Raw genomic sequence first — 72,089 nt, 5'->3', positions numbered from 1 at the left:
CCTCTTTAATCATCTATAGGGTCTCATCATCTACATTAGGGGAACAGAAATAAGTTATTTAATCTGGGGTAAAGACAATCCAAGAGTAAACATTGAGTATTGAGATTCAGAAGGTTAATGTCAGCATCCTGTTGGAAAACCTGAGAGTTTCATACAGCATGGTCGGATAAGCACTTGCAGATTTTAGGTATTTTAGATTGTTAACATTTTCCACTAAGACATAGAATTACCTCATGCTGATGGCAAATGTACAGGCTCTCAACCTCATTGACTCAGAGTTTGCCTTCCAGATCTGCCCATTCCCCTCCCCTTCACACGTATTATTAATGTCGTTAATTTATATCATAGACCAATGGGGACACATGGGGCACATTAAGAGGGAATTGTGAGGCCTGTTTGTTATGTGCCTGTTTCAGTGCTTGTTCAAGCCATCTAAACTGCAACGTGTAGTAGGAAATACAGCAAAACCAAGTAGAAGGCCTATGGCATCGAGTTGCTATGCCAAGTAGTGAAGGAAAGATCTCAGGTACTTACCATACTTGAATAAAAATGCTAAACATATTAGAACACTCACTCAATGGTTTGGGTCTAGAAAAGGGCACAGAACATCAAGCAATACTGCTGGAGAAAACTATGTGAACTTGAAGAGTTCTCTAGTGTTTTTTTTTTTTTTTTTTGTCTGTGAATCAGAGCTGAAGGCAAGAGAATCATTTAGAGAATTTGGCTTCCTTATAGCAATGAGTACCATATGATATCATAACAATAGAAGCCATCTGCAGCCTCCAGCCAAACCCTGAAATATCAAAAGTGATTACACTGATAGAACCATGGTAATATTAGAAAAGAGAACAGATAAACTTCCAATATGAACATTCCTGGGATTGTATAAGAACGGACACTGTGAGGCTAAGATTCATCACTTCAATAAAAAAGCCTTCAGGTGTTTCATAGTTTACAGACCGAACTCCCCTACTAACATGGAAACTCTTTGATTAAGCTAAAAAAAACTTTCATTGTCTCAAGCCCATTATCTCTACCCTCCATAGGATACAGTAAAGCCATTGCAAATGTACCTGCTAGGGTTTCCTCAGGTCTTCCCAGAAATAGGAATGCCTACTTGATCAAGTACTTTCCTATTTGCCAAGGGAAAAAAATTATCATACATTTCCAGGAATACAGGAATCAAGGTTTAATCCCCAGAGTGTTGGGGGATGGTCCCATGTATTTTGATGCTAATTAATAAAAAGCTATCCCACCTGGGCAGGGCAGAGGTGATACCCTGGCTGAGAGAGACAGAGAGGAAACCTGGGAAGAAGAAAGGAGAAGAAAGATGAGGGGAGGGTCCTGAGAGAAGAAGAAAACCACCACGAGGAGGGAGGAGGAAGGAGAAAGACCAGAGGAGGAGAAGGAAGAGGATGGCTGCCATGGGTTAGATGGAAGAAAAACATGTGGATGGAGATTTGGCCCAGATGAAGAACATTGGCAAGCATTTGGGATTATGGATGGGGAGTAGCTTGATAGCAGTTATTAAAAGCAGATGGCATGGGAAACCACTATGGGAAGTAGCTTATGGGATTAATGTCTGCCCTGCCCCAGGTTAACTAAAGCTACTTTAAAATATAACCAGTGTCAGTGTCTTAATTGATTGCTAGCAGGGCATACAGTTAATACAGATAATGTAAAAACAATACCAGAGAACTGAAGTGCCTTCATGGCCCTGCTTCTTCTCTGGGTGTGTGGGTATGCATAAGTATTCCTCATTTCAAAATGTTTCATTGGGATTGACCACTGTTGCTTCTTCTACACTGTCACTTGGGGTAGACACATCTATAAGGGAAAATACAACTATAAGCCTCTAAACTGTATTTACCAAAAGTAACACACATTCTGATCCAGACGACAAGTGGTACCACATCCCAGGTTGTCAAGGATACTGATAGTGTGCGAATCCACATCCATCACTTCCAGTCACTGCTAGGTTTGTACTTTCTGTTCCCACTCTATTTTTGTATCTACTATTTTCCGATTCCTTTCCACTTTCTGATTTTTGAAAACAAAGGGGCATTTTATGAGTTACACATTTTTTTCAAAAACTGTCATTTTTATTTCTAAAATTTTATTATATACATTTGCATTTAATATGCAAATCTCCTAATATATCACTTCCTGTATTTCTTTCCTGTTCGTGATGTGTCCTTAATAAGTGTGCAAATAACAGGATTCTGTTTAATGTTTTCCTATTTTATGTCGAGTCTACAGCTTCTCTTTATCTACCAGATTATGGGTGATGATTTGCCTCCCTGTACTGCCAGGTATGATCAAGAGATGAATTCTGAGACGACACTGGCTGTTTACTGACCTGGAGCCAAGCAAGACCATGGTGCTACAGCACTCATCATTTCCTTAATCACTTTGATTTTGATTCCACCATTGAGTTCATGGGGTTTTTTTGGGGGGCAGGGGGACATTATTTGAATTACATATCCTAGAGCATTACAGACTACTGAAGGAAGGTGAGGCGAAACTGAAGCAGATGACATAGAAGAACATCGTTTATTGGCTCCTGGCTTACTCAGTTTGTTTACTTACCCTTTTCCCCCTTTATTGAAAATATATTTTTCTCTCATATATTATATCCTGGCTGTGGTTTCCCCTCATCTATTCCTCTCAGATCTTTCTCCTATTCCTTCCCACCCAGATCCCCCCCTTTCTGTCTCCCATGAGAAAACAGACAGGTTTTTAAAGGGTAATAATATAATATGATATGATATGATATGATATGATAAAACAGAAACCAGCACATAGGAAGAAAACGAAACAAACAGAAGGAAAAGAGCTCAAGATACAGAGACCCTCTTGTGCACACACTCAGAAATCCCATAAAACACATAGACCTGTGGGGGGGGGGAGAGAATAAAAAATAAATAAAATGAAGTCAAAATAAGATAAAAAATTTAAAAAACAGAAGCCCTGGCATGAATTATGAGACAAGGAGACTCAAAGGGTGCCGTTGCATGCATTTATTTCCTGTCAGTCATGCACTGCTGCGCATACAACATAACATTAAGTGTAGTTTCTTTCCCCAATGAAACTCACTTGGAGGAAACCAAATTTTTCATTTGCAAATGGTTATCATTTGGAATAGCTTCTGGGTTAGAGATGGGGCATGTGCCCACTTCTCCTTTCGGCTCTGTGACCCTATCTGGTGCAGGCCCATGCAGAGTTTGTGCATGCTGCCTCATTCTTTGTGAGTTCAGCTGTGCATCCATCTGGTTTATTTAGAGGGCCTTGTTTTCTTTGTGTCTTCCATGCACTCTGATTCTTAGACTCTTTCTGCCTCCTCTTCCACATGTTTTCCTGAACATTGAAGGGAAATATTTGATGGAAACATCCCACTTATGGCTGAGTACTCCAAGTTCTCTCACTCATTGCATCATTTCTGAGTGTCCCAAGGTTTCTCCCTGTACATAATGTCTGGTGTGGGTCTTGTTTGTTTGTTCCCATCTGCTGCAGGGGGAAGCTTCTCTGATGATAGTTGAGCAGGGCACTGATCTATGCATATAGCAGAATGTCATTAGAAATCATTTTATTGATACATATTTTTGCTTTTAAGAATATTAGTAATTGGTTTTCCCCCTAGGTCCCTGGACTAGACACTTTCCTGTTCTTGGTCACCCAAACAGTTTTGGGTATGGGTTCTCTCTCATGGAGTGTGCCTTAAGTCAAATCATATGTTGGTTGGTTACTCTCACACACTTTGTGCCAGCATCACCCTAGCGTATCTTACAGGCAGGCCATCACAGTAGATAGAAGGTTTGTGCTTGGGTCATGTTTATGTTTCTTTTTTTTTTTTTTTTTTTTTTTTTTTGTAGCACGCAGCTAATTTCCTGTAGCAGATGCTGGCATGTAGGTGTAAAGGCTCTCTGGAGGTACTAGCGTGACTTCTCCATGGTCAGTGAGTTAGTTGTATAGGTGATGTCTTCAGCAATGTAGAACGCAATCTGTAGTCTTAGTAACAACCTGGGTTGTTTGGGGTTCCCATGGGACCCCTTTGGCTAACAACTAAATTATATATAACCCAATCCTGGTTCTGCAAGCTTCATTTGGTAAAAAGAGATGGATAGTTAGGGCTCTCTTCTCCCTCCCCCCATTATTTGTATATTTTATTTAGATTGCTTCATATATTTATATATTTTAAGAAGTGTATACTATATTAGGCTTCCATACTACCGCTCAAATGGCCTTTAATTTTAGCAGTCTCTTTGTGTATTTCCTTCCTCTTCCTTGTATTCCTTTTCCATCTCCATTTGGATCTTCTAATGCAGCTCCCATATTTTATCCATAACTATCTATTCTATTTCCGTTTGCTAGGGAGATCTGTCTGTCTCTCTAGTCCATTACTCTGTACCTAACTTCTGTGGTTCTAAGGATTACATCTTGGTTACGATTGACTTAACAGTTAATATGCACATATAGGTGTGTATATATACCATACGTGTCTTTCTGGGTCTGGATTATCTCATTTAGAATTTTTTTTTTAGTTTCATCAATATTCCTGGAATTTTCATTATTTCATTTTAAATGGCTGAGCAATACTCCATTTTGTAAATGTATCATATTTTCTTTATCCATTCTTCTGTTGAGACACATCTAGGTTGTTTCCAATTTATGGTTATTATGAATAGAGAGCAATAAAGTATGAGCTTTTAAAAATACTCTCAAGTCTTTAGTTTCTATAATATAAATTTAAATTATTCAAATATCTATGTGTATTGAATAATGTTTTAGAAAATGTTTCCATGTGTTAAAATTGTTATTTCATATACTTTAAATGAAAAGGAAAATTTGAAATTTGCAGGGAAATGGATGGAACTAGAAACTATCATCCTGAGTGAGGTAATCCAGACCCAGAAAGACAAGCATGGTATGTACTCACTTAAACGTGGATATTAGCCCCAAATAGATCTTCTCTGAGAGACTCCATGCAGCGGGGGATCAGAACAGATAATGGGACCCTGGGGAAAGAGCTGAGAGATGTAAGAAAGAGTTAGGGCATGGAAGGTCCAGGAAGAAGCAGGAGCTCCACAGGGAGACCATCAAAGCCTGCGGATCTGGACTCAGGGGGTCCTGCACACACTGATGCACCAACCAAGGACAATGAATGCAGAGAACCAAGACCCCCTGTTCAGATGCAGCCAAAGGAATACCGATTCTCCATGTGGGGCGGGGCGCAGGGGACTGCTAGTGAAGCTCTTACATGAATTCTGGTGCCCTCTATTTGGTCATTACACCTTGGCAAGGCAGCCTTGTGGGCACACAGAGGAAGGGGACGCAGGCTATCCTGATGAGACCTGAGAGGCTGTGGCCAGACAGTGGGATAGGAGCTTCCCTGCCCTATCAGAGGTCTAGAAAATGAGACTAGGGCAGAAGAAGGAGAGAGGGGGGAAACAGGAAGATAAGAACAAGGAGATAACAATCGGGATATATTGTGAATACATTATATTAAATAAAATATACATAAAAAATCCCCTCACCAGAAAAAAAATACAATTTTTAAGACAGTGGTAGGTTAGAAAAGGAGAGCTATCACAAATAACATGTAACTGGTAAACATATGGAAATGTGTAATATGATTTGTGCCTCATACATTGGTAGATGAGCAATATTAGATGATGTTCATCCAAAGTTAGAGTTCACAGAATGGGAAAACTGACCACAAGAGTGAGGGAGGGAAAAGGAGGAATGGTAATGAGAGAAGAAAGAGGGAGGAAAGACAAAGAGACAGGAAAAGTGGACATAAATGAAAGAAAAGAGGAGGATATAGTGAACAGACAACCCCTGTATATTGAAGATTGTGAGACATTATTACAAAATCTCATTCCCTCAGGATTACTCAGAAAAAGTATAAGCACCCTTCATCTGGAACCAGTTAAAATATATGTAAAATCAGGCTTAGCTTAGGAGCTAAGTTACTGAAGTTCCATCTCACATAGTCATTCCATACCGTGCCTTGGAGCTACCCATCATGCCTCATAAAAGTTCTTTCAAATTGTGCATATTCTAGGCATGAAAGTTTAGACTAGTTTTGCTGAGATTCACACTTCAGTATTACTGATCTAAGAGGTTTGTGAGCATATATAAACCTTGGGATACTGATTTAAAGTACACTCTGGGGCTTCTGGGATTGCCTGCTACTTAATTAGACCTTCCACATAGGGAAAGAACAATGAGTCAGTGTCCCATCTCCAACAGATGCCCATGCCAGATGCTCAGACAAATACACACTCCGTTTCCTCTAATGTCATCTACGGCTCATTTTTATACAGTTTCAAAAAAAAAGCCTTTTCAACAATACTTTGAGAACTTACAGCCAAAACAAATAGAATATGAACAGAAAGAGAATCACCATTTCACTATTTTTGCATTGCCTTCTTTATGAATATTTTCTCATCTGTTGTTCTGTTAAGGGCAATTTGTATTCTGCTTAATACTTTCTGGTTATTTTAATGATATTTAAAGTGTAACAAAGAGGACCCCGATCCAAACAGTCCAAGACCAGTAGGTGATGCTTTAAGTTCTTGGATCAAGAATAAATTTACGCACCTCAAGGAAGGCTTTGATAAAATCTAATGTTATCAGCTTTGGCACTTATAGTACAGAAGATAAGAGAGAAGAATATTCATAATAGTATGAGGATTTTTCAGGAAAACTAAGGTCATTCCTAAATTGTATCCATCATGTTAATGTGTTCAATGAAGTCTTTGTACATTGTCTTGGGAGGATCCAACACAGAACAGTTCATGAAGAGACATCCATCTAGGCAGCAAGCCCAACTTCGTAATCACCAAAGACTCTGACATTAAAAATGCAACTAACAGCATCACTGGTTGTCTGATATTCCATTGATGTAAGAATACGTCTGAGAAAATCTAAAATTTGGTGAGTTCCTACACACAAAAATAACTCAGAATTGACATTAGGTTTTTATGTCTTATATTCATAAACAATGAAATGCAACAAAAAAAAATCAAAGTCTTTGATCAGTGAAGATCTAATTTGTACTAGTAGCTAGTACTCTTCAGTTCTCTTAAGTGTTGGCCACATGGGGATTATCACAGATGATCAAGCCATCCACGCCCAAATGGTCCTGTGTGCTCCACATACAATATGCTGCTTACTGACAAATGTGTGCTTGGTAGGTGTTAGTACCCTGCCATTGTAACTGCAGTTATTACAGGTCACCCCACTCCCAGGTGGTTATTTTTCAGAAGGCCTATGCTCTCTGCATGATATCTCTTTGAGGTATGCCAGAGATACAAAGTAAGGACATTTGCCTTAGGATATTACCTTAATCTTTAGTTTCATGTTTAATGTGAAATAAAATATTTACTCTAAAATTCTGGCAAATTTACCAAAGCTTTATGGGATAGATTTGTTTGGCTCTAAGTTTGTGACTCAAACTATTCCCATAGCCCTTTCATCTCACCATCTGCTGCCCTTTGCTAATGTCTACTCTATGCTTATCCACATGCCAGACACATTCCTCTTCTCTTCTTTTACCAATAGGCAAACGTATAAACCAAAAAAATCCTCAAAGTTCAAAGATAGAAAGACTTCACACACATACACACAAACACACACACACACACACACACAAAATCCACATCTATACAGAGTTAATGTTGTATACTAGCTTAATTGACTTTTAACATACTTAAATAGTTAAGTTAAACAGTACTTTCGGGTATGTCTGTGTTGTTCCCAGATTGCATTAGCATTTTTGTTTAGCTTAGTAAAGTAGAAGCCTTTCCTATAGGTGAGCATCTCCCAGTCCATTTAGCGGGTGAGAAGAGCAAAGTGAGGGAGAATGAATTTGCATACCCCACACTTTTTGCCTTTTCTGTCTAATTTCCTATGTTGGAATGTTTCATCTTTCTCTACGCTGGGATTAGTATGCATCCTTGGTTTCCCTGATTCTGTCCAGACCATGATGAGTTACAACTCTGGCCTTCTGAGATCTTTAGCTGACCAACTTCACAAAGAAAACTTCTAATCTTCCATAGTCATAGAGGCACTGCCTCATTTTATTAAATCTCTTTTTTTATTATTAATTTATTCTTGTTACATCTCAATGGTTATCCCATCCCTTGTATCCTCCCATTCCTACCCCCCCCCCATTTTCCCATTATTCCCCTCCCTTATGACTGTTCCTGAGGGGGATTTCCTCCCCCTGTATATGCTCATAGGGTATCAAATCTCTTCTTGGCAACCTGCTGTCCTTCCTCTGAGTGCCACCAGGTCTCCCCCTTCAGGGGACATGGTCAAATGTGAGGCACCATAGTACGCGAGAAAGTCATATCACACTCTCCACTCAACTGTGGAGAATATTCTGACCATTGGCTAGATCTGGGAAGGGGTTTAAAGTTTACCTCCTGTATTGTCCTTGGCTGGTGCCTTAGTTTGAGCGGGACCCCTGGGCCCAAATCTGCCTATCATATTGTTCTACTTGTAGATTTCTAGGACCCTCTGGATCCTTTTATTTTGCTATTCTTCCATGCGTCTCTCATTTAGAGTCCCCATAGGATGCCTTCCCCTCTGTCCCAGTTTCCTGGTAAGTGAAGGCTTTCGTGGGACATGCCCCTTGGGCTAGTATGCAGATATAAGTGAGTATATACCAGTTGATTCTTTCTGCTTCTGGGTTAACTCACTCATTATGATCATTTCTAGCTCAATCCATTTATCCACAAATTTCGGGAATTCCTTGTTTTTAATAGCTGAGTAGTATTCCATAGTGTATATGTACCACAGTTTCTTTATCCACTCTTCTACTGAGGGACACTTAGGCTGTTTCCATGTTCTGGCTATTATGAATAAGGCTGCTATGAACATGGTTGAGCAAATTTTCTTGTTGTGTGCTGGAGCATCTTCTGGGTATATTCCAAGGAGTGGAATAGCTGGGTCTTGAGGAAGCCCTATTCCCATTTTTCTGAGATAGCACCAGATAGATTTCCAAAGTGGCTGTACTAGTTTGCATTCCCACCAGCAATGAAATATCTGTCTGCCTGTCTGTCTCTCTGTATGTCTGTTATTTATCTATAGAGAATTTTATTTGTCTATTCATATAGCTTCTATCTATCCATTTATGTATACATAGGTCTGTAACTTACCATCCATTTGTTATCCTTTTCTCCATTAATCTGTCTGTTAGTTCTCTGTCCATATATCTGTCTATGCATCTATCCATTCTCATTGCTTCTACTCAGCTGTTTCTGTTTCCATAAAGAACCCTAGTCCTATACCTTTTTTATTCTGTCAAGAGTTGGAAATTTCTTCCTTACTGCTGAGATGGGTTGGTAGGTGGGGTCCCCTTTTCTGAGAAGTATGGGAGGGAGGATAGGGGAAAGAGAGAGGGAAGGTGGGGCTAGTCAGAGAGGAGGGAGGGCTACAATTGGAATGGAAAGTGAATAAATTAATTTTAAAAAGATTGGAAATTTCTAACTAAATGACTTTCTTCTCAATATTCATCCCCTAATCCTTTTGCTTAGTTTCACTTTCCATTAGCCTCCCCCCCCCCCCGAGTATTATCCTTAGTTTTTCCTTCCCATTGAATTTACATTCATTACCTACCATTAATTTTTCTTCTTTCTTTTCTTTCAGTGTAAAAGAGAACAGTACTCTAGGAATTAACCTTTCATCCTTATTAACTCAGTATAGCATATATAATCTACAAATGTCGAACTTGTGTTTTTGTATCACATTAAGAACTATACATACACTTATTAATATTAAATATTTTAAACATAGTTCTTTTAAAAAGATTTGATTGAAAGGATGAAGGGAAATTTATTTTGTTAGGTTCGCATGTGTGTGTGTGTGTGTGTGTGTGTGTGTGTGTGTGTTCATGAGTGTGTTGTACTGGTGCTGTGGCACACATGTAAAGATCAGAGGGTAGTGCTAATGTTGGTCCTTATCTCCATTGCTTGAGATAGGAGGCTACATTCTTTGCTTATGAATATGCCAGGTCAGCTGGTTCTCAGATTTCCAGAGATTTTTCTGTCTCTACCTCTCATTGTATGAGTAAAGAGATTTTTAAACTGTGTTATTGTAACCAGTTGTATGTGTTATCCAAAATTCCAAGCACAGGTCCTCACACTTGTATGGCAAGTGCTGTACCAATGGATCCATTTCCAAGCACTTGCAATAACTTTTCAATAGATGATTGATCCCCCTCTTTTCTTCTATAAGCTGCAGCACATTGATAGTTTTTTCATTGTTGTTGTTGTTGCTGATTTTCAGAGTTTAACTATTTTATTTCTGTCTTTCACCCTATATCTTTGATCAAGAATGAAGGAATTCAATTTTACTGTCTAAATCAATCTTTCTTTGGAAATATTCAATTCTCTGGATTTTTCAGTGTTTTTATGCCCTCATCTACAGCCTTTCAGACCTACTAGTGCTCTGAAAAGTAAGAAATAGGATCAGGGCAAATCTTTTTTCCAAGTCCTTGGTCATGAGGTTATCAATTGTCTTAGTAGCTACTGCTAATTTCCTAGAATTCAGCAACAGTGATATAATAGAGCTTAGGTGGTGATGGTGGTAGTGGTAGTTTTGGTGGAAATTATGGTGTGTGTGTGTGTGTGTGTGTGTGTGTGTGTGTGTGTGTGTGTGTGTGTTGTGCATACATAATATTTGAATCATATTTCTCTCTGCCAGTGACTATTAATATAGTGTTTTGGTTATCTATTGCAGGTCCACAGGCAGCATCTTAATAAGCACAACTTAATTAAGACGTGTTTCTTACACTACCATATGTACTATGGATTAAGTGAGCTCAGCTCAAGCTTTCTTTCCTGGGGGAAATCCCATTTCAAACTCATGCCACTGCACAATGAAGACTGGACTCCAAGTTATCTGAAGAATAAAATGTATGCACAATATATTTTCTTCCCTCAGCTGTTGGGTTCTTCAATGCTCTTCCACGTGACCTGAATTTCTATAAGGAATATATAGCTTTCTGATTATATGCTGCTATTTTACAAGCAGCATCTTAATAAACATTATTTAGTAGAAAGACTGTTTCATATGGTTCTAGAAATTAAATGGGTTCAGTTCAATATTTCTTATTTGAGAGAATAGCTGTATGGAGATAAATGTGTTACACAATAAAGGTTGTGTATGTTGTCTGAAGACTAGCCTTCTTCTCTGAGATGTATTTAAGCCCCATGATGGAATAAAGAATAGAGCCACTAGTGTTCTGAAAAGTCAAAAACAACCCGGATAAATCCCTTTCACCACAGTAAACTGCTCATAAAAGCTACAGATAGGTTGTCCAGATTCAAAGAAAAGGAATTATACCCTACCTTTCAATGGCCTGAATATTTAAGAACCGTGGTCACCTTTGTTCAGCAACACTCACACAGAGCCCTTCCTCAGCATAGGGTCTAGGCAATACCAAACATCCATTCTCACAGTCAGTGCCCATAAAAACTCACTGTGGCGTGATCTATGACTGCCATGTTTCCCACCCAGTTAGCTGTAAAGTAGGCTATTGATCACAAGTTCTGGCTGGTGTTGATGCTTTTGTTCTTTATCACTTTGACACATAAGCCCAGATTTAGCTCAGTAAAAGATTCTAGCAGGAAGATTTATCACCATTCATGTTTCAGTGCATAGCCAGATCAGAGCATGTATTACGTATTATTGAAAATCTCATGCCTTTGTGCCTCCAAAGATAACATGAAATTACAGTTCAGCTTCCGATGAGGCAATTAGTCTTTCAGCCCATTGCCAATTGATTGCATGAATCTGCTGATACAACTGAAAATTACTATTTAGCTAGAGTGTCTTTTAAAGAAATGAGGGTTGTCCTTGTTTGCTTTGGGTGGTTTTCAAAATTTACAGTATAGTGGTATTGGGTCATTAGCAAGGGACAAAGCTCAGTGCTATCTGGTGACCTAGGATGGCATATTATTTACCAAAACATTTATTGCTCTTTCCATAGCACATGTGTTAAAATAATACTCCATACATTAGTCCAGCCTTAAAATATGAGAATTTATAATTTACATGTAACAATATTTAAAGGAAGAAATAGCATAATGAACTTATTTTTATTTTTGTTTTGGTGTTTTTCTTGTTATTGTTTGTTTTAATAAGAAATCTCCAGGAAAATGAAGAGTAGCCCATCTGGTAAAGAAAGCCATTTATTCTTGGCAAGAAGCTTTGAAACTAAAGCATGGCTTTTGTTTTGAGCTGAAAAATATCATTTTGGAGACATTTAAGTTTTCACTGTTCTTCTTATCATAGAACTACTTGGAAACTAATAATTTTCCAAATCTATGAAGTTGGCATTCTGAATTTCACATCTTTGGTGATGTACTTTCTTTTGATCCTGCAGTTTTTCATACTGCTAGGAATTCAGTATGATTTAAATGTTACCACAGATTACTCTTAACTTTACCTCCCGAGGGAGTTTGCTTAAAAGAAAAAAATATATTCATCTCCCATCATCTACTTCCCACAACATGTCTCTGTATTTGTTCCAGGACATTGTGTCTTTGAAAAGCAGCTCCAGCAGTTCATATTTCCCAAGTGACTCTGGGGAAGAAAACTTGAATGAGGCTATGGGCTTGCAGCTTAAAACAAAAAACAAAATGATAACCCTTGCTTATCAGTGTTATGTCTCTCCCCACTTTGTAATTAGTTCTCTTTAGGGAGTAAGAGAACCCAGAATTATAATAGCTCATGGTATAATCATATAAATAGGGCACACAATCTGAAAGCTTGAGTTCATTTCCTGGCTGGCTCCTCCTCGCTGCTTGAAAGGATGTGTGTATGGGAGGGAGGGGGTGCTAGATACATTAAAAATCAAAAACGTGTTAATGTAGTTTCCAAGTAAAGAGAAATTTATTCTGGAGATTAAAATTAGCACCAACATTAATTACAAACCTTATAATGAATTTTACTCAGAAAAAAAGTTATAATTTTCTAACCATAGTTAGAAACCGAGTGTCTTTGAATAATAATGAATACTTTCTAAAGATAATTTCTAAAACATGGATAAAACATAAGAATCGGGGACCAGTTTTGGTTTTAGGAGCAATTAGTTTGGTGTGTAAGCCACCCAAGTCTTCTACAAACCATTCTGTATGGGACCAGTGAATGGCAGTGAGCAGCAATGATGAACTTGGGATCGAACAGAAGCAAATTCTTGTGATGAAGAAAGCAAACAGAGACAAATTTGTCTTTGTTGAACAGCTGATTTAAATAATCAAATCAGATGACATGTAACGTATGTTGAATCACTGTCAGTTTCATCGCTGGAAAACAGACTTCTCTGCTCCTGCAAGCCTATGAAACTGTAATTTAGTGAAGGACAATACCCAGAGTGCTCTATTGATCTGTAAGAAGCAAGAGACAGTCAATTCATAATGGCCCATTTAGGAATAATGAATGTCTTTCACTTTAAATTCAATGTAGAAGAGAAAATGAGGATATAGACAGGTTAACAATAAAGAAAATGAGATTTTAAAAAAAAGCACCCTTCAATTAGTTTCTGTTACAGAGGCTCCTCCAGAGCAGTTTCATGACCTGAGACCAAGGTAGTCAGGGTAACATATGTGCTGTGACAGGGACTGACTATTATATTATGAAAAGAATATCCCTCAGTCATGATTAGGTATTTAATCTTGCTTAAAATGGATTCTTTTATATCTGAGAACATTTAGCATACTAGAATAATGGAATAGATCTTCAAAGAGAACTGTGTTTCAATTGAACCCAGTCTGTTCTCGTCAACCACGGTCTAGTTAGGCTCAGTGTCAGTCCCAAAGACAGTCTATTTTTACTCAATAGCCTTTAAAGCACATTGTGGGGGTAAGATCCTGTTTAATAAATCTTTAATTTAATGAAAATGGTTTTAATTGCACAATGAAAATTTCTCACATTTTCTCTCCTTTCTTTATGTCAAAAGAGAGTAAATTTGTACTGAAAATAAATACAGGTGCAATCTATTAAAAGTTGTGTATGAAAGCATAATAAACAATGGAACTGAAATACTACTAACAAGCCCAGCAGTTCCAATCCTGGGATGTTCTGCTCACATCACTATTCAACCTATTGTCATGAAAACTCCTAAGCTCCCATACAGCTTTTGTATAAAAGGAAACAAGATTCTATATTCTCATGTCTTATGTACACTGGTTAATTTATATTTCCTCAGTGAGGTAATATAAAAATTAAAATATAGATGGTTAAGTAGTTCAAACCATAGGTCAACATTAAAAAAATGATAAATATTTACCATAGCACAAAAGCTTTATGTTGTGTTCACAAGAGTTACAAGCAAAACCGTGACCTACAAAAGCATGCTATTACCCAAAATGATATTTGTTACAACTAAACTGGAGCTGGAACCAAATAACCCAGTAAATTAAAATTCTTGAAAGCATTCAGCAATATTTGTTTCCATTAAAATCCTCAGTTAGCGATTACTTCTAAATCATGATCTCCAAATGTGCAAGAAATATCTCAGCAGTGATATTTTCTGATGTATATTTTATTATTTCTTTTTATTTTCTACACTTTTGTTCCCTTTGCAGGCTATTAACTTTTACCAGCCTTAAGCTTGTTTCCTTTTGCATATATATTTTATTTTGCCAAGAGTTTGTAGTTTGATAGCTATAGCTCAATAAGGTCCTGCTCATCAGACAAATAGAATTCAAGTTTCATTTTCTAGCCAAGAGAGATAGGGAGGAAGAGAGGGGGAAAGGGTAAGAGGTATAAATAAATATTTTATGACCTCTCACCCTTTTTATGACCCAGGAAAAAAAGAAAGAAAGAAAGAAAGAAAGAAAGAAAGAAAGAAAGAAAGAAAGAAAACTTACCTTTAGTTCCAGATAACAAAGTAAAAAGTTTATAAGATAATCAGCAATATTTTGGGTACACGTATGAATGTATATTATTCTTTTTAAATATATTTTATTAATTTATTCATATTACATCTCAATTGTTATCCCATCCCTTGTATCTTCCCATTTCTCCCTCCTTCCCTTTTCCCCTTACTCCCTTCCCCTGAATGTATATTATTCTAAATTTTATTGGGCAAGAAAGAAAAGCACTCAGGGAAAATTGAGAGTCTCACTTGGCTTTGTGAGAATTTATTGGAATCTTGTAAATGAATTTCTGCTCATAAAGTAATGTTATTTTCACTTATAAACTAGATTTTTCAATCTTTTAATTCTAAAAAAAATCACAGTGTTGTGATTCACTAGAGTTAATGAACAAACTCAGAAATCATTAGTCAAGTGTATTGAGCAGACTGAACTTAATACAAAAATAAAGTTAGATATTGGAAGTAACCATTTAAAGCATAGACATTAATCCAACAAAGTTAGTCTCTTCTGACACATGTTCTTGGCTTTAGGGTTGTTTTTTAAACTCAAATTTACCCTGATGAACAGGTAACACTACAGGCATAGCCTTTAACCTTGTTATGTAAATATACTTAAATATACTTAGAAACATTTGACTTAATATTGAATAAGAAGTACATAACTAATTTAACTAAAAATGTTCAGAATCCAACATAAATTTTTACCCTTTCTTACATAAAAAGCGGCTTTTCGGTTTATTGTGCTGCTCTTCATGTAACGTCCTGATTATATGAAGAACTCAAAAAAAAAAAAAAAAAAGAAAGAAAGAAAGAAAGAAAGAAAGGGGTGGATTCAGTAACAAACAGACAGTTCATGTAACATCCTGATTATATGAAGAACTCAAAAAAAAAGAAAGAAAGAAAGGGGTGGATTCAGTAACAAACAGACAGACATGCAAACAAACAAACAAAAAATCCAGGCCAAATGACCCATTTGAAAAACTGGTCCAGGGCTGGAGAGATGGCTTAGGTTAAGAGCTCTGGCTGCTCTTCCAGAGGTCTTGAGTTCAATCCCAGCAATTACATGGTGGCTCACAACCATCTATAATGTGATCTGATGCCCTCTTCTGGCCTGCGGGTGTACACACGGTCAGGACACTGTATACATAATAACAAATAAATAAATCTTTAAAAACAACAAGAACAAAAAACAAAAAACAAACAAACAAAAAAAACTGGCCCTGGGACCTGAACAGGTATTTCTCAAAAACAACAAAACAATAAAAACAAATAAAACCAGAGAAATATCTTCTAACATCTTCATCATCCCCAGCAATGAATAAAATGCAAAGCAAAGCATCTTTGATATTTCACCTTACCCGTACCAGAATGGCAAAGATCAACAAAACAATGGACAACAAGTGCTGCAAGGGGCACGGGAGAAAAGGAGCCCACATTCACTCTTGGTGGAACTGCAAACTGTACAGCCACTATTAAAAATAAATATGGCAAAACCTCAAAAGAGTGGGAATAAACCCACCATATGACTTAGCTATCTAGTCTTGCAAGAAATAAAGTCTCAAACGATTAGTGTCTGCACTTTTGAATTAGTGGTGCATTGGTTACAATAACTAAGAAGACAGATATTTTAGTAATACAGGCACTTACACACTCAAATAATTGTCAGTAAGCTGTTTGCAGACATCCTCAGCCTTTCTTACCACAAAGCAGTATACTTTTATGGATCTAGTGTGATGATTTTTAGGAAATTACCAAATTAACATTTAAAAATTGAAATTATTATGATGACACATAAATATATGTAGTAAAAGTTTTACACACACACACACACACACACACACACACACACACATGCACACTTTGTTCCTCTACTCCATATATATGACCTTCAAATTCTTTTAAAAACAGAAAAGTCAAATATAATTTAATGATGAACACTTTAATATTAGCATATAAATTTAAAAATGCTCAGCAGTTATATGTCTGGGTTTTTCAAATTTATTTCAGTGACTAAATATGACCCTCACAATCTATAGTCATTTTGATTTTAAAATAACTAATGTTAAGAAAAGCTATATCTTTCCAGGGTCACCTGAGTAGCTACCATGAGAAAAAAAAAAAAAACCCACAAATGTCCCACAGCATGAAATAAATTTGTGGCTTCAGGGCCAGAATAAAAATGTTAGATTTATTTCTCCTTTTTTTCTCAGTTAACTTGTCTGGTATTAGGATATTCAAATTAAATAAGATTTTATTATCTCTGTCAAAAATAAAATTGCAGCAAATAATTTCAGTTAATTGTGTTGTGGTTCTAGGCAGCACACAGAGACATGGGAGAAAACCTCCCCCCCCATGTTGGCAGCAGACAATTTCATGTTTGGGTTTTATTCGCATTGCCACCACTGCCGGTTATTTTGCCAAACTGTCCTTGGTACTCATGGCACTAAAACTTTCCACTGAGAAATTAATATTATCTTATTTTATTTCTGTTTCAAAATGTCACTCTTTTACTGGCTCTGTTTAGGTGGTAATATTACTTTTAATATTTTAAATAACGTTTTATGCATTGCCAGAGGTGTCTTTCCTTTGTGTCACAGACAATTGAACGTATACAATATGAACTCATAATCTTCTTTAATGTCTTTCTCCTCCCATACTCCACCCTCTTTAGTAACTTCAGTATGTTCTGAGCTAGGGTTCACAATCCAAAATGCTCTCTCCCAGGCTGTCCTTCCCATAGCATCTGTGGGGCTCTCACTCTTCAGCTTTCTCAACCCAGACATATTTGCTGTGCTCAACACTGCAAACTACGAAGCATCACCAATGCAGAATTACCGGAGTGTGGTGACCTCCTTAGCTAGGGATAGAGATGTTACTGTTATACAGCACTCTATGTTTAAATAGATGGCTAAGTCCCAGCTGTGCTTCCCATAAGCACAGGAGATCTGAAATTGCTGTGTCTCACTTCATAGTTCTCTATCCACTTAATGTTTTCTATACTTTCCAACAAATTAGCAACATTTCCTAAGACTCAGCTCCCATATTGTCTCCTCTAGGAACAAAAGATAGAAAATATTTATTTTCCTCCTGTCCTCTTTTTTATATTTAATTAATAAAATCTCAGTGAAGGTGTTGCTACACAATTAGCTTATATTTTAATATTGTCTACATTCTTATTTTCTCTGCATATTCTAAACTGGCTCTTAGCTACACGATGCACTGAAAAAAAAAAAAAAGAATAAATCAATAAATGATGTCACTTGACAAGACAGTGACCTCTGCAAATGGGAGAAAGATATATCAGGTCAGAGCCCTAAGAAAGGAACCAGAAGATAGAAGGCAAGAAACAAACAAAAAACAAAAAATCCAAAAACAAAGAAAGAAATCGTACAGGATGGTTAAGAAAACATAGCTCAATTGTTGCACAGGCCCGGTTTCTCTTCTGGGGTACTTGCAATTTTAATGGTTTGGTTCAGTTGAAGTCATCTTTATCTCAGCACTTTATTAATACCCTGAATTTACGGGGAATTAATGAAATTCATACCACATATCAAGTACTGCATAAAGCTTACCAACGCATAATTTCACTCATTACACAAAATATAGTGGAGTTTTATAAATTTCCAATTTCCAATGGATCAATAGTTGAGAAAAGTATTGATAATGATAAGAGCAAAGAGAAAAGTCTCTGCCCAGAGCTTGTGACTCTGAGGCCACATTCTGTACTGTCCTGTGGTGGCATTCCAGTCTTTCTTTAGGTACTGCTTCCTGGTCAACCTAGGCATGGATTTCCTTTCAAAGTGACTAAAAACCAAGTTTCTTCTCTGCTATGCTCTCAAGAGCATCTGGCTATATTCCTCAGGATAGGGACTGATTCCTTCCCATTTGGGAGAGCCTGAATTGCCCTGACTCGTATCTTAGGACATCTTGTTCTCTTGCCATCTGTGACTAAACTCTTCCTGTGCAGCAGAGATGGAAATGATGTTGTGATCTCCTTCTTATGTTGGGAAGGAGTTAATGAGTGGAACTCCTGACTGTGGCGAACCTTCAGTAAGAATATGAAATTCACTGAATTTTTGGTATAACCTGGGATGACAGCCTCAAATTCCGCAACTCACTTTATCGTCAGTACTGAGTTTTATACTTAACATCAAAAAGCCTTGTGGGAAACATTTGTCAGAAGCAAAATATAAATTTGAAAGCCTCACACTTGAAAAATCAAATTAAAGGGCATCTTGAATGAAGGCTACATAATATACAAAATACTAAATCAAGAAATAAACGAATGAGTTCTCATGGTAATAATAACATGGCTAATTGTAAAAGAAACTTTTATTCTTCTGGCCATATTGCTCTCTGGGAGGCTTACTGCCTCCTTCTGCTGTCCTAGACCTAGGCCTGGAAGCTTCCGACCTCTGTACAATCTAGTGCAGGCCTAGAATGTTTACATCCTCTAAGACTTACTCCTTAATGAGCTCCCCTTTACTTGTTCTTTCTGAGCTCTGGGCTGCCTGGTTCAACTCTGCTGATCTGGTTCAGACTCCTCTCCCAGCTGACTTATTTAATCTGGCTTCTCTCTTGGCCTAGAATTGCTCTGCTTGGCCTCAAACTAACTGAGTAATCTGCTCTAATCTTCTGGCTTCTTCTCATTTTTTGACCTGTTCCATCTTCACATAATAGAAAGTGAAATAAGTTTTGTTTATTACTATTACGTTTATACTGAGACTCATGAATGGAATGAAAGGATACTCGGTACATACTTTGACTTGATGCTCCAATTTTAAAGTTGGCCTGTTTAACATTCATTGTAAATTTCCATTTTAAAATGTGTGACCTTTTATTTTCTAGACCAATAACAACTCTTTTTTCAAGCTGTTTTAATACAAAAATAAATTGTCCCTGACCATGGATGCACTTACGGAAGAGTACTGTCTACCTTAGGCAATGCCAAAAGATGTCTATAACTGCTGATGGCACAAAAATAGGTGTCTGTTTACCCTTGACGATTGAGTTCTTAGTAGCATGTGTTCCATTTGATAACAAATGTCCTTTGGCAGGACAAAGTAGTGACTTTCAATCAACATCACAAAGGTATGCTGGAATACATCAGAAAGTCATTTTGATGATATGAAAGTGTAGTGTTATATGATTATACTTTCACAAACACACACACACACACACACACACACACACACACACATGAGACCCAATTAAGCCTGCTTTGTTTTGCTCAATTTAATATCCTTTACACAAATTTTACATTAACAACTTCAATATAAGACATTTCAGGTTCATGAAATTATTTTGGTAACGATAGAATTTATTTTATTATTACTTTTCTGTAACCAGGTTTTCGCAAAGGTGAAGAAAAATTACAATTAGTTTTTAAGACTATAGCATATAATATAAATCACATATGTAAACTGACTAACCTGATACTTTAAAATGCTCATTAATATTCTTACTTTGATCTTCATGTTTATTTATATTTAAGCAATATTAATAAGTGATATATCACAAAGCTTTATATTACTACCTGCATATGATTTAGTTGATAGTAATAGTTCTAACCTAATTATTTGAATAAGTAAAATTTTGTTGTATCTTTATTTCAATCTTATAGGTACCCAAGCCTCAGAAGAGCTAAATGACTTTAAAACAATTATTTCTATGACTTTTATCCTTTGTAAAATAGCACTGTAATAATATAAACACATGCTCCAAGAACATGATCAAGCTATATCACACTTGGACAGATACCTAAAGGACTTTGTATCTTACTCAGAGATACTCATTCATATATGTTCACTGCTGCTCTAGTCACAAAAGTAAGGAAATAGAAACCTCCTATATGTCTATCAACTCATGAATGGATGATGAAACTATGGTACACTTACACACTGGAATATTATTCATCTATGAAGAAAAAAAGTAAAAAAGCTATATATATATATATATTCCTCCTGCATGAGATAACCCAGACACAGAAAACAAAGACTATGTCTTCTCTCATATGTGGATGTTATCTTTGAATATGGAGTGTGTGTGTGTGTGTGTGTGTGTGTGTGTGTGTGTGTGTGTGTGTGTGTGCGTGTATCGGGAAGGGAAAAACAGAATGCAGTAATAAAACGAAAGAAATGAAGTAACAGACTAGGAAGAATTAAATTGGTTGCAGCTATAAGAGTAGGCTAGAACAAGGACTATGTGGATACATAAGTAACACTAAAGACCTTTCAAAAAAATCCATTCAGATACCTACTACTGTAGAAGTTTCCTTAAAAGAGAAAGAGAGAGCCTTTAAATAGAGTTACCCTAAAGTGGAGAAGCTCTATCTGAACCAGATGCCACATGCTAGCAAATAAAATTTTCCAGAACAAGGTATGAATTATATATTTTGAGTTGTTGGCTACTGGGGTCACAGAGACACAAAACATCCCAGGCTATTGCCAATGACTTTTTTTCTATTAATTCCCATAACCAGAGAGTAAGATCTAGAGACACCATACTTGAGTCATAGAAAAGGGAGAAATCAACCCAGTACTTATTTTAAAGCTTCATTTCTACTATCAGGGTTTCTTAGTTATGAGAGTGTTATATACGCTGTTGGGGGAGAAAATATTCTCACCCCACTGTGAATCCTAAAAATTAAGATAAATACTGGCCTGACAAAATATGCCCAAGTGGTGAAGTAGTTGCATCAATTTTATGGAAATAACAAATCACTTCCTGGTTGCATTTAAGAGAAGGCTCCATGACATGGGAGCCTTATCTGGAATTAGTAAACAGACCAAGAACTGTGGATATATAAATCATATGTCCTATGAGGAAACCTACTGTGATTACTGTGCTTCGTAGACATTGTATTAAACTGACTCCTAATTACTTAACTCTATACCCTCAGATTGCTGCATCTCTCAACCCTCATCAGAGATGTTCCTTCTTGAAATAGATGGAAATTAGCACAGAGACTAGGAACTGGTCTGCAGAGAATCAGAGAAGGGATGCACATATCACAACCCTCCAAAGCTGTCAATCTTATTGCAAGAAAGTGTGGAAAGAATGTAAGAGCTACAGTAAGTGGATGACTTCAAGGAAGCTGTATTTACCAGGTACAACAGTGTAGTCAACATTTGAGAAATCACAGCTATTGTGATAATATTCACAAGAATTATACAAGCGCAAACCAGACAAAATCCTAGCATGGAAGAAGGAAGGTGGACATGAAATCCCACAACAAGCTATGTATGTATTTGATATCTGACAAGAGACACTCTTTAATGATTTGCATCCTGATATATTGTTCACACTCTATGGCAAGACCAAACTGCAAGAGCAGTTAGGGAAACAAAAATAGACTGGATACAGATAGGGTGGCATGAGGGTAGGGAGACAGACAGACAGAGAACACCAAGTTGGGTGGTGAGGGTAATTTAAGAGGAGGTAGAAGAAAACATAAATAAAGATCTAGAATATAATTTATAATTCCTCAACTATTTTTAGAAAATAATAAACCTTGGAAGAGATACAAGATGGCAGTGTCTAACACACACCTTCCTTGATCATTAGGACAGCAGTGACTATTCAGCAACCTAAGGACTGATCTGAGAACCAGAAAACACCAGTACTGATGACCCACAAGTGAGAGGTGTTAAAATTATGTGGAGCACGGTTGGGTCAGGCCTCCAGACACCTGGCAAGAAAAAATACAGAAAAGTCCCAGGTCCCAAGAGAAACAGGTGCACAGCCTCCAAAGGCTAGTGCTACATGCATGGCTGATAGGCAGTTTCTAAAGTCCTGGGGCACAGAGTGAGCCTTGGTTTGCAAAAACACCAGCATCTGTGAGTTCTAGTACTGAGGAGGCACCACAGTCAGGATCACAAGTAAATCAGACCTCAAATCACCCAGAAAAGCCACAGAAAGCTCTGGGGGTAAAAGCAAGCACTATGCTTCTATGTTAGTATCACATGCATGGCTAGCCAAAGCTCTTGAACTCACCCAAGTGCAGAGTGAGCTAGGGTCTGCAAAGCCATCCACATCTGTGGGTTCTAGCTCAGAGCGGACACCACAGTCAGGAACTCTAGGGGATCTGACCACAGCTCACCCAGCAAATCCACAGAAAGTACCAGGGTCCAAGCAGGCACTGGGCACATGCTCGAACAAGAAACATCACAATTGGAAGAAGACCATATAAGAACACAAGCAACAATCCCAAGGACCATCTGATACCACCAGAAACCAGCAGCCCCACCACAACAAGAAGCCCTGGAGATACTATTACATCCAAAGCACAACAGAAGAATTTCAAATCTGAGGTTATGAAAATGACAGAAGCCTTAAAGGAGGAAATTAAATCCCTCAAACTACAACAGGAATATACAAAGGAAGAGATAAAGAATTGAACAAATTGCTTAAAGAAACTACAATCAAACAGGAGAAGAAAATGAATAAAAGGTCTTAAGACCTAAAAATGGAGATAGAAGCTATGAAGAAAACAAGATCTGAGATAATCCTGGAAAATGGAAACCCTAGAAAGAGGAATGCATCTACAGACATAAGCATTAAAAAATAGAATTCAAGAGATGAAAGAAATAATATCAGGGATAGAAGAATAATATCAGGGACTGAAGAAATGGATAGAGCAGTCAAAGTAAATGTTCAATCTAAAAAGGTTCTGACACAAAATATCCAAGAATCAGGGACACTATGAAAAGACCAAACCTAAGAATCATAGAGATAGAAGAAAAAGAAGACTCCCAACTGCAAAGCCCAAAAAATATTTTCAAAAAAAAAAATCATGGAACAAAACTTCTCTATCCTAAAGAAAGAAAAAAATGTCCATAAACATACTAGAAGCTTACTAAACTCCAAATAGATTGGACCAGAATAGAAATTCCTCCCACCACACAATAATTCAAACATTAAACATACAGAACAAAGAAAGAATATGAAAAGTTAAAAAGGCCAAGTCACATATAAAAACAAACCTATCAGAAGTACAACTGACTTCGCAACAGAGACTATGAAAGCCAGAAGGCCCTGGACAGGTGTTATGCAGACACTAAGGGACCACAGATGTCAAACTCTGACTACAATACCCAGCAAAACTTTCAGTCACTATAGATGGAGAAAACAAGACATTCCATGACAAAACAAGTTCTAACAGTATCTAACCACAGATCCAGCACTACAGAAGATACTAGAAGGAAAGCATCATCCCAAGAAGGGTGATTTTACACAGAAAAACAAAGGAAATAAATAACCCCACATACACAAAAAAAAGAAAAGAAGCACTCTCTCTCTCTCTCTCTCTCTCTCTCTCTCTCTCTCTCTCTCTCTCTCTCTCTCTCTCTCTCTCTCCTCTCCTCTCCCTCTCCCTCTCCCTCTCCCTCTCCCTCTCCCTCTCTCTCTCTCTCTCTCTCTCTCTCTCTCTCTCTCTCTCTCTCTCTCTCTCTCCACTACCAACATCAAAATAATATGAACCAATAACGACTGGTTATTAATATCTCTCAACATAGTGCCCTCAATTTCCCATTAATATAATTCTGATTGTTTCATGGATCTTCTCGGTGTATGTAGTTTATTTAATTTATGTGTAATAATCTAAATATATATGTAAAAATAAATACGAAAAAATAAAAAAGAAATATAAAAAAGAAAGAAAATAATAAACTTTGAAACTATGAAACATTGAATGATATAAAAAGGATAAACAAGCATGAATAATGGTGAACAAATAGTTAAGAGAGTTGAGAGTAGTGGATTTACTAGAATAAACATGTTACTTATACTCATAAAACTATACTTCATATAGTGTGCATAGAGAATTCTATTTGCAAGAAAGATGAGTAATGTGTGTGTGATAACAGCAGCAGCATTACCAACAATCTCAGTAGTGGCTGTCCTCTGTAGGGTAAAGACAGCAGTAGGAGATGCTGTTATACAAATGCTTTCCCTAAAAGCAGTGGAAATGACGTGATTCCAAAGTAGCAAAGGCCATATGGTGTTACTTAACCACCAGAACTAAATGGAAACAATTATCCTTAGGAACACAAGGTCAAACTGGTACACAGGGTGGCCCAATTTGTATATAGAATAGAACATATTTAAGATAACTCAGCATCCTTGAGGTCATAGGAGTGCACTGATTAACTAGTACAAAGATATAATGTTCGATGATCCAAAGGCTCGGGGTATTTGCCCCAGTAAGTTTCACAATCTCTTGCTTGCTGTGTAGCCAAGTGTGAGCTGGTTCTCAGATCCAGACCTCCAGAAAAGAAATACTACAGTAAAGATAGCTACAAAAATTTCTTCCAACATTTCTCAAAGTGGTCTATAGACATTTAGGAAAGTAAGTTAATGTTAAGAAAAGAGAAATAGGCAAAAAATAAAACTGTGTGGCTCTTGGCACAGTATCGGAATTCATGTTGAACTATCAAGTCTTCCAGCTCCTACTACACAATACCTTAAGTAAGCAACATCCTGTTTTGTTCTTGGTGAAACTGACTGAGGGGCACAGTCTAGATAATGGACTACTGTGTATCTAGGTCTGAAGTGATCCCAGTGAGCTCACAAATACGTCTGTACTAATTCCCTGGCCCATGAATGTATAACAGAACTGCATATATTACACATCTATACGAACTTCATGCTGGGTCTATAGTATTTGAGGCATCTGTGTCTTTATTGAGAAAAGCCACTTAGAGGCCTCTGAAAAAAATTTCACTCTCAGCCAAGATGTTAACTAAAAAGTGCTATATTTATATTTCAGAGAGAAACAACTAAATATTTAAACTGTAAGGCTGATCGTTCCCATCATAATCATGCTTCCATCTTGATTATTATATACAGGCGCAATTATGGGCATCAATTTCAGATACAACCATCTTGTAATTTAACTGCTGCTATCAATGATCTTGCATATATATGTTTTTCTTGGTTATATATATGTGTATATATATATTATTTTGACTATAAAATATTACCAGGCTTCATGCTACAATTATTGTATTACTTTTCAAGGAAAAGAATTGAAGAAATGTCTTTGTATCCATATATGAATCCACTGACAGACCAAAGAAATTATTTAAGCTGTCTAGATTAGTGAGTTTCTTGTAGTTACAAGAGTGTGTGTAAAGTGTTATCTCTGGAAAGCATGAATGACTTAAAAGCAACTTGTCACTGAGAAGCCCATGCCACTATGAGTGTCTGTGCACCAAAGATGCATCCTTGGTGCTCCCAGCATGAGTGGAGGAGGTTCAGCCAGTTATAAAATCTCATTGCCCCAGGTATTGCTTCCATTTATAGAACATTCTTGTGAATTTCTTCAGCTCCCTGAGACCTGTAAAGTTACTTCTTTATAAGTTCTGCCTATGTCCTGTGCCTTAAGGATACTCTCCAAAGAGAGGGTATCATTTCAAGAAAACTGTACCCAATCACTGCTGTTTGTTACAAGGATGATTTTGTTTTGTTCTGTTCTGTTTTGTTGTTCGAGATGGGGTTTCTCTGTGTAGCCTCGGCTGTCCTGGACTCACTTTGTAGACCAGGCTGGCCTCTAACTCACAGTAATATGCTTGCTTCTGCCTGTTTTAAGATTACAGGCATACACTACCATGTCTTGCATAAGAATGAAAATTTTATACTTCTCAGGAAGTATTTTATGTTTACATGAAAATCACAGCAAACTCTCCCTCTCAAGGCTAGTTTACCCTCTATCAATCTGACAGGATATTGCCTCATGTAATTACCACATTTGTATAAATTCAGATTCTCATAAATCTATATGTTCATGATAGTGTGTAAATGAACCAAAAATTCATCTGTTTGGCCAATCAAATCAATTACTATCATGTTAAGTCAATTAAAGTCAATTCAGCAACAGAGCCTTACAGATATATTCAATTTTAAAAGGAGATTTATACTAGTGAAATTTTATATGTTTTTGTGGTCTGAGTCATGAAAAGTGTTATACTCTCTAAAAAACAAATTATCAACTCTCCAGTAACTAAGGAGAAACCCTAGCTGAAGTGCTAAGGGGCAAAAGAGTCAACTGAATATTTAGTTCCAGTGTATTTACCATGGTATACAGTATGGTGCTAGCCCAAAGGCGAATGTAACAGACCCATATTTCAATATAAGCCAAATGTCTCAAAGTTCCTATAGTTTAAGAGGTATACTCAATGAGAAAGTTGAAATTTGAAGAAGTATTACATTGACTCTTTACATTCTTTATTTTATTGACAAATAATTATACATATTTATGGGGCATAAAATGATGTTTTCACGCATGTATATATTGGATAATGATCAAACCAGAATGATTATAGTAGCCATCACTTTAAACATATATATTACTTTTGTGGCAGGAGCATTCAAAATAATCTCTTTTGTGGCTGTTTTAAAACATATATTACTATAAAAATAGTCACCTTACTATTAAGCATAACACTATATGAAGCTCCTCCTAAGTGTAACTTTTGATCTACTGGTCAACTTATTGCTGCCATTCCCTTTATGCTCTACTCCTGTAACCTCTAATATCATCTTTATCCTCATTTACCAGATGAATGTCAAAAAATCACATTAGTAAATATTATATATATATATATATGTATATATATATATATATATAATGTCTTTCACTTAATGTAATGCCCTCCAGTTGTATGCCAGTTGTCACAAATGGTATGATTTATTCTTTATATTCTTTATTTAAATTTTTGAATACTATTGCATTTATCTAACACTTTTTTTTTCACTTCAACTAACCGTGGGCAGCAATAGACATATGATTGCAAATATTTCTTAGATATACTAATCTCATTTTTCCTTGGTTATATTATCCAGTAGGAAGATTGTTAGGTCTACTTTTATTTTTTACTTTTTGAGGGAACTTCTACAATACTTTCCATAATGGGTGCACTAATTTACACTCCTATCAATATTGAGCAAAGCTTCTCATCCTTGTCATGACTTATATAATTGTAGTGATGTGAGGCCTCCTTTTGGTTTTAATATGCATTTCCATGATCACTAGTAATGCTGGGCTTTTTGGTTTCACAGCATTTGGACATTTTTGGTTTGGGTTCTTTTTTTTTTTTTTTTTTTTTTTTTTTTTTTAAGAACAGCCACTCCAATTTGTGAACCAAATTTTAGTCTTTGCTTGATATTAAGTTTTGAGTATTTTACATATTTAGAATATTAACCCAATATTAACCTAATATCTAATATATGGCTTAAAAATATTTCCCTCATTCCACAGTTTGAATTTCATTGTGTTGATTTTTCTTTACTATGTAGCTAGATTTTAATTGGATATAGTTCTATATGTCTAATTTAGTTTTGTTGCTAAGCTATTGGTGTAATGTCTATGGAATCATTGTCAAACTAAATATTAGTCAACTTTTCATATATCCTTTCTTCTCGGAATTATAAATTTTCACGTTCTATGCAAAAATGTAATAATATATGTTGTTTTGAGTATAATATGAGGTAAAGGTAAATTTTCATTTTAAATATGGGTTTTTCACTGTTTAAAACATGTAAAATAAAATGTCCTTTGCATGTTGCATATCCTCCTTGGATTATTAATTAAAGCAATACAATCAGAAGCATCAACTTAGTATAGTCTATAATGTTCTTTATGGCCTTAATGTAGAAGTACAGAGTGAAATATAGGTTTGGTAGGTAAAGAGTGGTTTCTATGTTAATAACATATATCCATTGTATCTCACCATGAGTTCTTATTTGCATTAATATACAATGTAAAAAATAATCCTTTGAATGATTGAATGGACTATATGAGATATGGGATGATCACAGAAACAGAAGAGTCTGTTTTCTAACAGGTAAAATCACTTTAGATTGCTCTCCTTCAGCTCACAGTTTTGGTTATATGCTGAGGCAGCTGTCTAATGACTAGACAGAAGTGGGAACAAATAGCCAAACATACATATGGATTTACGTCTTAATGTACAAGCTTGTGAGCCACTACACAACAGTTTTACCCATAGATGTCTATGAACGTACTCAAGGAGGAAACCCCTGTGTGGTCAGATCTTCACACAGTGTTGCAGAAAACGTGTATACAGAAAAACTAAAGTCCTAAAGTATGAACACTTATACTGTTATATAAGTGACAATGAGTTGGTTGGATACTCAGTCATAGACATATAAAGGGAAATATTTTAAGACAATCGGGACTATGGTAAATGCATGTTCATTTCTCTAAAGCCACTTTTGTGGGATTTTGAATGTTAACATACAAATGAGAACATCTATCACAAAAGTAGCAATAATAACATAAGAAAGAAAATAACTCTTCCACTTGATATCAGCCTGTGTCATTAGATAGCTGTCTCAATACTTGGGGATCATGAACTTTCTTTGAAGATGTAGACTATGCAAGACACAAGCAGCATAGAGTCCTATCCACTAAGACCGTAGTAAATGTCTACATTTTTGACAGCAAAGAATTCAGCTTCCCAAAACACAGTGAAATAGTGGCAAATGTTTACCATATATTTATCCAGGAAATACTCCTGATTTTTCTGATTCTAAGAGCTCCAGCATGATAAGCTTAAATTTACCAAGTTAACACTGAGGAACACAGAGTTGCAATGAGAAACATACAATCAACTATTGGGAGCCAAACTAGATCTGTTGAGCCACTGCCTGCGTGACACCATCACTTCCAAAAGCAATTACGAACTTAGTGGCAACTTTTTTCTTTTACATTGGATCCTTTCCATCTCACTTCAAATCAATATACAATCCAGATATAGCTTCTTTTCCTGCCTCAGAACTTCAGCAAGTATTACTATCTTAGGGTGAATACAACCTCTGCTATATATCTTCCAAAGCAGTATATAAAACAAACTGTCTCTCCCAAAAACAGAATGGTATCTGTGGCAGCAAGACTGAGGAGGGTACCACACCATACAGAAGCTCCTATACAGAGAATCAATTCGTTAAACCCTTTTTAGGGAGGAGGTAAGGCCTGATATAGGTTATGTAGACCAGGATGATTTGAAACTCACAGCAATCCACTACCCCCTGCATCCCTAGTGCTAGAATTAAATCTATACATCACCACACCTTGCCATATGTAGATTTGTGAAGGTACAAGCTTAGAAATAACCATATGGGCACCCTCTGGCTCAGAACATTGTCCAATTAAGTAACATTTATGTTTTTCTAACAAGTTGAATATATGGCACCAAAACTTTTGAAGCAGATGAAATAATGCTTTCAAACTATCGCTATTCCTCTTCAGGAAACTAGGGTTGCTGACCCTCACAACACTAGGTTCTGTGTTTTAGATGTCCTATTCTCATATAAAGTGAACATTTCTAAGTGGAATGCCCAGGATATATACCACTGTTCCCCAGCTACCGGAACTATTATCTGCTGAGAACTCAAAGCCAAATTAAACTGTGCAAGTTTATGGCTTATCCCATGAATTGCCCGCATGAAATATCATCAGCACACTAGTTGAATTTAGCAAATATTTGAAGACCCATATAACATGAGAAGACAAACTTAAGTCAATCAACTTGTAACAGACATGGTTTCTTGCAATTTTATCCCAATTTGGGTAATCCTAAACATGGTCCCTCAAAAATGGTCATCTCAGTAGTTCTTCTTCCTAAACAATTTGCTTTAAAATGACCCTAGCAAATAGGTCTTCCTCAAGACCCAGCTATTCCACTCCTTGGAATATACCCAAAAGAAGCTCCAGCATGCAACAAGGACATATGCTCAACCATGTTCATAGCAGCCTTATTCATAATAGCCAGAATATGGAAACAGCCTAAGTGTCCCTCAGTAGAATATTGGATAAAGAAACTGTGGTACATTTACACTATGGAATACTACTCATCTATTAAAAACAAGGAATTCCTGAAATTTGTGGACAAATAGACTGAACCAGAAATGATCATAATGAGTGAGTTAACCTAGAAGCAGAAAGACTCAAATGGTATATACTCACTTATATCTGGACACTAGCCCACGGGGCATGTCTCATGAAAATCTTTATTTATCAGGAAAGTGGGATAGAGAGGAGGACATCCTATTGGGACTCTAGGTGAGAGAAGTATGGGAGAATGGGGAAATAGAGGGATCCAGACGGTCCTACAAACCTACAAGAAGAACATTATAACGGCAGTTCTGGGCCCAGGGGTTCTGCTCAAGCTATGGCACCAGCCAAGGACTATACAATCAGTAAACATCAAACCGCTACCCAGATCTAGCCAGTGGACAGGACATTCTCCACAGTTGAGTAGAGAGTGGAGACTGACTTTCACACGAACTCTGATGTACCATATTTGATCACATCCTCTTGATGGGGAGACCTGGTGGAAGGATAGCAGGCTACCAAGAAGAGACTTGATACCCTATGAGCATATACAGGGGGAGAAGGTCCCCCTTAGTCACAGTTATAGGGGAGAGGAGTAGGGAGAAAACAGGAAGGAGGGAGGAATGGGAGGATACAAGAGATGGGATAACTATTGAGATGTGATATGAATGAATTAATAAAAAAAAGAAAAAAGAAAAAAAAATGACCATAGCAGAGACTCCTAGTAGCAGGAGCAACCATGACTAAAGAGGAAACCCTTTAACTAGACATATCTCCTAATAGAGGGCGGAGAACACCAACCCATTCACAAAAACTGGGCCCACAATTCACCCTACCTACAAGATCTACAAAGATTGAGAGAAGGTCCAACCAATACCCACCCCGTGAGAGAGAACCAACCCCTGACACTATTAACAGTACTCTGCTATGTTTGGAGACAGGAGTCATACATAGTTGTCCTCTGAGAGGCTCCTCCCAGCAGTGCCTCAAAAACAGATGCTGAGACTCACAGTCAAACATCAGGTGATGCATAAGGAATCTTATGGGAAAGTGGGAGAAAGAAGAAAAGGACATGGAATAGACAGGTGCTCCACCAGAAGACCAGCAGAGCCAACTAACCAGGGCCCAGAGGGGCCTCCAGAAACTAAAGCACCAGTCAAGTACCTTGCATGGACTGGACCTAGGGCCACTAAAAAGATGTAGATGATGGGCAGCTCAGGCTTCATGTGGGTCCTCTAATAAAGGGAATGGGAACTGTGTCTGACACGGACTCTGTTGCCAGATTTTTGATCATTTCCCGCTGGCGATACTTCCCTGCCAGGCCACAGGGAAGAGGACATTCTCATTCCTGATGTATCTTGATGAGCTAGGGTGGATGGGAAGTGGGGCTCCCCTTTTTTGAAGATCAGAGGAGGGGGATGGGGAGAGGAAAAGAGGGTAAGGTTGGGGTTGAGGAAGGATGGGGCTACAACTAGGATGTAAATAAATAAATAAATAAATATCCATTTTGGCATCAACTTCATTGTAATTGATATTTATATTGATACAGATATTGAGAGCCACCATCTCAAATTCATCTCCAGAAACTAGCTAATCCTCTGTTCCTTTTTGTTTTCTTGCTTCATACAAAAGTTTGAGATTTTATTTTCCCACCTTACTTGTTTTTACATTTATTAATACTGGAAGCAATGTTAATGCAATCTGGCTTTCAATTTTTAGAATGTACTTCTTGTATGCCCAGGAAAATGTCCACTTCACAAGAGGCAAATATCCTACTTAGAACTAAATTGGCCCGTTCTCCTACCACGTTATTATCTACAGTACAGTCTGACTTCTTCAAAAATATGTTACAAGAAGGAAGTCTTTAGAGGAAAAAAAAAAAAAAAACATGAAATGACTATTCAATTTATAACAAAAACCATATGCTTTATAGCTAAGCTTTTCGTGGTATTTCTTCATCATTAATTGCATCACTATAAAAAGCAGTTTGTTTTCTCTCTACAACTGCTTTCAAGCTTGAAGCAAAGGTTTTTGTATAATCTTAGCAATATATAGACGGCAAGGATTTTTTCTCTTGCCAATTGCAAAGGGATTCCTCTGATTATTGAGAGTCCTATCACCTAGACATCTATATATGGCCAACATTCCATTAAATCTTTACATACTTTTGAAACTTTCCAAAAAAAATATCTACCCAGTTTTCTAATCAATTCAGGATATAAGCAGTGCTAAAAAAAAAAAAAAAAAAAAAAAATAGGGGGTTAAGATAGGACTTCTAACCAGAATGTAACATAGATGAGAAGACATTTCTGGCAGGGAAAACATTTCTGCTAAATTGCCCTTTATTTCTCAACTGCTTTACTTTATTAGAGAGCCTAGCAATGTGGAATTTCACCAATCGCAGATGCCAGGTTCGATTTCCCTTCCATTTTCTTACTGCCTAAAAAAGAAATGCTTCCAGTGATGTCTTGGTTGACTTCAAAATGGTGCATTGTAAGTAATTTGGAAAGCCTTAAGTGAGTAATAAGATAAGTCTGTTGCTATACGTGTTGGGTTCTGGGGGAAAGAAGACATTTTCTTTGACAAGCCAACCACTAACGCATGAGAACAAGGTAGAAATGTCCTAGCAATTTCATTCCAAATAGTGCATTTCAATATCAGTGTTTTGAATCAGCACCTATCTATTTTTATCTTATTATTTTAAAGGCTTCTTTTATGTTTTTTATGTGACTTTTCATTTACAGGTGTGTAGGTATTCTCACAGAAGTACATTTGATCTTAGAATTCCGAAAGAACATTAGAGCAATTGCAACTGAGTTACAGGTAGTTGTGACACACATAGCATGGGTGATAGGAATCTAACTTGGGTCATCTGGAATGACAGCAGTCACTACCTACCTACTGTTCCCTCTCTGCAGCCCCTTGGCTTACTTTTTAAGCACTTCAACTCTAAAAATAAGTAAATTCTCTTATCAGACAAATCGCAGAATGTGTCTTCTCTTATTTCTCCTAATATATCAAATATTAGTCCTACAACTCTGCATTCTACATGTCATTTAAAAATATGAAAGTGACTTTAGCATACAGTGCCTAAACCATATCCTCATATCCATTAGTATAAAATAAATATTCAAAACAAATCTTATTAATGTAGGAAATGCTTATTTTACATTTTTGAAAGAACCTGGGACTGGAGAGATGGCTCAGGAGTTAAGAGCATGTATTATTCTTGCAAAGGACCTGAGCTGGCTTCCGACAACCTGTAGCAGATGGCAGACAACGGCGTACAAGCTTAACGCTAAGGGACCTAACATATTCTGTGGCCTCATATGCACACACCCCTCAACACAAACTAGAAGTAAAACTTAAAAATCTAAAAGGTTGAACGAACCTGTAGGAGATTAATATGTTCAACTCATGGTTCCTAATTAAATATATCCTTAAGTTTAAGGTATATTTATAGAAAATAACTTATAAAAATGTAGCCTACTTTATTGATTTTTAGTCTCTGTTCCCTATAAATGTAGTATTTCTTTTAGGACTTCAGAATTCTGGTAGAAATTTTTCAAGAAGAAATCAATGATTGATTGAATTTAAAATAGGTTATAGCAATGTGTCTGTATCAGCAAAAAACAAAAACAAACAAGTAAACAAACAAACAAAAACCAGACTATTTTACAAAAAAAAAAAAATCAAATAATGCATCTGCTGTATTGTGTGACTGCCTTACAAATGGAAATATTTCAGGGATCACAGAATAAAGCATGTTACATACGACAATTTTTAAAAATTCTTTAGAAACTAAAGCATATACTTCAAGATAAGATGAGTGTAGGGGAAAAGTTTTGCCACTTTGCTCTTGTGATTAGAAGCTTATCAAAGAACAGTCCCACTCAAGTTAAATAAATAATGTATATTTCTCATATATTAAAGAATCAAATTGGCACTCCAAAATATATAATGCAAAATATACAGCTCTTGACATTGAAACTGGCAAAGGTGGAATTCAGAGTGACGGTCCACTCAGAACCACTGTGGCACAGTTCCGGAAAACAGGCATGGACTGAGTAGAACTAGTGAAGTGACAAATGCACAACTTCAGCACTGAAAAGCAAAAGCTGCTGGTCACACCACACTGAACTCCATAATGGCTTTCTCATGGTGCATGACCAAAGGGAGTGTCTAGTGCTCGAGAGTCAGGACAGTTGTGTTGACAAGGCATTTAAAGGTCGGGTGTTGTTTTAAAGACCAAAGAATTCCAAGTGTTTTATTTGGTTCCCTAAGTAAGAAAACCACTTCTACGCTGCTTGAGTCATCTTATTTGCAATCTAGTGATGACCTCACCTTGCTGATCATATGAAGGATGAATTTTTTTAAATCGCGACTACTTATAAGATATGGCCATTCTTAGTGAATTTGATTTATTTATAATGTCAATAATCATAGTAGTTATTTCAGCAGCCTTAAAAGTTTGTTCCAGAATCAGAGTTGCTGTTCTTACAGTTTCTTTTTTGCCTTTTTCGTATTTTATAACTGTTGCTGGGACCCAGGCCCAGGACCCTTGGGGGTGGGGGTAGGGTGAGCTGGCACAGTTTCTAAACTTCTCTTCTTGTTTGAATTGTACTTTTTCTAACCTCAAGTTCAGAGCCAACAATAGCTTTGCTTATAAACTATATTGAATCAAAAGATTATCTCAGAAATAGGATACACCTTCAGCATTCATCCTTACATTTACCTTAACCAATAAGACTCTCAGACCTCTTCAATTATCTACCATTTAGACTTCATTTTCCATATCTTCGTTAGTCATGGAGTTGAGTGGATTCTGGCTTAGAGGTTAACTCTTGATTCTTGGTCCCTAGCTTGAGATTTTTCATTCCCAGTATCCATGTTCCCTCCATAAGACTCAACAAGTCCACTTTTCCTTGCTACTGTACACTGTACATACTCCCAACATGTTCTAATGAACTGACTTGTTCCCCAAGTTGATCATACTAAACCACCATTTTGTCTTCACAATGCAATTGGTATTCCTTCTGCTGAGAAAGCATTCTTTGCCCAGTCAATACCTATCTAATTGTTTAACTTGACTAATTTCACATAGGAGCATGAATACAATAAATAGTACTTGAAAAACTATACTTCTGCTTCCTCATCCTCAACACTAAAACTTCAATCATTAACTCTCTAGTTGATTATTTAATATTTGCTTCTCCAACTATAATGTATATACCTTGAAGGTAAGAGCTTTGCATATATTACTTCTAGTTAATTCCCATAGATCATCAAGCTTTACATTTGTTTTGGATTACATTTTGAGACAAGCTCTCATTATGTGGCTCAGGCTACCTTTAAACACAGAATCTCACCTCAGTCTCCCAAGTGCTAGAAAAATAGATGGCTGCAAAACTTGATATTTTGAAGTTGAAAAATATTATCTACAAAGACTCAATATTATAAGCAAAAGTGGCAGAGATTAAAAATATACTACATGATCTCACTTATATGTACTCTTTAAAGGAAGAGTTTAATACATCAATAAAAACTGGATGTGGGGAAAAGAAGCAAATATAATGGTTAGGTAAAAGGACACACTTGCCATTTTATAGGATGAGTAAGTTTGCAGCTCAAATATAGGACAGCAATTGATAATATTATATTACATCCTTGGAATTTTCCAAGAAATTAAAAATTTGAAACTCTAGCCACAAATAGAAAGAAGATAAGAGGTAATTCTATGAGATGATATACGTCTCTTGATGTATAATATTCCTTTCACTGAGTATGAGCATATAAGAAACATGATGGAGACCTTCAGTATGTACAACAGGAAATCAGGTTGTTTTCAAATGCTTGACAATGTTCTCAAAGCCCAATTACAGGTTGGGATAACAACCACTTTTTCTAGAACCTAAAATCCCAATCCTCAGTTCCACAGTCTATTTCTAAATAACACAGAACCACTCCCATTCCTAATGTTTAACTCTTCTTTATTCACAGCAAATTACAACTTCAGGTTTTAGTCTTGGGAGATTTTGCATATCTTTAACAATGGGAAATGATACTTCAATTTACTTATCTAAAATATTTGCATCATATTTTGGGCAAACAAGATATTAAAAGTTTGTTCCATCTGTGGGAGCTGCTGGATTATTTTGCCAAAAGAAACGAGGCAAATAATGACACCTATTTGCCGTATCATCATCAATGGAATATAAGTTTAAAACTAGCTATATATTTATTGGATGTATGTGTTTTAATTTTGAAATTGAAAAAAAATTTAGGGAGTATTTCTGCCTTTCTATCAAAAAATATCTAGAAGTTGCACCAAAGCATTCTGACATTTCCTCAGTCATGTATCATGCAGGATAATTCTCCTGCAGTTAGCATTTCATACATTAACAAACTTTACCTAGCATTTACCTAATAAATTTTAAATAAAAGCACATATGATTGAAACATAAATTTCAAATATTATTAATAAATTAGATTACATTTTTTCCTTCAGTTCAACAAAAATACCTCAGCTGTGCTTTCCTCACAAACTTCTTTTCAAATTCCTTCAAAGATGCTGCTATTTTGTAAGAATAGCTTTAATAATGATTGATTGATTGATTAAGTAATCTTCTGAGAGTTTATTGTTGTTTAGCAAATCTTGCACTTCTAGGAAAAGATCACACTTTCCTACCTTCATTTGTTTAGGCATTGTGACATGCTGTGACCATAGAAATGTAAGCAGAAGCTGTATTGTCATTCATATATAGAAGGCAACAGGGACAATTCATGTGTCACCATGACCTCATTACCATAATGATAACACTCCTCATTAAAGCTCCTTAGGGATCCTGTGCCCTAGGGACAACAATAAAATCAATAGCAAAGAAGAGAGGTAAATCATCACTGTTGTAAATTGTTGGGGTTGGAAACATTGTCACTCTAACAATTTCTACCCCTAATAATGAAACAATCTTATATTCTCAATCTATTCCTGTCTCTATAATCTTGCTTTTGACTGCTACCTATCTACTACAAATCCTTTCTAGATCTATTTGTTTTATATGTATGAGTGTTTTGTCACCCCATGTGTTATTTCTGGTGCCTTTTTTTTTTTTCTGTGCTATTTTCTTTTTTCTTTTGTGTGTGTGTGTGTGTGTGTGTGTGTGTGTGTGCTCATTACTTTTTTTTATTAATTTATTCATATTACATCTCAATTGTTAGCCCATCCCTTGTATCCTCCCATTCCTCCCTCCCTCCCATTTTCCTCTTATTCCCCTCCCCTATGACTGTTCCTGAGGGGGATTACCTCCCCCTGTATATGCTCATAGGGTATCAATATTCTTCTTGGTAACATGCTATCCTTCCTCTGAGTGCCACTGGTGCCTTTGGAGATCAGAAAAGAGCACTGGATTCTCTGGAACTGGAGTTACTGACTGTGGTGAGTCACTGTGTAAGCTTTGAAACTGCACCTGGGTCATCTGCAAAAACAAAAGTGTTCTTAAACACTGAGACATCCCTTCAGTCCCTTTTAAAAAAATTTTTAGTGAACTGCAAAGTCTTTATTAAGAAATACTAATGATGTCAGAGATAGGCCAGGCAGCACACAGAGGAAGGGGAAACAGGCTATCTGGATGAGACCTAATAGGCCGTGATCATATGACAGGAGGAAGGCCTCTTTTGTCAGAAGTCGAGTGGAGGAGAATAGGGTGGAAGAGAACGGGAACATGGGAACAGCAAGATACAAGTGAGGGGATAACAATTAGATTGTTGTCTAGATAAATTATAATAATCTTTTAAAGAGAAATACTAATCATTAATGTTCCTGCAAAAATATGATTGCCTAAACAACACCTAAAACAATATACCAACAATAGACTTGTTAACATGAAATGGGAAAATCTCATGGGATCCAGCCATAAACAAAGAATTGCAGGAAACTGAGGAATGTTGAAACAGATAGAGATAGTCTTTTCCAGGAATAAACTTCCTAATCAGTTACCTAATACCAATTAACTGCTCAGCTTTGAAATGATATACTTAGAAATTAATACAGTTTACTTACAAATTGCTTACAATTACAAATGACAAAATGGGTTAAGCAAGCTGTATTTATATATTCATGCATGTAAATTATGTAAACATTGAAGAACAGGTTATGAATTTGAGATGGAGTAATGAGGGAGGCAAGAGAGAAGTAGGGGGATAAAAGGGAAAGTATAGTGGAATTTTAATCCAGCAACATGGCTGCTCTGATTACATACAAAGGCCTTCTAGGTCTGTATGAACAGGCTGGAATGCAGACACACATAACTTTAATTCCTCTGGCTGGAATACAGACATGGCCTTGGAACATTCCTTTAATCCCAAGCCATGAGGTCTAATTAAGGAGTAGACTAAGTGATGAATCAGAGAAAGATTTCACAGAATAAGGTAGGCCCAACTCTCAAGAGGACAAATAGGAAAGAGAGTCTACTTAAGAGTAGGGTATTGTAGAGAGGCTGTAGAGAAGACATACAGTACAGGAATTCAGGTGTTTATTGTGTCAGTATGTTAGAGTTGCGAGTCAGTCAGTCTGTTCACAGTGGAGTTCAGTTCAGTTGAGTTTAATTGAGTTGATTTCAGTGAGTGAGCCCTTGAGTGAGTGAGTGAGTCAGTCAGTCAGTCAGTCACCAGTCAGTCTGTCTGTCAGTCAGCTGAGAGTGAATAGGAGTTAGTCCAGAAGTGGTGCAGTGGAATTGAGTTCCTGGCAGTTCAGTTGGTGGCAGTCTAGTTCATGGAATTCAGAGGCAGTTTACCAGTACAGTGGTACAGAAACAGCTAACAGAGAAAGAACAACTTGGACATAAATAAAGACAGAATGAGTCAGAGAATGAGAGGAGACAAACAATTATCACATACTGCCAAAGTTAGCACGACACCAAGAAGATAAATTCAGTGACAGACCAAGAGAAGCCTGTTTGCATCAGTCAGCTTCGAGAGGTTTTTGCCAGAAGAGCTGAACTGAACCAGCCAGCCAGAGTTCAGAAAGAACTAGAAAGGGTGAGCGTGTTCAATAGTAAGTCTCAGAGGATGAAATATTCTAGGCCTGCGTCTAGGGATAGTTAGATAGATGCAGGAGGGTTCAGCGAAAGCCATGTAGTAGATAGGCTTCGGAACAAGTTTCATCTCATCCCTTCATCTGAGAAAACAAAAACACTTACAGAAAAGGGGAAATGATAGAATTATATAAATAAATACTTCATACCACCAAATACTTTCATTAATATCTAATGAAATTTCTGTAAGATAAAAGTTTTAGTAATAGATATTTCAATGAATCTTTTTAAAAGGTATTACAATATAGATAATATTATGATGTCTTATCTTCACAAACACAGTATCTAGGGAACTGGGAAGATGTTTTTGCAGCTAGAGTGCTTTCCATGCAAGCCTTAGACTAGAATTGATAGCTCCAGAGTGCAGATATGGTGCAGCAGTCCTGTTTTCCACCCTCAGAAGACAAAAGCAGAGAACTGGCATCCCTGGAGCAAGTGGGCTAGTGAGTGTAGGAATTTCAGCAAGCTCTGGGTTTTATTAGAGTCCTTTCCTCAATGAATAAGGTAAAAGCATAATAAAGAAATATACCTGACATAAATCTCCAGATTTATGTACACATATATTCATGTAAAATGGCACATACCTCACAAACATGTGCATACATGCCTAACATACAGCCACACACACACACACACAGACATACACATACACACACACTCCAGAAAAGAAAAAAATGATAGCTGGTTAAATGAACAACTTTTACAACTAGTTAGATTTCAACATTCCACATTGCTTCAAAAGACCATGTGGTATTTAATAAATATCTATATTTCTATCTGACAGATTAAGTAAATAAATTTGAAAAAAGACTTCTGCTTCATCATAAAAGAGGGTTACAAAGCAAAATTCTCATTGGATGAAAAGAACAATTTGCATATTAATGTAGGTGTTAGCTGAGTTAGTATATGCAGAAGCAAATTTGCAGTGGGTTCATGAGTAAGTAGAAAATTGAACTTGGAGAAATGCCTTTAAAAAATGCCTCTGATCGATGTAGATCAAGCATAGTGAAGAAAATTGGATGAGGGGTGAAGGAGACTAGAAAGGAGGAAAAGATTTCTCAGTGCAAGAGTCAGAGAAAAGAGAGATAGTGTTTAAAGTTGCTGCAGGGAAACTGTAATAAAATCACTGAAGGAGGTGGTGATCTGAGACAATGAAATGTTAGAAGGAAATAGAATAGTGCGCATGCTGGTTCCTTCCTAAGTAGCGACATAAATTAAAGTTTGAGCTTAGTTTTTAAGAAGGTTGAAGTGAAAGGTGGACTGAGGAGTGAAAAATGTTCTGAAAATGTTAAATAATTGGTATGCGCATGGACAGAGGCCACAGTTGACCTTTTGCAAATCACATATATTGATTTCTGAACCAAACCAACCAGAAGGTATAAAATTGTTCCCAGAAGCACAGGCACAGAGTCTCCAAAACTCATTTCAAAGTAGCATTTTTAATATAATTTTACCAAATATCCTTGACAGAAACATCAGGCCAGGTAAAACTAACTTCCTGTCTTGGAAAGGAATGAGTGTCACACAGCACCACTGGGATAATGTAATGGGCTGGATAATGTACAAGTCATATAAGTGTGTATAGAAACAAAAAGAGCCACAGTGAATCATTGAGGGGATGGAACAAAGGGAGGAATAAGGAAACTAACCAGGAGAAGGGAGGAAGGAGAAGGAGGAAATTGAAAGAAAAGAGCCTTTAAAACTCAGGGCAGTAAAGGAAGTTCTTCCCTCATTCTGATCACCAACTCCTGTGAAATTATTGTTTCTATTGCTAAATTTCCCTAACTATATTAGAAAACTATATCAGTTTATCTGAATATTTTAAGATTAATTACATGAGGCTTACAGTGCAAATGGGAATCTCAGCAAAAGCCATTGTCTGTGTGTAAACTGTGATTCTATATAAAGACACAAACCGAAAAAAAAAAAAATGCAATACATTGCTTTGATGAGATGCTGCTTCAAAGAGCTCAGCATCATTTCTAATTAAACTCCTTCTTCCAAGAACACGTTTTAAAGGTAGTTTAATTAGAAATGATGATGAGTTCTATATCTGGAATCCATAAGGCAGGAGAGAACTGATTTCTGCAAGTAGTCCTCTGACCTTCATGTACCCAACATGTAGGTTTCCTTCGCCTAACTTTAGGAGTGTGAACAAATTTATGACAGGTATTTCAGGCGGTGGTGGATAATATCTTTAAAGTACTTTGTTGTATTGACTGTTTCTAAACAATTGTTACTTTATTCTATTAGAAACGTAACAAAAAATCAATACAAATGGCCACATAGACTATATGATTTCATGAAAGTGTCTATTTGCACACCCAAATCCATTGATATATGAATGTCCAAAGAATTTCCACATAAAGGCCCCCAACATTCTGAGAAAGTTTTATTTCTCTTTTTAACTTCTCAATTTAAATAAGAAAGACACTATGTGTCACTATCATAGGGGAAACTACATTAAAAAAAAACTTATCATGCATTAATACTTGAAGCATTACAAAAAGATACTGTCTCTGATGTTTCCACTTTAAAGTTTTATGGCCATTTACAGACTTGCTTTTCTCTCTGCGGTGGTTGTCATCACTTTAATTTATCCTTGTTGCTAGGACTTGGAATTGATGAGCTTACGGCTTGCAAAAACTAGGTATAAAAGATTAGCAACTGGAGCCAGGGGAGGGAGCACTTGCACTGTGCTCTCAGGTGGGCTGTGTGAATGGCATCAATGGTCTGCATCTAGAATGGGGTGTGGCATCCACATGAGAAAGATGCACCCTTGCAATAGAAGCTAACCAGTCACAGGGTTCTCACCTGAAAAGCAAACCTCTGGTGTACCGTCTTCTCTTGTTTAATGCTGGATTTTCTATGTATCTCTACACATATGAACTTTTATCTCATTTTGAAAAATGTGAACTAACCTTAAGAGTACTATGTTAACAATTAGCTTAAATAGAGACTATATTAAAATCAGGAATCCATTCCTGGAGACGTAATTGAAAAGAGAAATCTATGCAGAAATACATACTAGGAGAAAGAGTTATCTTCTAGTATAAGGAAGTTAATAGAATGGATCAGAAAATCACCCAGGTGTACAATATGCAGATAGCATTATGGAAAAGCTGATTTCTGAACTTCCAGCCTCTTTTATATTTTTATGCTGTATTAAGAGGTACATTGGGGAGAAACCCTGAAAGGTAAATATTTTGTAATCCATAGTGATATTTCTCAGCCATTTATAGTTGGAGTTGAGGAAAAGCCAAAGTCTGGACAGTGATTGGCAGAAAAATATTGTATATGATATTATAACCAGGGAGATTAGAAAACAGTTCCTGAGCAATTAAATAAAAGTGAGAATGTATGTATATATACTATATAGTCTATATTATAAGCATTATATAGACTTATCAGGTTATACTTATATATTTATGAATATACATACATATACATATGCAATAGCAATCAATGACTAAGTGACCATGAATTTGCATAGGAGCAAACAGGGATGTATTGGAGAGTTTTGAAAAAGGGGAAGGAAAAATGATATAATTATATTATAAACTAAAAATATAATAGAAATATCTTAAATTGTTATAATGATGTTTTTTCTTCACAGATGACTACCAAGTCAAAATTAATACTTAAAGCATTTTTATAAGCAAGTATCAGGATACTTCACTATATGTTGTATTTTTAATATTAATTTCTTCACATACGCATGCATGTGTGTATATGTTGTGGATTCATGTTCATGTATGTGAGTTTGGGCATGAGCATACACAGCTGACAATGTGTCTGGTCAGAGAACAACCTTGGTTCTTGGTAGTCAGATTCACCTTGTTTGTTGAAATGGTGTCTCCTCACTGATGCGTGGGCTACACTATCTGGCCAGAAATGTTTGAAGGATTTTCTTTTCACTGCTTCCACTCTCCTTGTGGGGGTGCAGAGATTAGACATGTCTGCACCTGTATGAAACTGTTACCTGAAACATATCCAAACTCAGTTTGTGAAGCCTGAACAGCAAGTACTTTACCAACTGAGCCATCTCCCCCAACTCGTAGGGAATATTCTTTATAATGCTTTCTATTTATTGGCTTCTTAAATCTTTATCTTAAGGGCTTTTTTTTTACTTGAAAACTGTATCTTCTCCAAATGAAATGACGCTTATCTTCTTCTTTGTTTTCCTCATCATTGTATCTTTGTCAATTTCATGTTTGTCCCCCTAATTATGAAAGTTTGATGCAGACAGACACCTGTTCATCTTATTTATCCAAATACTACAAATCATAAGAGAAGATCTGACACAAAGATCATACCAAAGTCTTTGTGTAATAACAAATGGTTACTTTTTGTGTAAGCTTAACAAAGTACAAACAAAATTTTATTTTCCACTTCATCAAAAAATTTTATTTTCACTTCTCCCAAGATGCCTCTCATTATAATAATCAAAAACATAAAAGTACATTATTTTATCACTAGACTATAATAGTCTTCTATACTCACTCCCTAAGACTGATCAGTGATAGAGATCAGACCCAGATGTTCAGTCATGGTAGGAAAACACTCTACTTTTGATTTAACGGGCAGACCTGTGCCTAATACTTCAATGGATTGAACTGACCATCAGCTTGAGGTACAGGGCACAAAGATGCACTTATTTATATATGTGTGGACATAAGGTGATATTGTTGCATGGTACTGGAAGCATTGGTAATTTATCTGTTTCAATACTTAATATTGCACAAATCAATAGAAGCAATTGTAGAGCAATTTTAATCCAGCAACATGCCAGCTCTGGCAAGACATTCTAGGTCCAAAGACCTTCTAGGTCTGTGACCAGTCTGGAATGCATACATGCCACACACCTATAATCCCTCTAACTGGAACATAGACATGGTCTTAGTACATATTTAATCCTTCTGGCTGGACTACAGAAACACCCTTACTATACCCCTTTAATCTCACTCAATGAAGATAAAGTTAGTTTGTAGAAGAAAACAGCCATGTCTGAATGAGTCATATATTTTAGGGGCAAAGTGATGAGTTAGAGAAAGATTAGGCATAATGAGTCAGAGATAAGATCTGCCCAACTCTCACAAGAACAGACAGGAAGGAGAGGCTACTTAAGAACAGTTCGTGGAGAGAGGGGAGAGTTGAGTTTGGTGTAGTTCAGTTGAGTATAGTTGATTTCTGTTCAGTTTGTTCATTGGGGGTTGAGTTTGTAATAGTTCAGTTGTGGAGATTAGAGGCATAAAAATTCAGTGAGAAGCCAACTTGAATCAATAAGCTTGAAGAGAAGTGTTGAGCCAGATAGATATCTGACTTGAAGCAGCCAGCCAGAGTTCAGAAAGAACTAGAAAATGATCTTATTTACCAGTAAGTCTTGGAGACTGAAAACATTCTTAGTCCTCGGTTACCAGGCATGGAAGCTGAAACCTTCAAGGTTTAGGCTTGCAGAAGATTAGATTTTAGGAAGGCTAGAAGTTTCTAGGCCTAGGCCTAAGGGTAGTTATAGATATGCTTTGGAAGCAGCCCAAGCCATGCATTTGTAAAGCTTTGGTACGGCTCTCCTCCTACCCATTCATCAACGGAATTAAAAACAACATTTATATGCAATATTAATTATAAATTTTTTCACTAGAACACTGGCTTGGAATTTACTAATAGGATGGAAATAGAACAATAAACTTAGAGAAACATCAATCTGATCTATTTATTAACTCATAATGTCACAAGTATCAAGATTTGTGCTAAAAATTTCTAAAAGGAATTTCTCATAATGACTTTAATGAGCTTAAATAGTTAACTCAGCAACAGAAAATATTTCAATTATTTGTGTTTTCTTTTATTTTTACATATGTATTATATATGCATATGCATGTGCAAATATGTATGCCACAGTGCACATATGAGGGTCAGAGGAACTTACAAGAGTCCATACTCTCCTCTTACCATATGTATTTCTTAGCTGCAAAGCCATTTTTGAAAGCCCAGAAATTATTTCAAAATTTGTACTATACATCTAAGTTTGTAAGCAGATTAAAGTTTGGTGACTAAGAGGCCTTTATATTAATTTAATGCTTAAGTTATCAAATATTATAGCTGAAAAAATGACTTAGTGACTAAGATGCTTGTATGAGCACAAGGATCTGGTTATGACTTCGTAGCATCCATGTCGTAACTAGTCACAGGCACCTGTGTATACAACTCCAGTGCTGAAGACAGAGAGAAAGGTAGATATGGCAAGCTTCCTGGCCAGATAGCCTAAGTTGAAGATACACTATCTATCTATCTATCTATCTATCTATCTATCTATCTATCTATCTATCCTATCCTATCCTGTCTATGTTCATCATTATTAATTGTTATAATTATTTTCATTGGATTTAATATTATTTGAAGTACCATTGGAGAAATTATATGATGATGGCTATTGGTCTCTACATGTATCTACAAGTGCATGTACCTGCTCACACACACACACATGCACATAAAAAATGCATATGTTTACACACAAAGCGAGAGAAGGAGTGGAGTGGGGAGAGAGGGAGAAATTCCCCAATATAATCAATCAGAATTAACCCTAAAAAACTTTCTTTTTATTCAATTACTCACCTTTGTAGTAGGAAAAAATAAACAAATATGATGAAAAAGGAACATAAAAACTGATAGTATATTTACCCAGTTGTTCTAGAATCATTCACAAAGCACACAGGTAGAGTGACTACAACCTCAGTGAGAGTGATTTCATGGAAATCTCTGATATATCTTAGTGTCTTCATTTGTGTATTGATATTAATATTTCCCTTCTAGAAGAATGTATATATACATGTGGAAGTTATCATTTAACATATTAAATTATTTGAGGAGGAAGAAAGAATATAAAAGTGAAACTTGGAATAGGAATAAAACAAAATGCATTAGATGAGGAGATGACTTAGTAGGTAAAGTTTTTGTTTGGTATGAAAGCATAAGGACTTAGTTTGATCCCAAAAAGAAAACAGGATAACTAATCCACACTGTTCTGCAGTAAAATGAAAAGCAAAAAGCTCTAGAAATGCACACATAGCTAGACTGATGTATAAAGCAGCACACAAAATCCTCTGAGTACGAATACCCGAGGTTGGCCTTGGACGTCCATATGGTTCTATGACATTGAACAAATGTACTCCAAAACAAAAATATGCAACACAGACATAAAACATATGCAGAGTGAGAGAGGATAGAGAGAGAGACAGAGAGAGAGAGAGACAGAGAGAGAGAGAGAGACAGAGAGAGAGAGGGAGAGAGAGAGACAAGAAGAAGAAGAAGAGAGCGAGAGACAGACAGACAGACAGACAGACAGAGAGAAAGACAGAGACACAGTGACACACAGAGAGAGACAGAGAGTCAGAGAGAAATGTGTGGCTTTTACCTCCAATTATAATCTACAGCTAGTGATTTACCTATGCATAGGTGTCTGACTTTAAAGCTCTCTGATATTTGTCCTATTTATCTCTCATGTCCTCAATTTAATCTTCTGGGACCAAATCAACCTAATGATTTAACTTCATAATTCATCTCCTAGGGAAGTATTAGAAGACCACAAAATTATTTGGGAGACATTATCAGGGGTATTTTCTATGTGTCAACTTTTGTAATCTCCACAGTGAATTTTCGAGGTATGCACCCATGTCCACGCAACGGATGATGAAGTACAATGAATCACTCCTTGGAGCCCAACTTCTAAATAAGGCACTGCACTCAGGAGCAGTTTTATTGATATGATTTTTCTGCTGTGCTTTTATTTTCAATTTTAAAAACTGTCTTTTTGACAAGCAAGGAAAAGAGGAACTATTCTAAAAGTGAGAAGAGTGAATTGGACAGAAGACATGTGCACACCATAAGTGCATGGTTACTTGCTTAAATGGAAATGTCATAATGACATCCATCTTATGACCAGTATACATCGATGACACAGGAATAAGAAAAATGGAAGACTATGTCTTCTTCGTACATTTCCTCCTCTCTCCTGGCAGTTGTACAGCAATGGTCACCAATTAACTAGCTCCTGTATAGCACAGATTTTTGTGTGCTTTCCCTTGCCGTACACACATTTACACAGGGGACTGTCCTAACTAAGGATTTCTTTTCTTTTTTTTTTTTGGTTTTTCAAAACAGGGTTTCTCTGTGTAGCCTTGGCAGTCCTGGACTCACTTTGTAGACCAGGCTGGCCTCCAACTCACAGCGATCCACCTGCCTCTGCCTCCTGAGTGCTGGCATTAAAGGCCTGGGCCACCACGCCCCAATAGGATTTCTAAAGTAAAGTATCTGGGACAAGCACTTTTCTGACAGAGGGATTTTTGAGGATAAATGCCCATTGCCTTGATTTTGTGATTCATCATTTTCAATTGGTCAAACTTATTTAGTTCAGGCAAACAACTAAGAGCTTTCAATCCAGTATTTATCATGATTCTTACAGGGAGACTTTGAGATGGTTGCTATCACATGATAGAACTCAGCTTCCTGGAAGAATTTGGCTCAGTTCTTAATGGATACATTTATCATATACTACTCTTGTGTATGGGTGTTCTTTAAATGTTGTTGCTTACAAAGTCTAAAAAGTGACCTAAGTTTGAAGTTATTGTCTCTTTTTTCACACAGGATTTTTTTAGGGAAGAACCCACATGATTTTCTGGTATGATATATATTTGCAGTTGAAATGCTCTAGTTACATGATCGAAAATAATACTTTTACTTAACATTGTGCATTAACAGTTCTTATTTGTAAATGGTATCAATGCAAGCTCCGCATAAACCATATGGCATATGAATACTGTAGCTAAATTCGTTGAGATTGAATATCCCTTTGCTAACTAGCTTTCTGAACAAGATTAACCCATTAACTTCTCTTGCATAGGTTTTATTTGTACAAATAAGGTATAAATATTCCACCTACCTAATTCCTTTGTGATTAAATGAGGCAATATAAATATATAACAGTAACTGACATGCTGGCCTAATTATATGTAACATGCCTTGCAATTCACTCAATAGTTTAAAATATGATATTACTATGGCATATCACATTTGGCAGGACAGGATTCATAGTCTTGTTATTCCATATATGAGAACTTGGGATCCATGCTATCCATGCAAGACTGGTAACATGGCCACATATCTAACACTGCATTCTATCCCTGCATAACAATGGAAACGGTGTTTGCCAACTGCTAATGTCAGGGAGTGTGAAAGGGGGAGGCTTGAGCCACAGGGATAGCATAAATTTTGGCATGCTTTCTCAGAACCAAAGAGGAATAAGTCCATTACATTTTAGTTAAGAAACTGAACTTTTAAAAATGGTCAAGGAGGCCTGCAGCATAAAAAGAAACTGTGGGTAGGGGCATCTCTCTGACAAGTTGGAGATGTAAGTCAAAATAGACCCATGGGAAGATATGAGGAGAACAATAGCTTAGACTCCTGGTAGCACAGGCCATGGAGACTGAAGAGGATATCCTTTAACTTTACAAGACTCCTAGTGGAGAGAGGAAAATACTCACCTACCCATGAAAACTTTGACTCAATGTGTACCCTGTCTACAAGACGTGCAGAGATAAAGACAGAACAGATAGAGCAGAGATTGAGGGAATGTCCAACCAATGCCTGGGCCATCCTAAGTCCCAACTCATGAAAAAGAGCTAATCCTTCACACTATTAATGATACTTCACTGTGTTTGCAGACAGAAGCCTATCAGAGTTGTCCTCTGAGAAGCTCCATCCACAATGCTTTGAAACAGACGCTAAGACTCACAGCCTAACACTGGACAAAGCATAGAGAGTCTAGTGGAAAAGTGTTGGGGGGAAAGATAAAAGGACTTACAGTTGACAAGTGCTCCACAAGAAGACCAACAAGAGCCAACTAACAAGGCACCAGAGGGGTTTGTGGAGTCTGAATCACTAACCAAGGGCCATGTATGGAAAGGACCTAGGTCCGCAGATGGTCCGCTGAGGCTTTGTGTGGGTCCGCTAGTAAGGAGGGCAGGGGCTGTCTCTGACATGGATTCTGCTGCCTGAATTTTGATCAATTATGGGACTGCCTTGCTAGGCCACAGGGAAAGAGGATGAACTCAGTACTTATGGGTCTTGATGAGCTGGGGTGGGTAGGTCGGAACGGTGTGGCTCATCTTTTTTGAGGAATAGGTGAGGGGGAAAGGAAAGACAGGGTGGGACTAAGAGGAAAGGAGGGAAGGAGCTAAAATCTGGCATGTAGAGCATACTAAGTAAGTAACAAATAAAAATTTTAAAAATGCTCAAAAGCAATTAGAAAAGGTGATTCATAATGACAAGTATGAAAATCTAGAAAATATTACAAACAAAAGTAATAAATGTATAAGTTTAGTTATTACAGATAAAATTAAGAGTATGACCAATCATACATCTCTGCCTCATGTCAATTTAACCATACACTATAGTGATGCTTATAACATTTTTAAATCCAAAACTAATTTTTAAGTGTGATTGTTAGCTCTTCAGGTGTGTTAAGACATGATCAGTAGGAATGAGGTAATAGTTCATTTTTCCAGTGAGGATAAATTTATACACAGCATCTTAGAAAGGAAGGCTGGCAGCTGATAAGACAAGTGGGAGAACACATAGGGAAGGTTCAAAAACAAGTTAATTTATACACAAAAAAGTCTTTGTGTTTGTTCTACCCACAATCCACCTCCCACAGACCTGTAGAGCCACTGCTGTGGCACTTACTTCAAAACAGATATGAAAACTGATGCTTTCAACTCACATCTATATTTCAAAATGATATTAGAAAAAAAATTTAGGAACACAAGGCCAGGTAATTCTTGAGAGTGGTCCCCATTCCAAGACAACCTCCAAGTTTATCCTCAGCCATAAATACATTTTTCCAGATGAATTCCACAGATTAATATATTCTGTTATATTATCTAAATGTTTGTACTTACAAATTAAATGGAAATATTAAACATCTCCTAAAATTGGAAATTCCTCTGGGAATGTAAAGAAATTTGCACCTAGACAATTATCAGAGGTAAACTGCATTTAAAGGTAGAAGTTTTATCAAAACATGGTAGAGGAAAATAACTGGGATGTAGGAAAAATCCCAAGAGGCAAATCAGACATCAACGTGGGTGAGCACAGGAACAAAGAACATCATTAATAGATACCTCGGGACCTAAGCAAACAGAAACAGAGGGACATAAATAAGGATTGTGACGTAATTTTATCTTAAATTTAATTTTCAGATTGAAAATAGCTGTTCTAATACAGTGATCTCTTGCAAAAACATAGAGTATCTGACAAAGTCCTCAGTGCCAAGTGAAATGAAACTTTTTCTTTACAGTTGTTGGTCAGAAGACTCCAGGACACCCCCACCCAAGAAATACTGGCTATTTTCATTGCCCTTGGCTGTTTCCCAAATACTGGATATAAGACCCTGTTGCTGAAGACACACACATTTTGCACACAGTACTTGGAGGAATTAAGTTGAAATTGACCTAGAAGATTCTCCCTTAGACTTGGTTCTCATGATAAAAGAAGGATCCATGCAAGCTGTCAAGGAAGGGAATCAATTAATAATCGGCCCAGCTGTGATCTAAAAACAATGTTTAGAATACCAAGATATCCATTCTTCTACTGAGGGACACTTAGGCTGTTTCCATGTTCTGACTATTATGATTAAGGCTGCTATGAACATGGTTGAGAAAATTTTCTTGTTGTGTGCTGGAGCATCTTCTGGGTATATTTCAAGGAGTGGAATAGCTGGGTCTTGAGGAAGCCCTATTCCCTTTTCTCAGATAGCACCAGATAGATTTCCAAAGTGGCTGTACTAGTTTGCATTCCCACCAGCAATGAAGGAGTATTCCTCTCTCCCCACATCCTCGCCAGCATGTGGTGTCGCTTGAATTTTTGATCTTAGCCATTCTGATGGGTGTAAGATGGAATCTCAGAGTTGTTTTGATTTGCATTTCCCTGATGACTAAGGAGGTTGAGCATTTCCGTAAGTGTTTCTCAGCCATTTGATATTTAGTTCCAAGCCCCATTTCTCAATTGGGTTATTTGGTTTGGTGGCGTTTAATTTCTTGAGTTCTTTATATATTTTGGATATTAGACCTAGTCCCTCAGTAGAAGAATGGATAAAGAAACTGTGGTACATATACACTATGGAATACTACTCAGCTATTAAAAACAAGGAATTCCCAAAATTTGTGGACTAATGGATTGAGCTAGAAATGATCATAATGAGTGAGTTAACCCAGACGCAGAAAGACTCAAATGGTATATATTCATTTGTATCATCAATTTTTTTATTGAAAAAGTTGTATACATTCAATATATTCTGATCACCTTTCCTCCTTTTCCAAGTCCTTCCAGATTTTCCTCACTGAGAATGCATCTGTCTATCTTATTGATTTTCTCAAAGAAACAGCTCTTGGTTTTGCTGATTCTTTGGATTGTTCTAATTGTTCCTAATTTATTGATTTCAGCCCTGAGTTGACTATTTCCAGACATCTACTCCTCTTGGATATTTCTGCTTCTTTTTTTTCCCTAGGCTTCCAGGTTTGCCCTTAAGTTCCTTATGTGAGATGTTTCCAATCTCCTTGTGAAGGCACTTATTATTATGAAGTTTCTGCTTAGCACTGCTTTCAATATGTCCCATAAGTTTATGTATGCTGTGCCTTCATTTTCCTTGACATTAAGAAGTCCCTATTTTATTCCTTTATTTCTTCCCTGACCCAGTTGCCATTGAGCAGGAAGTTATTCATTTTCCATGTATGTATGGATATCTAGGCTTTTTGTTATTTCTGTTGTTGTGGTGGTCCAGCTTAATCTATGGTGGTGTGATAAGATACAAGGTATTATATCAATATTCTTGTATCTGTTGAGGATTGCTTTGTGACCCACATCATAGTAATCTTGAGGAAGGTTCTATGAAGTGCTGATAAGAAGGTATAATCTTTTGTGTTTGGGTGAAAAGTTTAGTAGGTATCTGTTAGGTGCATTTGATATATCATATATCTTAGTGACATTATTTCTCAGTTTAGTTTTTGTTTTGTTGACATATCCTTGGAAGAAAATGGGGTGTTGAAATCTCTCACTATTAATGTGTGGGGAGTGATGTGTGGTTTAAGCTGTATTCATGTTTCTTTTACAAATGAGGGTGCTCCTGTATTTGGTACATAGATATTCAGAATTGCAATGTCATCTTGATTGAATTTCCTTTGAGGAGTATGAAGTGTCCTTCTTCATTTCTTTCATTAAATTTGGTTGAAACTATATTTTATTAGGTATTAGAATAGCTACTTCAGCTTGCTTCTTGTGTCCACTTACTTGGAAGACATTCTTCCATCCCTTTACTCTAAGGAAATGTCTATTTTTGTGGCCGAGATGTGCTTCTTGTATGCAGCAGAATGTTGGGTCCTGTTTATGCATTCTGTTATTCTGTTGAGATCATTGATGTTGAGAGTGATTAATGACCATTGACTATTAGGTCCTTTTATTTTGATGTTGGTTATGGTAATGTCTCTGTGTGCTTGTCTAAATTTTGTTTTGTTAAAGTGAAGTTATCTATTTCCTGTGTTTTCCTGGCTATAGTTATTCTCCTTTGGTTTGAGTTCTCTTTCGAGTTATCTATGTTTGTGCCATGGAATATCTTGTTTTCTCCATCTAGGCTATTGAAAGTTTTGCTGGGTTTAGTAATCTGGACTGGCACACGTGGTCTTTTAGGATTTGCAAGACATACGCCCAGGACCTTTTGGCTTTTATGGTCTCTGGTGAAAAGTCAGCTGTGAATCTGATAGGTTTACTTGACTTTTTCCCATTGCTGCTTTTAATATTTTTCTTTGTTCTATACATCTGGTCTATTCTATTTGGTGTTCTGTAGGCCTTTTGTATGTTTATGGACATCTCTTCCTTTAAATGTTTGAGATTTTCTTCTATGCTTTTGTTGAAAATATTTTTGGCCTTGGAACAGAGCATCTTCTCTTTTCTCTTTTCTCAATTCCTATTATTCTTAAGTTTCAGCTTTTCATGGAATCCTTGATTTCTTGAATGTTTTCTTTCAGGAAAAAAATTAATTTAACATGTTCTTTGATGGTTGCATCAAATTCTTCCATTGTATCTTCCACACCTGATATTCTTTCCTCTATCTCTTGTATTCTGTTGGTGATGCTTACCTTTGTATTTCCTGTTTTCTTCTCTAAGTTCTCTCTTTCTAAGAGTTCCTAAGTTTGTCCTTTTATTATTGTTTCCATATTCACCTTCCGATCTTGAACCATTTCATCGATTTACTTCACCTGATTGTTTGTATTTTCCTGAATTTCTTTCTGTACTTTACTCATTTATTCTCTATAGGCATCTGTCATGGCTTCTCTAAGGGCCTCAGTCTGTTTCCATCTATCTTCTTGTATTTATTTATGGGTTTTATTCACTTCCTACATTATCATCTTCATAAGGAAACGTTTAAGGTCATTTTCTTCTGTTTCAGTTGTATTAGAATGTCCACAGCTGATTCCTTAGGCATAACTGGATTTTAGAGAGACCATATTGCTTTGGCTTTGTTGTTTGTGGTTTTCTATGACATTTAGCCATCTGCCTGTTTCTGGAATTGTGTTGTCACTTCTTGTATCCTTCATTGGCAGTTGAGAGCAGCTAGTAGGTGAATGGCTATAGCCTGAGCCTTCTCACCTCTGGGCATCATGGAACCCTTCTGTGGATCAGCCTGGTGACCAGAGATAAGATCAACCTGTGCTCCACACAGTGGTGGCTCCTCTCAACAGGGAGACTCAGACACTGCTGTGTTGTGGGCCACGACTGAGTCAGTGACACAGCCAAGGTGCTGTGTACAGGCAGGCATGTGGCCAGACTCTGAAGATTGAGCCTGCTCCTGTGTGGACCCAGGAATGTTCCATTGATTTTCCAGGGGACATGAGTACAGATCCACTTATATTACAGACTATAGGATCTCCTCTGGAATGGGAGACTTGGACACGGTTGTTTTTTGGTCCAAAGAATAGTCTAGGGTCCTGAGTGCTCTGAGCCTCAGCCTGGTGTGTCGGTAGACACTGGAGACTGCTGTCAGACTTTTCTGTGTATTAGCTAGGTGACCTGAGGTCAGACAACCTGTGTTCCACATCCTGTGGGTGGCCCCCTCTCACCTGGAAAACACCATCACTGGCATTGTGGAGCTTTCAGTTTGCTCCTTCAGTTGCTGTGCAGTCACTGCCATCCTGCTGATCACACACATCACATGATTGGTGCAGCCATCTTGTATCTCCCCTTGCCTGAATAATTTCAATGTATACATGTTTAGGTATTAAAATGAATGTAATGAACAAATGAATATAAATGAATAAAAATGTTGTCCTGGAGATGAGTAAGTGTTTCCTCCTTTTATATATGTGTATACATATTTATATTCATATACATGTATGTAAAATTTTAGAGAACACAGTATACTGCAGCAAAATCTTTTTATTTGTTTAATCTTTCTGCAATAGTAGAATTATTATTTTATCTGATTTGGCCTTGCTCTCAGCTTAAATCCAGCAAAGTAACAAATAGTAATTGCACCTCAATCTCCAGGCTTGCATGCAAATAGGAATGGCCATATGGTACAAGTCAGTGAGATATAAACAAAGCCAGTGAGGCATGGCTTATAAGGAAATTTTTGTAAGAGTCTAATGAAGTTCTATTATGGTTTTTATCCTCTCTTCTTCCAGTACTTTTTTTTAAATTAGTGATAGCACCAGAAAAGTCACCATGAAATCACTAGGTTATTAACAAAAAAAGAAAGTGTAAAGAGCCCTATGTTAGCTACTCTGCTACTCCTATAATGAAACACAACAACCAAAAACAAGTTGGACAGGAAAAGGTTTATTTGGCTTACACTTCCATGTCATAGTCCATAACTGGAGGAAGTTAGAACAGGAGCTCAAACAGGACAGCGACTTGAAGTCAGAAGCTGATGCAGAGGCCATGGAGGAGTGCTGCTCACTGGCTTACTCTTTATGGCTCTGTCAGCTTGCTTTCTTATAGAATCCAGGACCTCCATTTCATGGTTGGCCCCACCCAATCCACTGTACTTTTGGTTTATGCAAATGAATTTGTGCCTCAGTGATACAAGAATTCCCTCCACAAGACTTCCGTTTTTTTCAGATAATAGAATGAAGTGTATAACCCCCAAACAGATCTCTCCCTCCTAATGTCCTTCACTGACTCATTGCCTTAACTCATCCCCAACTACAGCAGGACCTCCCTAGGAAACCTTAAACTGTGCCAGTCCTGGAAGTACATAGCCTAACTGTAGATCTTCACCTCTCCTTCCATTTCTCCAAACCCATCCTCTAATCTCAGTCTCAACTCTGCCCTGAGTATTGCCACATAGTGGAAACACAAGAAATCCTTAAAATAACCTTCATGAACATGAAGTTAGTCGGTGAAGAAAAAAATAGCCAGATCCTTTAAAGAAATCTATGAAAACAAGAGGAAATGAATAAAACTGTTAAAGACCTGAAAGTGGACACAGAATCAGTAAGGAAAACCAAAATTGTGGGAAATGTGGGAATGAAAAACTTAGAAGCTTGAACAGAAATCTCCTAGGCAAGCCTCACCAATATAACAGAAGAGATGGAAGAGAGAATCTCAAGCATTGAAGACACACAATATCCAGGAAATCTGGTTCATTATTAAAAGACCAAATATAAAAATAACAGGAATAGAGGAAGGAAAAGAAACCCAGGTAAAAGACACAGAAAATATTCCCAACAAAATTACAGTTGATGTCTATCAAGATATAAGAAGCAGACAGAACATAAAATACACTAAACAAGAAATAAAGTCTTCTTGACACATAATAATTAAAACACTAAATACACAGAACAAATAAAGACTTTTAAAAGCTATAAAGCAAAAAGACAAAGTAACATATAAAGGCAGATTTATTAGAATTATATCTGACTTCTTAATGGAGTCTCTAAGAACCAGAAAGGCTTCAACAGATGTGCATCAGACTCTAGGAAACCACTGATGCTAGCCCAGATTACTATAACCAGCAAAATTTCAATCACTATAAAAGAGATCCAACAAAGAAAGAGAATTTCAGACCAATTTCTTTTTGAATGTTGACGCAAAAATACTCAATAAAATACTTGCAAACTGAATACAAGAACACACCAAAAATATCATTCACCATGACCAGGTAGGCTTCATTCCAGGCATGCAGGGAAGGTTTAATAAATAGAAACGCATCAATGTAATCCACCATATAAACAAACTGAAAGAAAAAAATCACATGATCATCTCTTTAGATGCAGAAAAAGCATTTGATAAAATCCAACACCCATTCATGTTTAAAGTTTTGGAGAGATTGTGCATACAAGGCACATACCAAAACATAGTAAAGACTATATATGGCAAGCCAATAGCCAACATCACATTAAATGGAGAGATACTCAAGGAAATTCCTCTAAAATTGAGGACCAGGCAAGGCTGCCCACTTTTTCCATATCTCTTCAATATGGTTCTCGAAGTTTTAGTTAGAGCAATAAGACAACAAAAGGAGATCAAGGAGGTCCAATGGGAAAGGAGGAAGTCAAATTGTCTCTATTTGTATATGATATGATAGTGTACATAAGTGATCTCCAAAATTCCACCAGAGAACTCCTACAGCTGATAAACACCTTCTGCAAAGTGGCTGGATACAAAATTAACTCAAAAAAGTCGGTAGCCTTCCTATATACAAATGACAATAGTTCAGCAGAAGAAATTAGGGAAACTATACCCTTCACAAATAGCCACAATCAATATAAAATATCTAGTAGTAACTCTAACCAGGCAAGTGAAGGACTTGTTTGAAAAAACTCCAAATCTCTGAAGAAAGAGATTGAAGACATCAGAACATGGAAGGGACTCCCTTGTTCCTGGATTGGGAGAATTAACATAGTAAAAATGGTCATCTTACCAAAAGCAATTTACAGATTCAATGCAATCCCTATCAAAATACCTACACAATTTTTAAAAGACATTGAAAGATCAATTGTGAGTAACAAGTGAGGCCTTAAATTGAGGAATAGATTTAATAACCTACTTTTTGTCCTATCATCCCTACATATTTCTATATTACCCTTTCTTTCTTTTCAACCTGTATCTCCATACCTAAGAAAGAAAGATAAAAGAAGAGAGAGAAATCTTTAAGTCCAACCTCATTTTCTTTCTGAATATGATCAATAATAACATACAACAAACTCCTAACAATAATAAATATGCATATCCCAAGAAAACAACCAAAAACCAACCTAACTCACCTTGAGGGAAATGGGGTGTCACTGTCCTTCTAAAGTTTCTTCTAGTTGATTTGGGATGAATAATATGTTTGCAGGGGCCCCAATAAAATTGGGAAAATGGTTAAACAAGCTAGGAATAGCATTTATAATCCAGTCTAAATGTTGAGAAATTCCAAGATTAATAGAAATCCTGTGTGGGACAGTGTGAAATCCTCAGACAATTGGGATTAGGAGCTCTCTTCCAAGCTCTGCTGTGAGCTAACCTGTTCTGATGAAGAACAGCAATTTAACCACTTGGGGCTGGAACATGAAGGATGCAGGATGACAATGTCCAACTTGCTGAGAAGAATGAATCCTGTCAGGTCTGATCCAGTGTCAGTGTCCAGTTCTTTTGTTCTAAAAACATATAATTTCTTTCAAGCATTATACAGTCTAAAAACTATAAATGTATGAGAAGTGCAGGATGCACAGAACAATTAAGACTGGTTCTCTGTTCTTTGTATGAGCAGAAGAAAGATATCTGTAAATCTTCATTCACGCCGTATTAAGAGTGGCATCTACCAATAAGTCATAGGGATTCTGTAACCAACAAGAGGCATTGGCTATGCATAGACATTTATGTCTCAGCCAGTCTCAGAGCTATTCTCTTGTAGTGAGATTAGCAATAAAAGTTAATGGCTTGTTTTTCAGTTTGAATTCATGTAAGTATAGACTGACTTATGTTAGCAGTCTATCTTTCCTCCAGGTCTGGTTCATTTTGATGTCTTTTGAAGAGAAAGTATATCATCATCATTACCAATGAATATACATATAATCATTATTATATTGAAATCAAAACAAGACTGTATAGTTATAATGTCCTTCTCTAGGTTCTGTGGTGCCTGATGTATAGGCCAGATTGTTACCAGTTTCCTGAGGGAATGCTTCCCATTTTAGAGACAGGCCAGTTACCCTGAGCAAAACAAAAGGTATTAAGCCTTAAATAAACTTTATATAAAATCCTATTTTATTTTAGAGTTTATGCATACCCTAGGCATCTTGTACCTGGGTTTTTACATTTTTTGCTGGTGTTTTTGTCTTACCCCTTCTTTTCATAGGGGATGGACACTTCCATCTTTTAAGCCTGAGTTTCTAGGACCTAACTAGGCTGATGTGTACTTTGTCACCTGTAAGTTCTGTGTCTCCTTACATTACGCATGACCACCACCTGTTGCCTATGAAAGTGATTCAGGCTTAGAGGGATAAGCCAGCTGCTAGAGCAATGGCACAGTCAGCACACAAAGACTTTTCAACATGGGAGGCATGCAGCTTTCATGCCTGTCTCCTCTCCCAACCTTGGTCCTTACATTGACCAACAGAACATATCTCTTAAGCCTATTTACCCTTTGGCACCAGTTCTCCCATTGAAACTCTACTTCTTTTTATTCTTATTATTATTATTATTATTATTATTATTATTATTATTATTGTCATCATCATCATCATCATCATCATCATCATTATTGTCATTATTATTATTATCATTATTATTATTATTTTATTAATTTATTCAGATTACAACTCAATTGTTATCCCATCACTTGTATTCTCCCAATCTTCCCTCCCTCCTGCTTTCACTCTATTTTCTCCCCTAGATCTACCAGACCTCCAATGGACAAGACATTGTCCACAGTTACGTGGAGAATGGGGACTGGTTTTGACATGAACTCTGGTGCCCCATATTTGATCACCTCCTCTTGGTGGGGAGGCCTGATGGCACTCAGAGAAAGAATAAGCAGGCCACCAAGATGAGACTCGATAGCCTATGATGATACAGTGGGGAAGCTCCACTTTCAAACAGATTGGCTGGCCTTTTTAGAGCGCTGTAACACCATTTTTCCTTTCATAAACCTAATCTTTTAGATTAGTAAGGACAAATCATTCATTATTAAGGAAAAGGAACTTACATTGTAATTTTAAGGAAAATTCTGTCATTTTGAATCGTATACTATCTTTGTAAGTAGCTCATCTTATCAGCAGAGAGTCACACCCTGAATTACTGTGGAGACTAGGATGATCTAGAACTCAGAGAGATGCACCTGTCTTTGTCTCCATTGTGTTGGTATTAAAGGTGCCCTGCTCAAATATTTCATCCCAATTCCAGACAAATTCTTCAAAATCTCTAGCAAAATTCATGCAAGAAATCAATAATATTCTGAGCCTTGAGTCAGTTGTGCCAATTTAGGCTTCAGTAAACAAAGCCCTGTCCATTATTCCCTGGAATTCAGTTATTGCTAAATCATATAGGTGGGACCTTTCCAGAAAGAGCTGACAAACACCTTGGAGCTAAGGAGATCTGAATTACAGAGACTATTAACTCTATGAAGAAGAGTTATGTTTCTTCCTCCCTTCTTATAGCTGGTAACTTAGCCTTGAATATCTCAGCTTTTTGCCTTTGTCCCTGAACTTTCTTAGAGAAGAGATGGAGAAGCATGGCTATCACTAAGCACATTGCAAACAATTCTATAACAACAAAAGCCAAAACAAAGCCAAAAAGGATCCAAGAGCCTTCTGCCATAGTTACTTGGAAAGGGACCATAGCAGTCTCTATTTTTTTTTTTTCTATGCCATTAACTCCATTCCCCACATTATTCTAGAAGACTGCAAGCCTCCTAGTTTCGCCTCTCCAACATGCCATGTACTTGCAGGCATCACTGCTCTGTGATAGTTGAGCCTGCAGGCAGCTATGAGCAGAGCTTTTGAAATGCTCTGGCCTGTGGATGCACATGTGCTAAGCTAGTGTGTGTGCTTTTCTTTTCTTTTCTTTTCTTTTTTTTTTTTTTGGTTATATTATTTTTTATTAATTTGTTCATATTACATCTCGATTGTTAGCCCTTCCCCTGTTTCCTCCCATTCTTCCCTCCCTCCTATTTCTCCCCTTCTCCCCTCCCCTGTGTCCATGACCGCGGGAGACCTCCTCCCCCTATATATGCTCTCAGAATATCAAGTCTCTTCTTGGTAACTAGCTATCCTTCCTCTGAGTGTCACCAGGTCTCCCCATCCGGGGGACGTGGTCAGAAAAGGGGCACCAGAGTTCGTATGAGAGTCAGATCTCACTCTCCACTCAATGGTGGAGAGTATCATGTTCGTCAGCTAGGTCTTGGTAGGGGTTCGAAGCTTACTGCTTATATTCTTCTTGGCTGGTGCCTTAGTTTGAGGAGGACCCCAGGATCCAGATCTGCCTGTCATAAAGTTCTTCTTGTAGGTTTCTAGCACCCTGTGGGTCCTACTATTTCCTCTTTCTTCCATGCTACTCTTGCCTAAAGTCTCAATCGGATATCCTCTCCTCTGACCCACTTTCTTGGTAAGTAAAAATTTTCATGATACATATCCCTTGGACTAGTGTTTTGATATAAGTGAGTATATACCATTTGTCTCTTTTTGCTTCTGGGTGAACTCACTCATTATGATAATTTCTAGATCAATCCATTTGTCCACAAATTTTGGGAATTCCTCATTTTTAATAGCTGAGTAGTATTCCATCGTGTAAATATACCACAGTTTCTTAGTCCATTCTTCTACTGAGGGACACTTAGGCTATTTCCATGTTCTGGCTATTATGTATAGAGTAGCTATGAACATGGTTGAGCATATGTCCCTGTTGTGAAATTTGTGGGACACATTGAAAGCAGTGCTAAGAGGAAAATTCATAGCACTAAGCGCCTTCAAAAAGAAAAAAGAATCATCCCACATAAACAACCTAACAACACATCTGGAAGCTCTAGAAAAAAAAGAAGCAGAAACACCCAAGAGGAGTAGATGCCTAGAAATAATCAAACTCAGGGCTGAAATCAATAAATTAGAAACAAAGAGAACAATCCAAAGAATCAACAAAACCAAGAGCTGGTTCTTTGAGAAAATTAACAAGATAGACAAACCGTTAGCCAATCTAACTAAAAGACAGAGAAACACTATCCAAATTAACAAAATCAGAAATGAAAAGGGAGACATAACAACAGACACTGAAGAAATACAAAGAATTGTAAGAACCTACTTTAAAGGCATTTATGCCACAAAATTCGAAAATTTAACGGAAATGGACAAATTTCTCGACCGATTCCATTTGCCGAAATTGAACCAAGTCCAGATAAACAAATTAAATAGCCCTATTTCACCTATAGAAATAGAAGCAACCATTGATAGTCTCCCAACCAAAAAAAGCCCAGGGCCAGATGGTTTCAGTGCAGAATTCTACCAGACCTTCAAAGAGGAGCTAATACTGATACTATTCAAGCTATTCCAAAGGATAGAAATGGACGGAATATTACCAAATTCCTTCTATGAGGCCACAGTCACATTGATACCTAAACCTCACAAAGATCCAAAAAAAAAAAAAAAAAAGAGAATTTCAGACCAATTTCTCTTATGAACATTGATGCAAAAATACTCAACAAAATTCTCGCAAAGTGAATACAACAGCATATCAAAGAAATCATTCACCATGACCAGGTAGGCTTCATTCCAGGCATTCAGGGATGGTTTAACATACGGAAATCCATCAATGTAATCCACCATATAAACAAACTGAAAGAGAAAAACCACATGATCATCTCTTTAGATGCAGAAAAAGCATTTGACAAAATCCAACACCCATTTATGTTCAAAGTTTTGGAGAGATCGGGAATACAAGGCACTTATCTAAACATAATAAAGGCCATATACAGCAAACCAACAGCCAACATTAAATTAAATGGAGAGATACTCAAGGAAATTCCTCTAAAATCGGGAACCAGACAAGGCTGCCCCCTGTCCCCTTATCTCTTCAATATAGTTCTTGAAGTTCTAGCCAGAGCAATAAGACAACAAAAGGAGATCAAGGGGATCCAAATGGAAAAGGAAGAAGTCAAATTATCCTTATTTACAGATGATATGATAGTGTATATAAGTGACCCGCAAAATTCCACCAGAGAACTCCTACAGCTGATAAACACCTTCAGCAAATTGGCAGGATACAAAATAAATTCAAAAAAGTCAGTAGCTTTCCTGTATACGAATGACAAGCAGGCAGAGGAAAAAATTAGAAAAACTATTCCCTTCACGATAGCCACAAACAATATAAAATATCTAGGAGTAACTCTAACCAAGCAAGTGAAGGACTTATTCAAAAGTCTGTGTGCTTTTCAAACCTCACAATGTTTTGGGGGAGGGGAACTAACCAAACAAACCAACAAAACTACCACTGTTAAGGAACCATTCTTGAGGCAGTCAGCTCTGCTTTGCTAAATCTGCTCAGTTTGTCTCCTGTCTGCCCACAGTAGATTCAAAGCTTAGGATATCTCTCTGGGAGCAATTCTCCTGCCAAACTATGACAAAGTATGATTTTTAAGGGTGTGGATATTTGAATTTAGTTGGGTGCCAATATGTTGTTGTTAATCTACCAGTATGGCCTAATAATATTTAATATTAGGCCTATAATTATTATTATGGCAGTATTTTCTAACCCACTAGCATCAATCAAGACAAAAAAAAAACTTGTTTTATTTTAAAATAGCCTTAGTTAACCTGGGGCAGGGTAGATATTAATCCCCTAAACTACCTCCCATCCCTGCCCCACTCCCATGCCATCTGCTTCTAATAATTTCTATCAAGCTGCTTCCCATCCATAATCCCAAATACTTGCTAATCATCATCATCTGGACCAAAGCTCCATCCACACCAGCCATATGCTTCTCCTCCACTCAACCCTTAGTGCAGCCTTCTTCTCCTCTTTTCTTCTCTGGTCTCTCCTCCTCCTGTCTCACAAAGCCTGGGAACATTGGCCATGCCTATCCCCTTGCTCTGCTCAGGTGTGATGGCCTTCTATTGGTCAAAGAGGTTAGGTTCTTAGGTAAAGTACAAAGTGGGGCACAGAGACGGCAAGTAGTAATTAGCATCAAAGCACACCAGACCAACCTCCACCAAAGAATTCTCTGCCCAGCATTCACTATGTGCACATGCCAGGTTAACATACTATTATGTGTAAACAAGGTCATATGTAATGTACTTAGCTGGTAAAATGTTCACCCCGTTTTCATGTGTTCCCTGTAAATGTCAGTCTTCTATCCAGTACTTTTACCCATTAACATGCGTCAGTACCCTCAGCCACCTTTCTTTGCATCTTTATTTATAAATAAATTGAACCTACAGGGTTTATAAGGATGGAGAGAAATAGGAGAAGGCTTACAAATGTCACTGCTCTGAAAAGGTTCCAAAGCTACCCTTGTTTCCCCTGTGCAAACATGTTTATTTTGAAGTAAAAATCATATTTAAGTGGAGATTGAATTATTATTAAAATTTTTAACTGTTTTATTCAGAAGGTTAAAATTCTAGCCTTTAAAGACACCCAATCTCATTTTTTCTTTTTAATCTGCAAAATAGATAGAACTGAAGCATTCCCCATCTTTTCTGTGGACGGCTGCTTGTTCACACTGCTCATATTTCCAGCCCAACATCACTAATGATAACACTTCATATTCCACAGTGGCATGTGTAGTGAGAGATGCAGTCTCCGAAGTGAACAGTAAGTGCACATTGCAGGGAATTGAAAACTCAGTTAAATCATGGATAAGAAAATTTTACCAAAACCATAAAAATACTAAGAACTTTGATTTTTTTTTCATTGCATTTAATATTGTTTACAAAAGAATGAATATGTCATTTATAGGTAGGTTTTCAAAGGCAAATAGCCACAAAGGACCTGCCACTCTGCCTGCCTGCAACCTAGTAAACTTTCTCAACTTTTACGCAGAAATCTCAACAGATGCATTATACTAGATAAACTGCTTTAGGCATGTTATAAATACTAATTTCTACATTTTACACCCAAAAAATTGGAGACATAAAAAAAATCACAGAGTAGTTTTACAATGATGTCTTATTTACTCATTTCTTGTGAGAATTATAAATATTTTTCTTACTCTGCTGACTCATAACATCCCTTAGGTTATTTTAAACTAAAATCTCATAACCTCCTATCACTGTACTGCTAAATGGACACAGTATATTAAACTGAGTCTTAGTGACTTATTGTCATACCCACAGATAACTGCATCTCTCACCCCACATTTGAGAAGCTTCTGTTTGCAGGAGATAATGATTAGCACAGAGACCTACAGCTCTCCAAGGTACAGAATGCTCAGTTCTAAGGGGAACATAAATGCCACACCACCTCCAAGGCATAGGCATAATTTCCAAATAGAGTACTGAAGAGTTCAAGAGGCATAGGTTGGGAGTGGTTATAAGGAAATGTTATCTGCTGTACACAGATGGGCAAACACACATGTGAAGTCATAGCAATTGTGAAAGCATAAGTGAAAACCCGTGCAATACCAAACCAGACCAACTCCCATGAAGGAGAGAGAAACTGGCACACAATTCCACATCAACCCTTATGGATATCAGAAATTGTTAGCTGCAAGAGAGGGAGACACTGTTTTCTTCATGAGTCTAGCCTGTGGTAAGGTAAATCAATGTGCTCCAAAAGAAGATTATATATCTAGGAATATCTGAGTCCTATGACAAGATCTTGAAAGAGTTCTTTTAAAAATTGCACAATGTTGAGTGACTAAGGACTAAGGGATGAAGTGGAAAAGAGTTGGGTGATAGGGCTTTATACAGAGGGTCCTAGAAATATGTGACATTTTCAAAATAAAAAGTAGGAAATGGAGGAGATACAGTAAGAAAAACAATTATAATTTTCTTGATACACATTGTTTTTATTAAAACTTAGAGGTTTTTATACCTGTGTAACATAAGTTAAGGCCACAATCATAAAAATCATAATTACTGTAATATGTTACTTCAAAACAGAAATCCCATATATTCCCAATAGGCTCTGAGTTGAGACAAAAATGAGAAGATGCTTACAACATTTTTCTTCCCTTTGTGTACTGTTGCATAGTGCATTTTAGACAGATATTAAGATTATAATCTTTCACTGATTCTTTGAAGTCTAAGATTTTATGCATTAGATGTGGAGGTATGATTTGAAGTAAGATAAAACTATAGGCTTACAGTTCTTTGAAATCATTAGTGTATCAGTATAGCAGAATATAATTAGGAGTCATTTCATTATTATTTTTTGAGACCAGTAGTATTTGCTTTCATACTATGTCTCTGGGCAACCTAGTCTTTGGTCCTTGGGTATGGGTTCAATCTGATGGAGTAAGGTGTAGGCATAAAGTTATTATATAATTCAAATGCTGATTTCTGTACCCTCCCATATCTGATTGCAAGCCTTGATCCAAGAATATCCTGTCTCAATGTTGTATAAAGTCAGCTCCCCAAATGTCTCCTGATATGCCAATAAAGCAGCTTACAGCCAATTGGTGAGCAGGGAACAGAATAAGGATGGACTTCCTTCTAACCAGGGAAGGATGAGTTAGATGAGGAAGGGGAGACTCAGCAACAGCAGAGCTCCAGGAAACATCAGGAGAGAGGAGCTAGAGCAAGAAAGCTACAAAATGCAAGTATCACTGGGATACACGCAGGGATGAAGTCAAATTAGCTTAAAGGATTAAAATTATAGTAATAACTGCTCAGTTATTATGCTGTGAAGCTTATTATTAAATATAAAGGCATCTCAACTATTTGTGTGATAGTATAATTAAGAGAGTAACAGAGACACAATGCAGATTTATAAAAATAACTGTAACAAATGGACCTTAAGTCAAACCACACATTGGTTGGTTACTCCCACAGGTTTTGTGCTCTCATTGCTCTATCATATTTTTTTTTTTCATGAAGAACTGCATTGTAGATCAAATGTTTTATGGCTGGCTTAGTATTTATATTTCTATTTTGGAAACCTGCAGAGTACCTTGCCATACCAAAGGCAATATAACATGTCTTTTTTAGCCATAAACAGAGAAGTTTCCTCCTGAAGCAGATTAAAAACAAATATAGAGACCCATAGCCAGGCAGTACACTAGGAGGGAGGGAAGGGAGAGATGGAGGGAGGGACACAGAGACAAAGACCAACAGAGAGACCGAGAGAGAGGGTGACTTTGAAACACAACAGATATTTCTTCTCAACGTTCAGGAAACCCCAAAGTAAAGACATCGAAATAGTGTAGGAGACAGAGGGGAAGTAGGACACAAGCAAAACAAGGTCTTCCACATAAACTAGGCAAAGCACATATGAACTCACAGAGACTGAAGCAGAAAGCAAAGGGCCTACAGATATCAGCATATATCTTACAGCTTTCGTGTGTGTGTGTGTGTGTGTGTGTGTGTGTGTGTGTGTGTGTTTGTGTGTGTGTGATTACTACCTCTTCTACCATATTCCCTTCCTCTAGACCTCTGACAGGAGTCCCTTCTATAAACTGTCTGGACACAGCCTATCAGATATCATCTGGAGAGCCTGCATGCCCTCCTTTGTGTGCCCCAATGCTGTCCTACCAAGCCATGAAATCTTGCACTTCAGAGTGCATGTCAGAGATTCAGTGCCAGTTCCACCCCCTAAAATTGGAGAGTTAGCATCCATCAGCTACATCTGAAGAAGGGGTCTGTGTTCTCTGCATGCATTGTCTTTAGTTGGTGTATCAGTTTGTCCAGACACCCTGTGTCCAGATCTGTGGGCCTTGGTGGTCTCCCTGTGAAAATCATGAGCCCTCCCAATCCTTCCATCCCCCTCCTCTTCCTATAACTCTCAGGCTTTGAGTCACAGAGTCTGTTCTGATCTTCTGCTGGGTGGAGTCTCTCAGAAGACATATATGTTGGTTAATATCCACTTATAAATGAGTATATATGATGCATGTCTTTCTTGGTCTGGGTTACCTCATTCAGGATGATTGTCTCTAGTTCCATCCATTTGCCTGCAAATTTCAAGATTTCCTTATTTTTAATAGCTGAGGAGTGTTCCATTGTGCAAATTACCACAGTTTCTTTATACAGTCTTCACTTGAGGGACATCTAGGATTTTTCCAGATTCTAGCTTTTACGGATAAAACTGCTATGAACATAGTTGAACAAATGTCCTTGCTGGGTGGTGGAGGGTCTTTTGGGTATATGTCCAGGAGTTGTATAGCTGGGTCTTAAGGTAGCACTAGTCTCAATTTTCTGAGAAAGTGCCAGATTGATTTTGAAAGTGGTTGTACAATCTACGCTCCCACCATCAATGAAGAGTTGTTACCGTTACGCCACATGTTTGCCACCATAGCTGTCACTGAGTTTTTTTTATCTTAGCCAATCAGTTGCATATAAGATAGAATCTCAGAGTCATTTTGATTTGCATTTTCATGATAACTAAGGATGTTGAGCGCCTGTTTAAGTGTTTCTCAGCCATTCACTATTCCTCTCTTGAGATTTTCTGTTTAGCTCTATATCCCATTTTTTTTATTTGGTTATTTGGTTTGGTGTTATTTCTTGAGCTCTTTATATATTTTGGATATTACTTCTTTATCAGACGTAGAGTTGGTGAAGATCTATTTCCAGTCTTTAGGTTCCTGTTTTATTCTGTTGACTGTGTCTGTTGCCTTACAGACAGAAACTTTTCAGTTTCATGAGGTCCAGTTTATTACTTGTTAATCTCAGAGCCGGAGCTTTAGGTGTTCTGTTCTGGAAGTTGGTTTCTGTGCCAATGATCTCAAGGCTCTTCTCTACTTTTTCTTCCAACAGATTTAGTGTGTCTGGATTCTTGTTGTGGTCTTTAATCCACTTGGACTTTAGTTTTGTACAAGGTGATAAAAATGGATCTATTTGCATTTCTCCATGTAAACATCCAGTTAGACCAATATCATATAGTGAAGAAGCTATCTTTTTTTTCCCATTGTACAGATTTGGCTTCTTTGTCAAAAATCAAGCATCTATAGGTGTGTGGATTTATTTCTGTGTCTTTGATTCAATTCCATTGATTAACTAGCCTATTTCTGTGCCAGTACAATGCTGTTTTTAATTACTGTTGCTCTACAGTACAGTTTGAGATCAAGGATTGAGATTCTTCTGGAAGATCTTTTATTATGTAGAATTGTTTTTAGCTATTCTGTTTTTTGTTTTTCCACATGAAGTTGAGAATTGATCTTTCAGAGCCTGAAAAGAATTGTGTAGGTATTTTAGTAGGGATTTCATTGAATCTATAGATTGCTGTTGGTAAGATGGGCACATTTACTATATTAAATCTCCTGTTCCATAAGCATGGGAGATCTTTCCATCTTCTGATAACTTTTTCAATATCATTCTTCAGGATCTTGATGTTTTTCTCATATAAGTCTTTTGCTTGCTTGATTATAGTTACTCCAAGGTACATTATATTGTTTCTGGCTATTATGAAGGGTGTAGTTGCCCAAATCTCTTTCTCAGACCATTTGTCATTTGTATACAGGAAGGCTACTGACTTTTTTGAGTTGATTTTGTATTCTGCTAATGTTCTGAAGGTGTTTACTAGCTGTAAGAGTTCCTTGTTAGAATTTTGGGGGTAACATATGAGTACTATCATATCTTCTGTGAATAGTGATACTGTGACTTCTTTATTTCCAATTTGTATCTCCTTGATATCCTTGCTTTATTGCTCTAGCTAGGACTTCTTGTACTATATTGAAGATATACAGACAGAGTGGACAGCCTTGTTTTGTCCCTGATTTTAGTAGAATTGATTTAAGTTTCTCTCTGTTTAGTTTGATATTTCTATCAGTTTGCTTTATATTGCTTTAATTGAGTACAGTTACGTGCCTTGTGTCCCCAATCTCTCTAAGACTTTTAACATGAAAGAGTATTGGATTTTTTCAAATGCTTTTTCACCATCTAAGGAAATGATCTTTTTTTTCTTTCAATTTTTTTTATATGGTTGGTTACATTGATGGATTTCCCCTTCATGCCTGAGATGAAGCCTACTTGGTCATGGTAGATGGTATTGTTGATGTGTTTGTGACAAGTTCATTGAGTATTTTTGCATCAATATTCATAAGGGAAATTGGTCTTTAATTCTCTTTTTTCTGGTTGGGTCTTTGTGTGGCTTAAGTATTCAATTGACTATGGCTTCACAGAATGAATTAGATTCTATTTTGTGGAATAGTGTGAGAAATATTGGTATTAGCTCTTCTTTGAAGATCTGATAAAATTCTGTGGTGAGTCCATCTGGCCCAGGGCTTTTTTTTTTGGTTGGGAGACATTTGATGACTGCTTCTACTTCCTTAGAGGATATAAGCATGTTTAATTTGTTTGCATAATCTTGATTCAACTTTGATAAGTGTAATTTATCAAGAAAATTGTCCATAACCTTTAGATCTTCTAATTTTGTAGCATATAGGCTTTTGAAGTAAGACCTAATGATTCTTTGGATTTCCATGGAATCTGCCATTATGTCTCCCTTTTCATTTCTGATTTTGTTCATTTGCCTTTTACTTAGTCTAGCTAAGAGTTTATCTTCTTGATTTTTCTCAAAGAACCAGCTCTTGTTTTCATTGATTCTTTGAATTTTTTTCTTTGTTGCTAATTTATTGATTTCTGCCCTGTGTTTGGTTATTTTCACATGTCTGCTTCTTATCTATTTAGTTTCAGCCCCTATGATCTGTCCATTGGAGAGACTCTTTGGGGTAGAATTGAAGTCTCCCACTATTAATGTGTTGGGATCAATGTGTGATTTAAGCTTTAAAAGAATTTCTTTTACGAATGCAGGTACCCTTTTATTTGGGACGTAGATTTTCATGATTGTGATGTTTTCTCAGTGGATATTTCATTTGATGAGAATAAAGTGTCCTTCTCCATCTTTCTTGATTAATTTCACTTGAAAGTCTGTTTTATTAGATATTATAATGGGTATTCCCGCTTGCTTCTGGTGTCCATTGGCTTGGAAAATCTTTTTCCAGCAATTTACTCTCAGATAATGCCTATCTTTGTTGCTGAGGTATGTTTCTCAAATGCAGCAGAATGTTGGATCTTGTTTCCACAGCCATTCTTTTAGCCTGTCTCTTTTCATTGGAGAGTTGAGGCCATTGATGTTGAGAGATATTAGTGAACAATGATTGTTAGTTCCTTTTATTGTGGAGTTGGTGGTGATAATGTATAGCTGTGCTTGGTTTCTTATGGTTTTGCTGTTGTGAAATTATCTATATCCTGTGTTTTCTTGGGTGTAGTTGAACACATGGGGTTGTAGTATTCCTTCTATTATCGTCCATAGGGCTGGGTTCGTGCATAGATATTGTTTAAATTTGGTTTTTCACTGAATATTTTGTTTTCTCCATCTGCGGTGATGGAAAATTTTGCTGGATATAGCAGTCGGTGTTGGCCTCTGTGGTCTCTTAGTGTCTGTATGATATCAGCCCAAGGTCCTTCTGGCTTTCATGGTCTCTGTTGAGAACCCAAGTGTGATACTCATGGGTCTGCCTTGATATGGTACTTGGCTTTTTTCCTGTGCTATGTTTAATATCCTTTTGTTGTTCTGTCGATTTAGTGTTTTGATTATTATGTGAGATGAAGGACTTGGTGTTTTGTAAGCCTCTTGTATGTTTAAGGGCATCACTTTCTTTAGGTTCGGGAAATTTTCTTCTATTAATTTATTAAAAATAGTTTCTGGTCTTTGGATCCTGGAATTTCTTTATTATCTATTTCTTTTATTCTGAGATTACATCTTTCATGCTATCCTTGATTTCTTGGATGTTTTATGTCATGAATTTTTCTGTTTTAATATTTTTGAGAGATGGATCAATTTCTTCAATTGTATCTTCAGCGTCTGAGAGTCTTTCCTCCATCTCTTGTATTCTGCTGTAGATACTTACCTCTATGATTCCTGAGCTCTTCTTTAAGTTTTCCATTTTCAGGGTTTTCTCAATTTATGCCTTCTTAATTGATTCTAATTGAGTTTTCATGTCTTGAACAGCTTTAATCATTTCCTTAGCCAATTTGATTATGGTTTCCTGTTTGTCCTTGATGACATCTATTCATTTGTATTTTCCTGTAATTATTGGAAAAATCTTTTCATTTCATCTTTATATTTCTCAAAT

Source organism: Acomys russatus, chromosome 10, assembly GCF_903995435.1.
Source record: "Acomys russatus chromosome 10, mAcoRus1.1, whole genome shotgun sequence".
In the NCBI taxonomy this organism is placed as follows: domain Eukaryota; kingdom Metazoa; phylum Chordata; class Mammalia; order Rodentia; family Muridae; genus Acomys; species Acomys russatus.
Note: the sequence above shows the minus strand (reverse complement) of the source record.